At 47.2% G+C, this 71591-nt stretch overlaps 1 protein-coding gene across 1 annotated transcript; it reads left to right on the forward strand.

Annotated features, from left to right (window-relative positions):
- Positions 1 to 12253: 12253 nt before the first annotated feature.
- Positions 12254 to 34002, forward strand: Mturn (maturin, neural progenitor differentiation regulator homolog). Its single transcript, XM_006992178.4, has 3 exons — positions 12254 to 12497; positions 18828 to 18950; positions 28975 to 34002. Exons 1-3 carry the CDS (start codon positions 12336 to 12338, stop codon positions 29083 to 29085), a joined length of 396 nt encoding a protein of 131 aa, XP_006992240.1. The 5' UTR covers positions 12254 to 12335; the 3' UTR covers positions 29086 to 34002.
- The last annotated feature ends 37589 nt before the right edge of the window (positions 34003 to 71591 follow it).

A 71591-nucleotide genomic window follows, 5' to 3' on the forward strand; every position in this document is an offset into this window, starting at 1 on the left:
TTGTGTTTGATTTATGCACCGTCTCTTGTATACTTTTAATTGCCTCCAGACTACTTACAACACTGAATGCACTGTGTCTTAGCTAGGGTTTCCATCGCTGTGATAAAATATGACCAAAAGCAACTTAGGGAGGAAAGGATTTATTTCATCTTACAGCTTTCAAAGAAGTCCAGCCAGGAACTCAAGGTAGGAACCTGGAGGCAGAGGCCTTGGAGGAATGATGCTTAGTGGCTTGCTCCCCATGGCTTTCTCAGCCTGCTAGCTTTCTTTCTTTCTTTCTTTCAATAGAATAAAGAATTTACTGAGGACTTCAGTTTCAGAGCAAAGTTAGTTGAGTCCACGACTAGCACGGCAGTAAGCCTGATAGCAGGCAGGCAGGAATGATACTGGAGCAGTAGCTGAGAACTTACCTCTGGTCCACAAGCAGGAGGTGGGGGTGGGTAGTAACTGGGAATGGTATGGGCTTTTGAAATCTCAAAGCTCACCCCGAGTGACACACCTCCTCCAACAAGGCCACACCTCCTAATTCTTTCCAAAGAGTTCTGCCAGCTGGAGACCAAGCATTCAAATGTATGAACCTATCAAGCCATTCTCATTCACCATTGCATTCCACTACCTGGTCCCCATAGGCTTATGGCCATATCATAATGCAGAATGCATTTAGTCCAACTTCAAAAGTCTCCATAGTCTTTCACAGTCTCAACACTGTCTCAAAGTCTAAAGACTCTTCTGAGATTCAAGGCAACATTTTAATTGTTACCCCTGTAAAAGCAAAAGTCAAATTACATACTTCCAACATACAATAGCACAGAATATACATTACCATTCCAAAAGGGTGGAAAGGGGGAATGCTGAGGACATATTGGGCCACTGCAAGACTGAAGCCCAGGAGAGCAAACTCCCAATCTTGCAGCTCCATGTCTGCTGAAGAGCTATGTCAGATGCCAAAGGGCTTAAATGACTTTGTCCTTCCAGCCTCGCTGACTACAACACTCTTCTCTCTCTGGGGCTGGTTCCATTTCCTGTGTGCTCTCCTTGGCAGACATCCCACAGCCCCGGTGTCCCTGACATCTTGGGGGCTCCAACTCAATCCAGCCTTTACTTTCACAGCTTCATGAGATGGCCTCTTCTGGCCTCCATGCAAGGACTCCTCGGCCACTACTGTGTCCTTCACGACTCTAAAGCCAGAACCATGTGTCCAAATGCTGCCAAGTTAGGCTGCCTACATGGCATGGCATTCTGCCCCCTCCTTGAATTACAGTTGCATAAGCTTTGCTTTGTTGCCTATGATTTCCTTTTCACAAGTCGGAAGTTTAGCTGGCTGAGGCCTGCCTATAGGGCAGCACTACTTTTTTTTTTTTTTTTTTTTTTTTTTTTTTTTTTTTGGTTTTTCGAGACAGGGTTTCTCTGTGTAGCTTTGCGCCTTTTCCTGGAACTCACTTGGTAGCCCAGGCTGGCCTCGAACTCACAGAGATCCGCCTGCCTCTGCCTCCCGAGTGCTGGGATTAAAGGCGTGCGCCACCACCGCCCGGCAGGCAGCACTACTTTTATTCCATTTCACATCAGACCTTCCTTTAAACTTCTCATCTCTTTGAGCACAAGACAGCCTGCTTTCTTATACTAGCCAGGGTCACCTGCCCAGGGTTTGCAGCACCCACAGTGGGCTGAGTCCTCCCAAATCAATCATTAATCAAGAAAATACCCCCATGGACTTGCCTACAGGCCAATCTGATGGAAGGATTTTCTCAACAATTCACTCTTCCCAGACATGTCTGGGTTTGTGACAAGTTGACAAAAGTCAACCAGCACACAGTGTAAATGTTCCATGAATACATGTCATACTGTATTATTGGGGAACTATGACAAGGAGAATATACAAGTTCAGCAGAGTGCAGTGTAACTCCATTTCCAATATTTTTGAATCAAGTTTGTTTGAATCCCTTGATGTAGAACTACAGATATGGGCAGTAAGTGAATTGTAGTAAGACTTCCCTGCCAGCTCCCAAATTATGACACCAAGTCTTATTAAGTATGAAAGCTTGGCCTTAGCTTAGGCTTGTTCCCAACAATCTCTGAAAACTTAAATTAACCTGTTATATTAATTCCGCCATATGGCTCATTAGCTCTGCTCTGTATCATGTGTCCCACTTCTCTGCATCTGGCTGGCAAATCCCAAGCACCTCAGATTCTTCCTGGAGTTCCACTCTCTCCCCAGAAATCCTGTCTATCCTCTCCTGTCTAGCTAATGGCCATTCAACTTTTTATTAAACCAATCAGAATGTGCCTTGGCAGAAACACATCTTCACAGTGTACAAAAAGATTATCCCACAACAATGAATATGCAATCAGCTAAGCTAGAACACCAGAACATTGCTTCTACTAACCATAATTTGGCTTTATATGCTTCTGTTTCTTGTTTTTATATGTTGTAGAGAGGTTGTATCTCTGAGTCATTATAAATGGATGTTAAAATTGGGTTAAAATTTTACTTAACAGGAGTTGTTAGAGCTAACTGTATTAGCTACTATTCTGTTGCTGTGAGAAAATATCGTGACCAAAGAGAACTTAAGGAAGAAAGGGTTTATTTTGGCTCATGGTTCCAGAGGGATCGAGTCCATAATGAAGGGAAAGACATCACATCAACACAGCAGAAGGAGCAGGAATCTGGCTTATCTCATTTTCATCCACACAAGAAGCAGCAAAAGTGAGCAGATGGGACGTACTTCCTCCAGCCGGGCTCTACCTCCTAACGTTCCATAACTTCCCCAAATGGGTGCCATCAACTGGGACCAAATGTTCAGACATGTGAGCCTGCATTCAAACTACCAACTACTAAGAGCGGTAACAAAGAATACAGCTCCGTAGGCACTTTTGATTTCTCAAGAGTGTACTGAAGCAGTTCTGTTTTTTTTCTTTAGCTCTCTTACAACTTTTTGAGGATTCCAAAGATTATGTGTTGTATAGGTTATAGCTTTCAATATTTATTGTATTAAAACTAGGAATTGACATTTAATTTTTTTATTTTAAAAATTGCTATTTTATGTGTATGGATATTTTGTCCACATGTATGTCTGGGTACCACATACATGCCTGGTGCCTCAGAAGCAGGGTTCATGGAACTGAAGTGACAGATAGTTGTGAGTCACCTTGTGGGTACTGAGAATTAAACCTGGATCCTCTGGAATAGCAGTCAGAGCTCTTAACCACTGAACTATCTCTCTTGTTTTTTTAATGAAAACTTTACTAAGAGCAGTGGGCTGGGCAGTATTAAGAATACTGCCTTGGGTTAGTCCTTAATCATATATTTTTTTTAAATCTCCCTTGTTATGGTAAAATACATGCATCCCAAAGTCTATCATGCCATCTATTGAAGTGTTAAGTGAGACACAGTGGCCCTCCTGGTGAGTCCCTTGTCCCTCAAATCATGAAAAGATGCTGAGTTTCTTTGATGCCTGTGTAAGAGTTGCATAAGAAAGGTTGCCAGATCCAAAGGGATACCTGGCCTTCTGCAGGCGACTGTGTGTGGATAGAGTATTATGGCAAGCTTCAGAAGGAAGCCCTGGAGACCTGCCAGTGCCTCAGCTGTCCACAGTTTGTTATAACTCTCTAGGAAAATGCTAACCAAGACTCTTCAGACGTGGTTTACTATGAGCACCAAATCCTGGCAGTGCTTTGCCTGACCTGCCTGTTTTGTGGCCTCCTTCAGTCTGGCTCCAGCCTTATCTTTCAGTTGACTGGCTCCTCCTAGACCAGCGATGTGCAGATGGGCATGTGTGTCACAGTTACTCATGGCACTTCATAAAGATGCAGCGCCCTGCTCCTTAACCTCCCCACCTTATGCTTGTGATAGAGTATGCCCCACAGTCACTGTATTTCCAGACAGTTTTCCTCTATAAACCTTATGTTCCCCTCATTGTAATTTGGGATTCCTTGAACATAATCTTGGCCACTGGTGCTCAGTGCTCATATCTCTATTTCTGTCTTTTCTGGGCATGGCTTCACTGTCTTTGTTTGGAATATTACCCAAGCAAACAAATTTCCTTGTTGAGTCCTTATATTTTGTTACTTTCTCTTGACCTCACTTCAGGGTGATTAATTATCTAATTACAGTGATTTTAAGTTATCATTTACAGATAATTTTTGTTTTACTTACTGGTGGCCTGAAGGTTCTACTATAAGCTATCTTGTCTTTAACCTTTCTCATCACTGTGACACAATTCTTGGCTAAAACAACTTAAAGAGGTTGGTTTGTAGGAGGCAGGAGATACTTCATCATAGTGGATATGGCAGTTTGAATGAGGATGGGCCCTAAAGGCTCATAGGTTTAAATGCTTGGCCCCCTTGTTGATGGAACTGTTTGAGAAGGATTAGGAGGTATGGACCTTGTTGGAGAAGGTGTGTCACTAGAGGTGGGCTTTGAAGTTTCAAGAGCCTATGGCCATTCCCAGTTAGCGCTCTCTTTCTCTCTCTGTCTCTCTCTCTGCCTCCTGCTTGTGGATCAGATGTAAGCTCTCAGCTACGGCTCTAGCACCATGCCTGCCTGCCTGCAGTCAAGCTCCCTGCTATGATGGTCATGAACTCCAACCTTCTGGAACCATGAGACTTCAAATTAAAAACTTGCTTCTATAAGTTGCCTTGATCATGGTGTCTTATCACAATAACAAAAACATAACTAAGATGGTGGGGAAGGCATGGTGACTGGAGGGAGGAAAGATTTATTTGGTCTTGCTCTTTGGAAGGCACACTCTGCCATTGCTTGGCCTCCCTATAACTTTCTAGAACAAAATGGAGTAAACATGTGGAAGAGAAGAGCTGTTAACTTCGTGGCCAACCAGGAAGCAGAAGATGAATCCGGAAGTAACAAGGGATACTGTATTCTCAAGGACCAGCTCCCAGTGCCCTACTTCCCCCACCTCGCTGCTCCCTCCCAAAGTCTCCACAGCCTCCTCAAACAGCACCCACACCTGGGAATCAAGCATTCCAAATATGTGCTTGTGGGATAGGATTCATATTTAATCCACACCAAGGGATGATATTTCTTCCTTCAGATTTGGCCACCCACCTAGGTTTTTTTGTTTGTTGCAGTTTTTGAGACAGGGTTGCTTATGTAGTTCAGGCTAGCCTGGAACTTACTGTGTAGCCCAGGTTTGCCTCGAGCGCCCTCTCTTCTTCAATTTCCAACATAATTAGGATTACAAGCATTGCTATCACATCTAGCTTGACTTTAGAGCTAAAGGAAACATGGTTTACTTCATTCGACAACACTCATGAAGACCTCTTAGGGAGATTGTCTCACATCTGGTCTGTAAGATCCTGGCTTTAGTGGGAAAAAAAATGTGACTTCCAGGAAACAAGAATTTGGGGAGATTTTAAGAAGAAATAAATCCATCCAAATTATAGCTATGTGGAAGAATGTGATGGTAAGAGTTTCTTAGTCACAGGATAACAAATCTTTTCATAATCTATCAGATTCCTTATGAAATCTTTTAGAGAGAAGTTGTATGAACCTGGATTTTACAGGTCCTGCTGTGGATATTGCTCTATATAAATAAAACACTGATGGCCAGTGACCAGGCAGGAAGTAGGTTGCCAGGCAGGAAGTAGGTGGGACAAGGAGAGAGGAGAATTCTGGGAAGCAGAAGGCTGAGGGGAGAGACACTGCAGCCACCGCCAGGACAAGCAGCATGTAAAGACTCTGGTAAGCCACCAGCCACGTGGCAAGGTATAGATTTATAAAAATGGGTTAATTTAAGATAAAAGAACAGTTAGCAAGAAGCCTGCCACGGCCATACAGTTTATAAGTGATATAAGTGTCTGAGTGATTATTTTATAAGTGGATTGTGGGACTGCAGGGCTTGGGGAACCTGGAGAGAAGCCCTCCAGCAACAAGGTCCAAACTAAGGATAATGTTTCCTTGAGGCTGAGGTTGTAGCTCAGTGGTAGAGTGCTTGCCTTGTATGTTTAAGGCCCCAGCTTCAACCCTCAGCACTACAATGATAATAATAAATAATAGTAATGATGATGATAATAATAATAATGAGCAATCTTTCTTTGAGACTGTATGATCACAAAAGGAGAGGGGGCATGTATTGGTTTGCTTTATATTGCTGTGATTAAAAAAACTTACAGGCCGGGCGGTGGTGGTGCACGCCTTTAATCCCAGCACTCGGGAGGCAGAGGTAGGCAGATCTCTGTGAGTTCGAGGCCAGCCTTGGACTACCAAGTGAGTTCTAGGAAAGGCGCAAAGCTACACAGAGAAACCCTGTCTCAAAAAACCAAAAAAAAACTTACAAAAACCAGCTTGAGGAGGAAAGAATTTATTTGTATGGGAAGCCAGGGCAGTACCTGGATGCAGGAACTGAAGCTAAGATCATGGAATGTGCTTCTCGGGCTTAAGGCTTACTCTTGGGCTTAAAGTCAGCTCTCTTGAGTGTATTGTAGTGTATTGGGTCCTCAGTCAACAATCAAGAAAATTCCCCCACAGACATACCTACAGGCCAGTCTGATGGAGGCAATTCTTAATTGAGGTTCCCTCCTCCCAGGAGATTCAAGTTTGTGTCAAGATGATGGAACTGACCAGCACAGGGCAGGAGGGAAAGGCATGGGGAACAAATTGAAATAAACCAGAAGGTTTCTTGAGATTGTCTATGGAAAGCCTCCACGGGAGTTCAGAGCCTACCTTCCTGAGTGTTCTGATTCTATAGTTTGTCTTTGAGCTGTGTTCCAGAAAACTGATTTTAATGCAAGTAAAAGCTGTATCCAGCTAAATGCCTTTAATTCCTGCCTGATGACCATTTGCCCATTTTGCGTTTCCCTTCAGCATTCCTGACTCAATCATAAGAGCACAGCTGTCACTGAGGAGCATAATTCTGGTGTTTGTGCCTCTGGAAGACAGAAGCCTTGGGATGAACCTGAAAGTGCTTGCCCAACATGTGAGAGGACCTGTGTTCCTCCATCCCCAAAACACACACACACACACACACACACACACACACACACACACACACACACACGTTTTACCAGCAATCTGCCCCATCAAGTTTCTTAGTCCTTTGCTACATTGCCTCTGTTCTTATGTGTGTCCTTTGCTGTGACTTCATATCAAGCTACATAAAGTCTCCCCCACACAGTGAAGTCTCATGATCAAAGACTCACCAAATCTGTTCTGACTGGCCCACCTTCAGATTCTGTTCCGGTACAACAAAGATAAACTTCTCTCTTGTTTCATTCTTTCAATCAAAATTTAAATTATGAGAGATGAATGTGATGCCTAATTAATGCACCTTTAAATTTTAACATGCATTCTGGATTTAAGACAATCTCAAGCCTATTCATACTTCTATACATATTACATGAATGTACTGTTAAATCAACATGCATCAAAAATTTAACATTCACACGTGATTTAACAAAATATCAACTTAATCAATACTTCTACACCCATTGAACATTAAAGAATGCTACTGTAAGCTTAAGCATACAGTCTAATTTCCTACACTTTAAAAACCAGGCTAGAGCTGGGCATGCCTTTAATCCCAGCACTCAGGAGGCAGAGGCAGGCAGATCTTTGTGAGTTTGAGGCCAGCCTGGTCTACAAAGCCAGTTCCAGGAAAGGTACAAAGCTACACAGAGAAACCCTGTCTTGAAACCCCCTCCAAAACAAAAACAAAAACAAAAACAAAAACAAAAAAAACAGGCTAGAGAGATGGCTCGGGAGTTAAGACATCTAGCTGTTCTTTCAAAGGACCTGGGCTTCATTTCCAGCACACATATGGTGATTTACTGTGTGTAACTCCAGTCTCAGGGTATCCAGTAACTTCTTCTGGTCTTTGTGAGCACCAGGCATGCATATGGTACACAGCCATTCATGTAAGCAAAACACTCATACACATAAAATAATAATAAAGTATAAAACAAAGCAGTATATTTCTATTCCTTTCATACCTCTCCCCCTCTTTCCCACCTCCCCACACCTTCTTAAATCCTTATAACAGGGTCAGGAACAGATGTCCATTTTCACAGGTGTGGAAACTGGGGTTCCCAGGACAGGTAACATACCAATGTCACACTGCCAATTACGGTATAGCTTACCATCTGAGGTCTTGCCTTGCATCACCAGTCTGAGCTGTACTCTGGAAGCTCCTTTCCCATCATCCCCACTGATGCTGAGCACACTGGTAGCCATGCCATAGTAACCAGACTGATGCATCATTAGAAAGTGGCTAACAGGGCACCAGCTTCCAGTCAGCAGATCAGCTGGGTCCCCACCTTTTCCTGGAGGAATCCCTTGTGCCCACGGGTGCTCTGGAGCAAGGTGCTCTGGGACACCTATCTATCTAAAAGGTGACTATGTAACTGGGTCCTACTACCTTCAGAAGGCAGGAAGTAGAGGGAGAATCAGCCCCACAATCTAAAACAAATAGAAAAAACAAGCAAACAAATGTTTAAAAAAAAAAATCAGTTTTGACACTTTTCAAGTCTTAGCATCACCAGTGAGACAGGGCTGTTTCCTGTGCTCTGCTGAAGGAGGGCAATGTCAAAGTGTAGAAGTGAGGGCATGAGAAAAAAATCTGTCATTGAAATAGGAACAATGGAGAGAAATATTAAATGATACAGAATACTCAAGTGTTCGAATCAATAACAAAATTAAAACCCATGTATGTAGATATTTCTGTTTGTTTGACATATGCAAAAAGGGAATATTTCCCAAGTGAATTTGGTCTGGAAGACAAGTTTAAGGCAAATGTAACCAAATTGCATAACCATTAACTTCCTCAGCTTCTAGACCCAGGACTAGTGGTGTGGTGTGCGTGTGTGTGTGTGTGTGTGTGTGCGCGCGCGTGCGCGCGTATGTGTGTGTGTACGTGTGCGTGCGTGCGTGCGTGCGTGTGTGTGTGTGTGTGTGTGTGTGTGTGTAGTGTGTGGTGTGTGTGTGCGCGTGTGCGTGCATGCATGCGTGCGTGCGTGCGTGCGTGCGTGCGTGCGTGCGTGCGTGCGTGTGTGTGTGTGTGTGTGTGTGTGTGTGTATGCTTAGGGATATTAGCATGCTTAGGGCTCTGGATTTGATCTCTAGCTTTGGGGATGGATATAGAGTAAAGCCTTTAGAAGCAATATCATCAACAACAACAAAAGTAGAAACTAACAGTGGCATATTCAGAAACAACATTCTGAATGACCTTTCCTAGCCAGCTGATAGGATTGTTGGCAGAATTCACTCCCCTGAGCTTTGCAGACCCTCTGGGTAAATTTCAAGTGATTCTTTTATGTAAATTTTAATTTTTGTTCATCTCTCAATTTCAATTTTCTTCAGGCTTTGTTTTCAAGGAGACATAAACTTTGGGGCAAACCTCATTCTCTGTGTCCTCTCGACTGCCCCTCCCTCACCACATGCCCCCTCCAGACTGTGTTTCAGGGGTGCCCTCTCCTCCTTCCTGGGTTGCTCTTTTGTATGTCACTCCTCAGATGTTGGATCAAACCGTGCATGCCTTTACCAACGGCCTGGACTGTCTCCTGACAGGATGCGGCTTCCTTGGGCTCGGACCAAGGGTGAACACAGATCCAGCAATCTCTGCTCCTAGCTCCTCCTGCTGTGGAATCACGAGGCTGTATGGGGGAATCTGCCAGAATAGATTTTGCCAAAGAGTAGACTAAATAAGTGGACTGGCCACGAGGGAGTAATTGGAGGTCCACTTGTATGTTAAAGTCAGCCTTACTCAACGGAGATTTAAAAACCCAGAGGCCTGTAGAGCCAGGTGGGTGGAAAGCTGGCTTTAGCCTGGGTGTAGGGTAGACTCCGCCTCTCCAAACTGAGCTCCAAAAGACCACCCAGCCCATGAGTATGCATCTGTATTTTCTTTTTTTCCAGCACACAGCTCCCAGAAGCCAGGTGGCAACTCTTAAAGACAGTGAGGCTTCTGAGCAGAAGTATTTCTCTAAGTACAATGAAGACTGCTCAATTCTATACTCAACTGTAGTAATAAACTTCTACTTCCAGACCATGGGAATGGGCTCATGGGAACACAAGGAAAGGCGTTCTGTAGGCTTTGACGTTCCTTCACCCACGGACAACACAAAAGGCCTGGCAGAAGCTCTGAAGTGGACACAGTCCCGCCCTCGGGACCCCTCAGGACCAGCCCAAGGAGGTGGAGACTTGATGAAGGTTGATGATCTTGTCTAAGCAGAGGTCCCTTTTCCAGGCATCACGGGAAACGGAGGTTTCAGTGAAACACTTTTGGAACAGATTTGGGCTGTGATATATGGACAAGCTGTTTAACTACTCAGGAAGTGACCAAAGGGGAACCGTCTGTAGGCTTTCCTTTCTCCATCTGTGCCCCCCAGGAAGGGCGGTTTTGCCCTCCAGATTAACACATAGTTAAGTGTTAGAACCAGATAAAACTGGAAGGATGCTCAGGATCCTTGTGTTGCCCACTTTGCAACTTTGTAACAGCATCTTTGTATCACTTTCTACTAACAGTTTGTAATTGTTCTGCCTGTCTCTTTCATTGTCCCTCTATTTGTTTCTACTACTACAAGAGAAATTCAAACAAACTCAACAGTTTAAAACACCCATTTAGTGGTCCACAGGTCTGGAAGCCAAGAGTGCAGCTCAGTCGTGCAAAACTAGCTTCTTGATTCAGGGCATCTCAAGACTGAATCTGAGGCATCAGCCAGGCATTCTTGTCTGGAAACTTTGAGAGAAAGTCAGCTTAAGCTCCTTCTTGAAGTCTGCTTTCTTGCTGGTTGTTGGCTAGGATTGTTTTTTACACGTGTTCCTAGGCAGGTACCCACCTCCATCCCTAGTGAATCCATGACACATTGGATATTCTCCAGGACGTACCCTGCACATTTTAAGAGCTCATCTCACCAGGCTCACAGAAGATCATCTCCCTATCTTAAGTACCTTAAGTGCATCTGCAAAGTCAGCACAGCACCTAGATTAGCATCTGACAGGCTAATTGGTGGGCGTGTGTATACACCCAGGGGGACAGAATCTTAGGGGCAGTTTAGGTTCTGTGTAGAGTTGTATGCTCCTCGAGGGAAAAGCTGTGCCTCGTGCATCTTTGGTATCCAACAGATACTCCACTGAACTAAACTGGCTTCAGAGAAGACAGGTGGAATCAGGGAATTGTTTTAAGGGTGAAGTTCTAAACAAGGACAGCTAAGGAAAAGAAAAAGATCAGACAGATGTGTTGTGCGGGATGCCTTTGGGCTGCTCACTGTCTCTTCCTTCACTCAGAGCCTGATGGATACACTACAGGGATTCTGCTTCAGTTGACTAAGGGGAGCCAAGAGAAAGGAAGTTCTTGCCCCCAAAATAACCAAAGCAGACAACTGTAGAACACCACCTCTGGCCTTTCGGAAGTAAGAGGTGTAGTAGCTGGACTTGGCTAGACTGCCAGTTCACTAAGGCAGAGACCTACCACTCATGTTTACAGCCCCAGTTAGCAAGGCATACTTTAAAAATAACCACTGATGGATGTTCAAAGCTATTTAATGTGCCCCTTCCAGAAGCTGAATGTTCAGGCGAGGACTCTTGCATTCTCTACAATCCAGTGTGTCTGTTGGGCACGCAGCAACCAGAGCATTCAACAGGTGTGGTCAATGGTCAGGCTGCATGCTTTCCGAGCGAGCTGGGGGATGTGGCTCAGCGATAGCGTACCGTATAGGAAAAACACGACCCTGGGTTCAATCTCCAGGAATTCAAAATGCAAAACCAAACCCCCAAACCAACAAACAAAACAACAGTTGGCCATTCTAGGTCATACAACATAATTTCAAACCGAATCATAGTGAAGGTATTTGTAAAAAGCACTGAACTTAATGTGCGTGTAAGAGTACACTTCCTCCCAAATCAGTCTAGAAAATATTCAGGGTTCCTTGGAGGACCGAATTTTGGTTTCTGTAGATAACAAAGCTGTTTTCCTAGGCTCTCACAGCACCTCTACCATCAGCCCTGGCAAGGGCCAAGCAGTCTGTAGTTCTGGGAGCGACTCTTGGTTTAGAGCAGATTCCGGATTCCGGAGCAAGCCTACCACTCTGGCTCCACACCAAGGATCCGGAGCCGGCCCCGCCCCGCCCCGCCGCCACCTGCGGAGACGGGCGCCCCGCCCACACCCTGACGTCACCGGGCTCTGGGCCGCGCCGGGTCGGGCTCCGGGGATTGGCCAGGGCTCGTGACGTCACGAGCCTGGGGCGGCCCGGGGCTGGCGGGGCCCCCGGGTGCTTGGGTTCCTTTCAAGAAGGGCGGCGGGGGTGGGGGCGGGGCGGAGGCGGAGCGGGCGGTGTAAACAGACCCGGGAGCCGCGAGCCCCGGAGGAGGCGCGGGCGGCGCCGCCATGGACTTCCAGAAGCTGGCAGATGTCGCGGAGAAGTGGTGTTCCTGCACGCCCTTCGAGCTCATCGCCGCCGAGGAGACCGAGCGCAGGATGGACTTCTATGCCGACCCGGGCGTATCCTTCTACGTGCTGTGTCCCGACAACGGCTGCGGCGACAGTTTTGTGAGTACCTGGGGAAGGCGAGCTGCGCTGCGCCCGAGCTCCTCCAGGGAGGCCGGGTGGGGCGGAGTGGCAGCGGCTGGGCACCCGGGGCCGCCGAGCCGAGGTGTGGCGACCTCCCGCGGACCACGCCATGCCCGACGCGTGGCTCAAATCATCCCCAGGGAGTCCCTGTATGGCATCCTCCGGGTGGGGCGCACAGCCCCTGCGTCTACATCCAAGGTCCGGTCCGGGGGAGGTGTCCTTCCCCTTCGGGTCTCAGACATAACTCTGCAGCTGCCCCTCCCATCAGGGCCCCCGCCCCAAGCTGCGAGTCCCTCGGAAGGACACAAAGCCTCTGTCTACACCCGCAATGCTAGATCTTTTGGACCCTATTTGCGGAATTACTCCCTGGAGCTTGAAAATGCACGCGCGTGCATACACTCGCGCGCGCTCGTGAGGTGGGGGGCACGCCTATCCCCGGTCCCACGTTTCCCTAGCTCCTCAATGAGCTGCCACCGAGCGTGTGTCCCCTGTGCAGGTTCTGGGCAGCCATGAGGCTGCTGTGGCCCCACCGAGGCCTTTCCGCTTTTCCAGAGGAAGAACCCACACCCCGGCCCAGAGGGACCAGGACCGTGCCTTCGGCCCGCATCCCGCCCACTAGGGATCCTGGCGCTGACAGTTTAGGAAGGGGATGCAGAGAGCACGAGGTTGTGATGGGAGGCGTGGGGGCAGGGCAGGGATGGCGCGCCATGGAGTGTTTGTAAGCACTATAAATAATAGTCCCCAAATGTAAGATGGAGGCAGCTGGGAATGAGGGTTATCGTGTGGTCGCTGGCCTGAGGCTGGAGCAGGCGCTGCTGCTCCTCTGCGGAGGGAGATGGGGCGGTGCATCGACTTGCTTGGCTCATCAGGTGGAGTGACAAAGCTGGACATGGACCCCGGGCTCCGCGCACCCGGCCTATCCACGGGCAGTTCAGCCTAGGATCCCTGAGACCCTGTCTCAAAAATAAATATCTCACCTGTAGAACAGTTCACAGTGAAGTCAGCGAGACCTTCTCAAACCTGGACAGGACAAGTGTAGGCTGATGCGTACCTGACCAATATGCTCCTGGCTTTGGGTGGCAGCTAGATTTGAGTTCTGTCCACTTGTCTTCTCTTGAGTTGCCTATCCACAAAATTATTTTCCTCATACCAGTTCCCTGGCAATTGTTTAGGTACATCTAGCAGTCTGATGCACGGCATGTGTCCCGCAAACGTCAAGTTCAGAACCCTGGTGTTTCCCACGCACTTGGTTAAAAACCCTTACCGGGAACTAAGGATGTAGCTTGCTTGGTAGAACTCCTGTGTAGCACGTGTAAAGCCCTGGGTGGGCGCCTCAGCACTGCAGAAGTGGAGGTGGGGTGCCTGTGGGGTGTAATCCCTACACTTAGAAGGTGGAAGCAGAGGGTCGAAATTCAAGGTCTTCCTGGGCTGACTAGTGAGTTCCAAGTCAGCCTAGGATCCTGAGACCCTATTTCAAAAATAATACCTCACCACAGAACAGGTTTCACAGGGGAGACAGATAAGTTATTGATTCATGTAAACGCACATCGGCTGTTCTTAGCATAAGCAAAGTGTTGGTTGACCATGTGAAGGAGGGGATGAGGTAGAGAGAAGACCATTCCTTGGACACACTAGCACTTTCTCCAAGTTTCTGGAGACCAACCACAGATGTTTTCCTAGCCAAATTGCCCCTTAAATCTGTACCAGATTGGGTGTGCTAAGTGCTTGCCTCTTAGGTCTTGTCATTTTTTTTCTAGGAAAATCTGTTAAGCATTTGAAGAAATTTGAGTTAAGTGGTATCTCTGCAATTTGAAGATTTTGGTAACCGTAAGAATGTTACTTGGCATCTCTCAATTTACAAAGTTTTAGATCATGGAGAAACTTACAAACCTTAATGAGGGCTTGGTCTTTCCTGGGCCAGGGCTAAATCCAACATACAAATGGCATCGTCCACTTAAGGATGTTTAGCTAGTCAGAAGTTATGTAGCAGCCCTGAGTCTGCTCAGACATCCAAGCCCCCATTCTGTCTGTGTGCTTGGAGACATCATTGAACTCCTCTCTGCCAGCTTAAGCAGCTGTGACCTCCTATTACCCATCTTAAGTGTTGAGCAGCCTGTTGCCAGTGCCTGGCAGGGCTGCTGGAGAGCACATCTGGCTTGTGCTCGGCGCTCATATCTGGGAGCCTGTGTTGCTGTAATCACTGTGAACATTCCTGCCATCTATATGATAGATCCTAGCCCCAGTTCTAAAAACCTTTCTCTTGCCCTCTTCCTGGGTCCGGATCATCAGAGTTGTGCCAGCATTGTGGGCAAAGCATGTGCTGTTCTCTCCATGACTGTGAAAGCATGTGGACCTGAGTTCAGATCCCCAGTGCCCATGTAAAACCTTATAACCCCTTGCCGGATGGTGGTGGCACACACCTTTAATCCCAGCACTCGGGAGGCAGAGCCAGGTGGATCTCTGTGAGTTCGAGGCCAGCCTGGTGTACAGAGAGAGATCCAGGACAGGCACCAAAACTATTCAGAGAAACCCTGTCTCAAACAAAACAAAAAACCAATTTATAACCCCAGCAACTGGGGCAGGATCCTCAGGTCTCTCTGGTCCTGAGGCAGGAGATGCTTGTGTTGTAGGAACTTAGAAATGCCAGGAGACAGGTCACATACAGGCTTAAGACCACCCCACCCCACCCCCACTCTCCACCCCCTGCCCCGCCTCCCCCTCCCCCACCGCCTTACCACCAGCGTCTCTCTCAAGGATCTAAAATATGGTCTGGAGCTGGGCATGGTGGTTAAGCCCAGCACTCAGAAGGTGGCAAACACAAACAATAGTCATATTATTAAAGAAACAGCACTCACGGAGGGACTCTGATCACCTCGTATATACATGTGTCCATAGCTCTCATTTGTCAGCATGCCTCTGTGGTGTATTTAAATGGAACTGCATTGTGGTTTTGTGATGGTGTGAAGGAGAAAAGGCTTCTCTTTACCTCCTAGTCTTGGTTTCCCTATCCACAGAATGGCATAATCCTACTATAAGCCATTATTATTTGTGAGCACTGTATGAAGAGTCATGTGCACAGTGGCGTTGCCTTATTGATAGAGGTAATTTCAAGGAAGAACAAAGCCACTTGGATATTCAGCTAATCATGAAGAGAGTAAAATTGGGGTGTTATGGGTCCAAATAATGGGGAACAAGCAGTCAACTGATTATCTGCTAAATGATAGACAGTTCGCAGGCAGACACCTGTGATCTTCAGCCCCCACCCCCACCCCCCCACCCCCCCACCCCCGGAATAACTGTTGTCTGTGATTTACACGTGGCTGAGACAAAGCTCCCTTAAGCAGCTTGCACAGAGGCAGTTGAGGGTATGCATGCAGATTCCCTGTGGGGTGCTCTTTGCCCTCTGCTGCCCATGTAGCCACAAGCAAGTTACTTAACCTTTTGAGCCTCAGATTCCTCCTGGACAGAATGCTCCCCACAATGAGCAGGCTGCCTTGGTTATGGCTAACCATGCTCTGCCCTCTGGGTGTGCAAGTAGGTTGGGTGCCACAAGGTGGCTTGTGGTTTTGGTGTTCGGTCTGCTCTGCGGACAGACATCAGTTTTCGATTAAGAGACACCAATTAAAAACGGAGCAAGAAGTGAGTTCCAGGACAGCTAAGGCTGTTGTTACACAGAGAAACCCTGTCTCACAAAAAACAAAATCCCACCCCCGCCCCCAAAAAGGGGCAAGAATAGCAGACATTCTGCTCTTCAGCTTGGATGGTCCATGGGGAAGTTGGTTTTAGGACCTTCTTTAGATGCCCAAATCTGAGGCTGCTCGGAGCAGTTGTGTGAAACGACATGTTTACACACACCTTACACACATTCTCCTGTATGCCTTAACTGTCTTAGATTACTTAGTACAGTGGGAATGTGAAGTAAGTACGCATCACTCTACATTGTTCAGGAATAATGCCATATGAACATTGCGTGCTCAGTACAGATGCTGGTTTCCTCTTCAGATAATTCCCATCCTAGTTAGGTCACATCCCTGGCTCAGAACCTGCGACTACAGGAGACCGGTTACATGGCAATGGGAAAGACACATAGCTCAGGCCACAGATGTTCAGAAAGGGTCAGGGGAGTTCTCCGAACCCTCCTGACCTCATCATCGGTCCATGCAGAAAGTCTGGCAGCGTGTCCCCCAGGACAAGAAGGATTCAGCAGGTTTGAGTTATTGTACTGATTTAATGTCACATTCTGATGACCAGATCTCCTCTGTATAGAAAGTGGAACACACTCCCTTCCTGTTGAGGGGTGACATGCTTGTGTTGTCTTAGCTGGGTGAGCTCAAGCCTGCCATAACAGAAGGAAGGCCTGTAGTCACACTTTGTTCACATGGGGCATTTGCTGTGGGAGAGGCAGACTGCCCGGGGTGTGGCCAGCGGAGACCGCTTCACTGCAGCTCGTGGCTCTGGTCAGTATTGGAACTGCTTGAGTTCTCCAGGGAAAGTTTTGACATGTAGCCCACCTCCAATCAGAAACTCTGGGAGGCGGGCCCGGAAATCTGCATTGTAACAAGCTTCCAGGTGACTGCTGAAGCTGGAGAGCCCTGCTCCATGTCACTTCCGGCCTCCTTGGCATCTCCTGCCTTCACAGGAGGCCTTCTGCCCACTGTCCCCAAGGGCTCCAAGCACCGTCTGTACCCAGGGGCAGCTAGGAGTCTTCAGTCTGGCACTCCCAGCTAAGCGATTTCTGTGGCCGCAGCCAGCTTCTCCAGTTCCTGCTGCAGTTTTTCCCTGGCCGATGTGGTGTTTGGTTATATGTGCTTGGAGCATTTTCCCAGCGGCCTTTACAGCGGTTGCACCTCGTGGCCCAGGACTCTGGGCTTCAGCCACCCACCCATTTGTCTTCGTATGAAGGAACTTCAGACCCTGCTTGCAGGCTCTGCCCTCTCACCTGGCAGCTTGTTCTCTTATCATGTCTGGTTTTGTATTTCTTTCCTTTTTTTTTTTAATTTTCCTTCGGTCCACTCTCCACACACACACACTTCAGACTTACCTCTCGGGTCATCTTGTCTTGTATGCTAGATACCTTTAGTTTTGAAAAGAAGTAGTTTAAATAAAACCAAATACTGTTTATTTTTAGATATAGTAGATATATATAAGACGATTAGCAGTTATTAAATGGTGGTGTTTGTTTGTTTTTTTCAGTTGTCATAGCCTCACTTAGACCCCAGCTGTGTCTACACAGCTCTCCTTAGGCATCCTGCAGTGAGAAATAAGTCGATAAGATAAGCTCATGGGATGGCAAATCGAACTCCCTGGGGTGATGCCCTGCTTATTTATGTGCATGAATAGAAGCAGGCAGGTGGTACTACATGGGCCCCTTGGAGCCTTCTCTAACTAGGTCTTGTCTCCTGCCTAGCCTTTGTGCCTCCTCCAGGCCACCAAACACCTCCCCTTCCCCCCCCCCCCAGCCTCAGCACTGTCTCATCAGTTGATACCCTAAAGACAGACCCTGGGTACCTGTGGGATGCCCTGTGTTCCTGGCTGGTTGGCTCTGCAGAAGTAGAGCTTCTTCATCCAGACCTCACCAGTCTGTTTCTCTAGCACGTCTAGATCTTTGACCACTATGGGGAAAAACTTGCTTTAGTCTTAAAGACGTGATAAGATGGATTTCCTCACAAAAAGAAACGTTCCCCAGCCTCAGGCCCAACAGCAAACCTAAATGCAGGCTGCTGGCCACATGTGCTAGGTTGATCAGGGATGCTCGGTTAGGATGCTCACCTAAGGTGCCATGAGGGACGACCTAGCTTCCCAGTGACTTGGTACTGACTTTGCCAATTCTCCTAAGCTTGTTCCATTCTGAAGAAACGTACCAGCACCCTCATTCCTGGGGCGATCTGCAGAGGGAACACCTTGTTCCAAGTTCATGATTACAAGCTGTGGTTAATTAATTCTTCAGCCGTAGCTGAAGGCAAAGTAAAAGAATGTGAAGGCCCAGGCTCTGACTTCTCCTCCCTCCTCTTTCCAAATGAGCCTCGTGCACCTGCTGGGGCTGGTGAGCAGGGGTAATGTCTGTCTGCCTCCCTGCTGTCTGGTGACTTGTAAGCAGATGGCAGACAGAGCAGGTGGGACTCGGGGCACAAAGCTTGGGAGAGTTCTCTGGATTTGGCATTTTCTGATCCCTTGCCACGCAAACCAACGAAGAGCGAGTGGGTGGGTTTCACTCTGTAATGGAGGCTGACTTTGAGTGCGCGGTTCTTTAAAACTCGACGGTAATGATTTCTGTTCTTTGTTTCCTCCTTGCCCTCCTGGGGCCTGCAGCACGTGTGGAGCGAGAGCGAGGACTGTCTGCCCTTCTTGCAGCTGGCACAGGATTACATCTCTTCCTGCGGCAAGAAGACGCTCCATGAAGTCTTGGAAAAAGTCTTCAAGTCCTTCAGACCTGTAGGTGCTGCATGGCTTCCAAAGCCGCCCTGGACCCCTCTGTAACTGTACCTTGATAGCAGGGATGGTCGGGAAAGGGGGCAAACCCAGGATGTCTGTTTGTCTCTTGTCTGCTGTTGGTCCTGCGGTATAAAGATAGCAGCCAGTGTCGGGGGACCGAAGGTGGGATGTGACGTGGCTGTTTGGTGCAGGAATGGTGGCTCTTTCTAGCATCACTTGAGAAGTACTGAGGGGTAGAAGCAAACAGAGCCCTCATGAGACAACAGAGTAGTCCATTTCACACCCAGGAGACCTGGAAATCCACCTGGAAGCGGTATCGTTTTTTGTTTGTTTGTTTGTTTTTTGGTTTTTTTTTTGCTTGTTTTTTGTTTTGTTTTGTTTTATCACAGTGGTGCTTGCGTCAGGGACGTAGCCGGAAATCCAGATAAAGCTTGTCCGAGTTTGTGCCTGTGGGGGAGGGTGGCATTGGATATATATGATTCTTGTCTCAGTTCTCAAAAACACTTGCCTATGGCTTGCCTCCCCTCTTGGGATTTAGGATCTATAATTTCTGTGGCAAGCTGATGGTCTGCTTTCATGATCACTGATGACATGTGACGTGAAGACTCTCCCCTAGCTTGGTGATTCCTTCCCTCTCTCTTCCAGAGTCATCCCTAGCAACACGACACACCCCAACCTAGTTGGCTTCCTTGCTGACTGTAAATATATTCCATGCATTCAGTGCTGTGCTGTGGGATTTCTGTTTCTACTTCTCTGCTGAGCATTTCAAGCTTGTTTTATAGTCCAGGGAGGTCGGTTACACAACCACCTTTCTGACATCTCAAGGTTAGTCAGTGTTTGGAGTCTTTCCTGCCTCCAGGCTGGCACTTCTGGTACCCAGCGGTTGTGTGTGTGGCATTGTCTAAAGTCAGGTTCGTGGACAGGAATAGATTGAGGCCCAAGATGACAGTGCCTTCCAGAGAGGACTTTTGTTGGCCCTGCCGGGACTTGAGAGCCCTGTCAGCCTGAGGTGGCTTTCAGTCCTTGATTTGTAGTTCCCAGACACTCGAGGTGATGAAAAGGTGGGTTTCAGATCTTTTCTCTTTTTATCTCAGCTTTGTTCCAGGAGTGTGGGCCTTTGGGGGGCCTCCAGGTTAACGTGTGGACCCTGTTGCAGTCTGTTCCCATAGAGGGCCCTAGGCTTTGACTCCCTTCTTCATAGTTCTTAGAACAATCTAAAAATACAGTATACTTTCTTGCTTTCCTAGTTAGGTTAGTCCAACCTCTCTGGCTTCCAAGGCCTCGCCATACTTAAGAGGCTATTTCCATACTCAATGTGAAATGCTTGAAAATGTCTTAGCTTTTCTCAGTAGAAGGGATGGTCCTAATTGTTCAGTCCACCATTTCAAGAAAAAGAATTTCAGTGGCTTTTGTCACATTCTCTTATTTCAGCCATTCATCTGGCATTCTATTCTTTTGCTTGCTAATTTTCTAAGCCACTGTGCCTTTAAAACGCCAGTGTTCCTCCTCTCGGTCTGCTGACAGTGTGTGGTGAATGCCCACCAAGCCATGTGAACCCTTTCCTGCTCTGGTCCTAGCATGGGAGTCAGGTGGTGAACATCAGAGATCAAAAGGAGCTTATGTTCTCCTTGAAGATAAGGTAAGCAAGTAGAGCTCAGTGTGTCCGCAGCAGGTACCAAGAAGGCGGGAAATAACTCAGGGATGGGGGTAAGAAGTGCTGTCCTGAAGGTGTTGGAAGAGATCTAGGAGTCTTCAGTGAGAAGGGAATTTTGGAGTCAGCAATGATCGTAAGGAGAGTCAATGGGGGTGGGGTGGGGCGGTGTCCAGGCGCAAAGGTATAGGAGGTATCTATGTAGTTATAGGGTTTGGAGTTGGAGATCTGGGCACAGTGAGAGGGGAGTCCAGGAGGACATCAGGTCTCATAGCTGTGGAAGGACTTGGCTTTACCGGTCATGGAGAGCCTGAAGAGATCAGAGCAGGAAGGCCATGATGATGACCTATTTTAAGAGGTCCCCTCTTGCAGACTAAAATGCCCAGATTGGCCGTCAGCAGCGAGAACCAGTCAGCGCCATCTTCGAGGCAGACATGAGGTCAGCTCAAAAACAGCAAAAATGGAACAAGGTCGTCGGATGCCTGGAAAGTAGACCCAGCAGCCTCGCTGTTGGCTTGAAGTAGAGTGTGAGAAAACGAAGAGAGAGATGGAACCTGAGTCTCTGGGCAGTGTGGTGAAGGAACTTCACAGTTGGTAGACTGAGGCTGGGAGGGCTACAGGAGGAAGCACATGGGCCCGGTGCTGTTAGGGTACAGTTTTGTAGGGAACCCTGTGCCCCTCATCCCCCCTGCCTTCACCTCTGTCTGGAGCTTTGGCTTGGAAAGAAGCCAGGGGCAGGGGCTGGCTGCTGCTGTCCTAGTTGGAAGGGCCTGTTGGAGAAGAGCTTATCCAGTTAGGATTGCGAGCCAGGAAGCTGGTGCTGCGTTCCCCTGCCTGTCAGTAACTGCATGGCGGCATCACGAGTTCACCTGTGCCTTAAGCTAGCTGCACTCTGGGTGTGCAGATGTGGGACATTGAAAGGTCAGTGTGCCCCCCTTCCAGCCATGATTGTTTTCACAAAGTCACGTGACGCTGCCCTGTGCGGTCTCTCCACAGAGATAGGTCTTATCTCTCCATAGCCTTCCGCCGCCTCAAGGGACCCCAGTCAGCCCCTGTTTGCTTGACCTTGCTAACGCTGGGCACATGGCAGCCATGGCCTGAGGAGCAGTGCCACCTGGGACTGTGTCTGCGGACTGCGCTCCTTCCCTCTCCACTGCACTTCCGACACTAAAATAATACCACAGCGCCTCACTCCACACACACTGGAATCTGATTGGATCTCTGAAGAAAAAGTTACTCTTTTTTCCCCCCTTTCAGCCATCCTACTCCTTTTGTTTTTCTCCTGATTCATCGTATTTCCCACAAACAGTGCTAGTCATCTGTAGCCAGAGTCCTATAAAGGACTATATAGCACACTTGGCTTTTGCCATCTGGACACTGATTAGGAGGAGCACTGGCCACAGAACAGGGGGAAGCCGGGGTCAAGGCAGAGCCTGTATTGAATTGGGCGTCCTGTGAGATGCTGTGCAGAGGGAGCCGAGACGCCCGCCCGCCCACCGTCAGCTCATTCCACTCTGTGGGTTCTTGGGGAAGCTATTGCTGAGAGGTTGTTTGTGAACATGGACGTCAAGCTGCTTGTGTAGCCAGCCTCCTTAGGTTCAGAGCCCGGTTCTGGCCCTTGCTGGCCGAGGGCCTTGGACAGTTTAACCTCTGTTTCTCGGGTTCTCCATTTGTGGGTGAGGAAACTAACGCAGGTAGTTACCTCAGGGTTTCTAAGCTGTCACAGCAACGGCAGTCTGGCTGGGAGTGACCTCCGTGCCTAGTAGGCACCAAACAGATGCTGCTGGTGGTGTGTACAGGGTGAAGACGTCTCACAAAACACTGGTGCAAAGAGTCAGTAGGGCCTAGGTGTGGTGAATTTAGGGTTTGGTAGTGAAAAAAAAATTTTGCTAAGTGATTTCAACACATTTAACTGAGATATCTGGATGAATAAGGGACTTTTCGAAGGTAATGGAGGAGTCAAGAAAAAGATTGTCAACATTGGCTTTTGCAAAGTAATCAACTCACTGAAAACCAAACCCATACATGGGAGGTGACAGGCTATAAAGAATAAATAAATGTCCACTCCAAGGCATGTACTGAAGAGCTTCCGGATTGTGGGTGACTTTTATTTTCTTCTTTTTCTCTGTTCTCTAAAATTTCTATCATAGTCACATAATCAGCAAATATAGACTTTAAAAAGGCTATACTGCTTACATGTGTCAGAAATGTCAGAAGTTAGGGAGGGGCTCCCTGAGGATCAGAGTACCAGGCAGTGCCTCCCTGCAGGGCTTCCACTACACACAGGAGCAGGAGGAGAGCTGACCCAGGCAGTGCCCGCCTTGGCTGCCCGGCTCTGAGTCCTAAGAGATTCCCCAGGATAGACTCCCCTGTCCCTTGCTCTGTGGCTTCGTGCAGTTTTCTTAACCTTTGTGTTCCCGTCTTTAAAACAGGGCCAGCTACTGTTCCCCTGTCCTGTGGATCCATGGGCAATGTTTAAAGCAGACCATGAACACAGGACTGTCAAAGTCCAGCTGCCCTGGCCTAGAGGCGTGGTCACTGGATTCAACTGTCCATTTTTCTCACGTAGCACGACCACCATTTCTCTCCACTGGAAGAGCCTCCGGCCTCATAAAGGAGGATCTCAGGCCTGATTTTTACCTCCTCACGGCTAGCATGTCAGATGAATGCGGATGACATTGGCACTCACTGTTGCCACCCGAGACTGGCACTGCTCTGGTAATGACTCCAGAGACCGCTGGTAAATGTGGACAGTCAATTTCCTCACGTAAGTGACTGTCGGGTGACTGTTGCTGGCCATCGCATGACAGACCTAGATAATGGGCCAGTGATATCAATCCTTGCTGCTAATGACCTTGCCACTCACTTTTTTGCCCGTTTTCATCCCTTATTTGATGATGAATGTCAGACTGGGTTGCTGGTGAGCAAGCAGAGCAGGAGAGAAGAGGTGATCCAGTGAAAGATTCCCCCCAAGCTACATGAGCATGAGGATGGCTCCCCTCTCAGCAAGTTGCCTGTCTCCGCTCTCTGCTGCATGCAGCCCTGGTCCTGTAGCTGTGCTTGTGGCAGTCTTGGATGCTGGTTTGGCTAATGGTGCTGTGATGGCCCAGTCTGGCATTAGTTCCTGTGGTTCCCATGGCTCCTTCCTCTGAATGGCCCAGTCTTCTTGCTGAGGATGATGTGTTACTCTGTTTCTTTTCTCAAGAAGGGAATCTCCCGGAAGAACACTCCCTTGAGTGGACACTGGCCTGAGGGAGACTAGTGCTTTTGGGTTGCATCCAGTGGCCCAGGGAACCGGGAGCCAGGGATGTCTCCACACAAGAACATCCTTTATGGCCCAAAACAGTGCCGTTTCTGCTTCTGCTTCTGCTCCTACCCTCTGGTCAGGAGCCTTGAAGAAATGAAAGAACACACTGGTGCTGAGCTTGCCCAAGTGGGACAGAGAGGCCAAGGAAAACATTGCCCATGTGGATTTGCATGAATGGCAATAAATATTAGAAATTTAACTTTTCCATATCTTTTGGTTTGGTTTGTTTGGTTTTTGGTTTCTTTTTTTGTTTTTGCTCATGTTATGGACCTTCAAACCTTGTCATTTTTTTAGTCAGGCAGTGGTGACACACACACCTTTAATCCCAGTGTTCAGGAGGCAGAGGCAGGCAGATCTCTGAGTTTGAGGCCAGCCTGGTCTATAGAGTGAATTCCAAGACAGCCAGGGCTATACAGAGAAACCCTGTCTCGAAAAACCAAAACCCAAACCAAACCAACCCAAACCAAAACCCTTGTGAGTTTTAGGAAGGACAGCGCCCCTGTAACAGCGCATGGGCCACTCTTGCCCATTTGACTCCATCTTGCCTCTGCCTCTCCATTCTAACATGGAGAAGACTACAACTCAACATGAGCTTTAAGACAAACAGTTTCAAATCCCCCAAGTGCTTTAGCCAGTCTTCTGTCCATAGTCGGGCTTCTGGACCCCCTTAGAGCAAGTTAGAAATGCAGGGCTCTCCCAGGCCCACTGAGCCGGGATCCGCATTGTTGGTAGTGTTCTTGGTGATTCAGACACCGTTAAATGTGAGAAGTCTGCTTCTCCCTTGGAATAAGTATGCAGGAATGCCTGAAGCCCCAAGGACATGCTATGTGCACGGAAGCCGTCGAAGATCCAGGATACTCTAGAGGCCACGTCTGCCTTCTCACCCAGCATAAAGGGGCAGCCACAGCCTCAAGTGATTTGCACCTTTGTCCACAGGACCTGAAATTAGTCCCACAGGTGACCAGGGCCTAGAGAACTTTAATTCTCAAGTGTTGGCAGCTCTTCCTTTCCAGTAGAGGCCGGTGTAGCCTGGTAGACCTAGCTATCTGTGTGATTGTGGACTGTTCCAAGGGAGTTTTGTGGTCAGCAAGGCCTGGGAATGCCAGTGTGTTTTCCTGTTCACAATGAACAGAAACTTGAATCCCAGGCTGCTGGGAAAAAAAAAGAAAAGAAAGAAAGAAAAAATCAGCGAACTAGGATTGCACAGTTGTAACTATCAAGAATCATTTAGACATACCAGGCCTGTCAGCTAGATTTTTGCTGTTTGTATTTTCTCATAAGAACATGAGGGTAGGTGGTACAAGCCTTTAATCCCAGCACTCGGGAGGCAGAGGCAGGCGGATCTCTATGAGTTCGAGGCCAGCCTGGTCTACAGAGTGAGATCCAGGACAGACACCAAAACTACACAGAGAAACCCTGTCTCAAAAAAACAAAACAAAAACATTCCAGTACAGTCACACAATAAGGGCTCCAGCTCTTTACCAGCTGTTGTCATCCCACCTCTGATTTAGATCCTCCACCACCCATGGCATGTGACAGTGGTGCTGGATTGTTCCACATCTGTATGATGCTTCTGGATCTCATTCTGGTAGTTTGCCATGCTGCATATGCTTCCAGGTTGTCATAATGTAAACATTAATTGTGTATATTTCCTACTGGGATACATTTTGAAAACATGTATTGCCCAGTAGAAAACATGGAAACTCCCAAGTGCCAGGCACAGCATTGACAGGCATCTCTCCCCATGAGCCAGCCTGGTGGGTAGGTGTGGGAAGACTGCAGGCCAGTCACCAGAGTCCTGAGTCCTGGCTCTGCCGTCTCCTAGGTGACTCTGGGTAGTCTGGCAGCATCTCCTGGTCTTGAGAACCACATGTAAAGCTGCCTGAGATAGCACCAGGCACACACAGTTTTCGTTCAGTCTGAAGTGTGGCGAACTTGTTTGTCTCCCTGGAGTGCTAAGTGCAAGTTCAAGGATGGAATCCAGAGGCTAGCAGGGAGTTCTCCTTTCTTCCTGCTTCCCAGAGTGCTCATTCACAGCAAGGACCTCCCAGAGCCAGCACGGCAGGAAAAAGGCAGAAGGAAGCTACTTGGGCAGTGGGAACTCCCTTTACAGCCCGACGAGATGCTTGTCTGTAAGGCTGGACAGTGGGCAGATTATAGCTGTTTGCTTTTGCCTCTGAGCTTGAGTTTCTCTGAGCTCCAGCCAATGTCCAAGTTATCATCGCTGTGCAGAGAAGGGTATGCTATGCGCCAAAGGTCAAAGGTTCCCAGACTGCAGGCCAAGTGTCATCTTCCAGCCTCACGGTGTGTTTGTAGAATCTGTACCAAGGAACCTTGGAAGTCCAGAGCCACTATGAATGGCCTCTTCTCTTCCCCACTCTGGAACTGCAGGGGCTAATGAGTTCCATATAAGCAGGAGGATCCTTCCTGCCCCAGGGAAGACTTCCTTCCCTTGGGGCTGGTTCTCTAAAGTCAGAACCACGTGCTTTGATGTCATGTGAAAGGGTGAGGTAGGGAGGTGAGCAGAGGGAGGAGTATGGTTTGTGCCAATTAGCCTGCCGGATCTACTTCAGCAAGGCGTGCTGAGTCCATGAGAGGATTCAGAGCTACCTATAGCTTGAGTTGGAGTGAATAACCCAAGTGTCCTGTGAGGAAGAATCATCATAGATAAACATGTATGTACCAACATGCGTCAGCCATACCATTCTTAGCCAGGAATGTCATGGCTAACTACGGTTTCCCACTGAGCCTCAGAATCCTCCAGAACCCAGCACTCCAAGTGGCCAGTTGCCGCCTCCGATTCACGAAGGGGTGGGGGGCAGATGCATTGACTGTTTGGCAGTTGGTGGCCGCCCGCTCTTCAGCGCTCTTGTGTCTCCTCTCCAGCTGTTGAGGTGATGTTGAAGCTGCTGCTGCTGCAGCAGTCTTGCTGCGCCAGATACGGTTCCTCTCACTTATCACTTCCACTTTGCTGTGTCATCCGCAGCTCTTCAAAGACAAACTGACCACCGGCAGAGCAACCGTCCGCTCTCACGGTGACTAGCCGTCTTCTCTCTCCGGAGGCGCCTTTATCTTGTCTTTCATTCGAGTGTGAGGAGACAGTGGTGACACAAAGGAGCTTCTCTTTTCTTCCAAGGGCACATGAGATCGGTCCTTTGCCAGGGCTCTCCCGGTCCTTTGCTTCAAGGGAGCAGTCACTCTGAGACATGGGTAGCCATGAGCTCTACAGGGACAGCACGCATCTGCAGTTGGCTGTGGCCATCTTGACTTGTGACCAGATGGTTTTGCCCTGCATACTCTTCCTAGGGCTCTGAGACTGTGAGAGTTGTCGAGTAGAGGCATTGTCTTAGTTGGGACTTCTGGCTTCCTGTTCCCCTATTTGAGCCACAGGGAGAGTGGAGGAAGGATGGCGGGGTGATAGAGAAGCCATATGAGGAATGAGCAGGCCTACCCTTGATGTCTTAATGCACCTGAAGTTTAGGTCACTAGGGCCACTTAGTTAAGAGGCCTGAAGGTGACAAGTCTGGGGTCTCTGTGTGGAAAGCCATTTGGCCACACTTCACCCAGTCATCACATGCAGAAGCCCAGGAGCACTAAAGGCCGTGACTTTCTGCCAGCAACGAGTTTGAGTTCATATTACTCATGGCTGATTAGTGCTGTTCAGTTTCTAATGAAAGACCAATGTTATCATGGGGCTGGAGAGATGACTCAGCCGTTAAGAGTGCTTTTTCCTCCAGAGGACCTGAGTTTGATTCCCAACACTCACATGGGGCAGCTTACAACTTCCTATAACGCTAGCTCCACAGGATCCAACACTTCCAATGGCCAGTGGCAGCCGCGCTCAATTGCACATAACCCAAACACATACATGCACGCATGTGCATAATTAAAAATACTTATCTTGAATTTGTCATGATTCCCTGATCATAATCGTAGATTATTGGTGGGACATAGACGAAAAGGAAGCAGGGAAATGGTTTAGAGCATTTGTTGCTCTTTCAGGGGACCCACGTTTGATTCCCAGAACTTACATGATGGGTCACAACCATCCTTAACTCCGGTTTCAGTGGGCTCGATGCCCTAGTCTGACCTCTGTGGGCACTGTATGTGCACCTAGTGCACATACATCCTGGCAAAACATTCATGTGCATAAAATAAGTGTAAAAACATTTTTTAAAGATGAAATGGAAAAAAGTTGTCCACAATCCCACTTTTATAGAAACTTTATATCACACACACACACACAAAATGTTTACAAAAAGTAGAGAGGGCCAGTGAGATGGCTTGGTGGGTGGCAGCATTGGCTGCCAGGTCTGAGGACCTGAGTTTCATATCCAGGCTTCACATGGTGGAAGGAGAGAACCAACTCTTGCAAATTGTTCTGTGACCACACACATGCTGTGACATCGGTACATACATGCAAACACACAAAGTAAATACATCTAACAGTTTAAAGAACACTCAATATTTGAATACGTTTAATCACGGTCTTTTTTCCTGTGCATCCATATGAATTTTAAGAGAATCTGCATCCTAATTAAAATGCAATTTTATCATTTTTTTATGTTTATGTGCCTTTTATATCATTAAATAATTTTTAAATTCAATTTAAAGTATATGTAAGATTCTATCTTACTAACATGCCATAAAATTTAACCCTTTGCGACTGGGACATCCTAGCTGTCTTAGCATCTTATCTATGTGCTACTCTTAATAAGTAACCCCGTGTGTTTGGGGAGAGGAAACAAAGGGACACCAGCACTGCTCGTGGTGTGAGTCACCAACACACCAGCTACACATCGTACAGATGTGGTTTGTGGGCCTGAGCTTTGACACTTGAAAAAGAGCTTCCCTGAGGTAGTCAGTGAAGCTGATAACCCATGAAGACTCAATGTGTCTTCTGACGTTTGTAAGAGCCATGGTGTGGAGTTGAGTTAAGGGATGCACTCGCTGTGTTTAGCCCCTCGAGGTGCAGATGAATTTGGGTGCAATGCCTTTGTTTTTCCACCTGAAGTCTGGGCAATGCTTACAGCTGTTGCTTTTCTTGTCCAATTCTTTCTCTGTAGCTGCTGGGGCTTCCAGATGCAGAAGACGACACATTTGAAGAGTACAATGCAGATGTGGAGGAAGAGGAGCCAGAGGCGGACCACCCGCAAATGGGGGTCAGTCAGCAATAAACTCCTAGGTCACCTTCTGGAAGGGGAGTAAGCGCTGTGCTGCCAGTGGGGTCCTGGGATCCTGGGGTAGCCTTTTGTATTAGCTCTTCAAAACAGGACACCTGGCTCCTGACATCCAAGTGAAAATGAAATACCTTTTAAATGACCACACAATATCTGTGATGCGCTTCACTCAGAAGTGATCAGAATTTCTGCCCCGCCTTGGCGGGGTTTCTATGGAGATGTCTCAGTAGCCTCTGCCACTTTGAAGTTAGAGTCCATGTTGTGGCTGCCCGTTCCCTCTTGAGTTTATGTTGGAGAATTAACGTTTGCTGATTGGAATGTAGAGAACGCTGAATGTATTAAGGATGTGTTTTGAGTCCTCACAGGTGACCTTGCTGAGGAAAAGCATGACAGAGGAGAAATGCAGCCTGTACTTTTTATGTACCTTTTAAGTGTCCGTAAGTGAAAGGTTTTGCTTAGAAAGCATGAGTTCTAATACCTAGTCGTGAACTTCACAAGTGCAAATGCAGAGGGTGAGGGTGGCTGAGGCTCCTTGCAGAGGTTCGCCACTGCTGAGTTGGTCACCTGGGTATGTAGCAGTCAGCCGCTGGTTAGTGTAGATGTTTCGTGGTTGTTCGATCGTATTCAAACATGCTAATTCCAAAGCCACTTTTAAATTCTAATAGTGGAAAGTATAGATGGGGTAAAAGATATAAATTATTGATTCCTTGAAGCTGTTTATAAACCTGCATATGAAATGAAACCTTTACCGTCTCTCTTTATGATGAGACGAGACGACAACTTGTTAAATCACGAAGACAACCAGAATCCGAGTAAGTGCCCCTTAAGCTTTGAAGCCATAGAGTAAATCTAATAGGAAAATAAACCAGGATAAAAAAAAAAAGTTAATATAATGAAATCCTTTACTTTCCTAATCTTTTATTCTTTCGAGAATGTCAAGAGAAGGCTCCCACTGAGTTAATTTATTTAAAATTATAATTAAATACTCTAGGGAGCCTACATGCAGTGGAATTTTAAAGTGACATGAAAGTGAGAATCTTAATTAGGGAATTGCTTGGTTAAAAGAGGATGTTTTTAATGATCAGGACACACAAACAACTCCCAGAAGTAACTGCTGTCACCATTTAGCCAATAAATACTTAGCAGGACATTCTCTAATGCCATTGTGAGACCCTTCCATGTCTTGGGTCCTCATAACAGCCCCCTTTACAGCACTTGATTCCTCCATACATCCAGTTTGGGAATCTCTCTCTCTCTCTCTCTCTCTCTCTCTCTCTCTCTCTCTCTCTCTCTCCCTCTCTCTCTCTCTTTCTCTCTCTTTCTCTTTCTCTCTCTCTCTCTCTCATACACACACACACACACACACACACACACACACACACACACACACACACGCTGGTTATGTCATCAGTATTTTAAATTAAAACCAAACCAGACCCACAGTAGCAGAAGCTTGTGTATATGGCAGACATGTCGTCTGGGCATTTTCTGTTTGGCCCAGTGGTACTGTGAAGGGTCCCCTTGCTCCTTGGTGCACTGCAGAGTTCAGTCACCGGGTGGCCTCTCATCGTGGTTTCCATCTGTGCTTTGTACCTGTACCTGTGTTCTCATCTTCTGGAGGAAACTTAGTAATGGTTCGTTTCAAGCCGAGTGACTTCCCTTGAAGTAGCCCATTAGCAAAGTCAGACAGTGCTCCTTCCAGGGTGTGAGGTCCTGTGCTGCCCATGCTCTCCCCTCCCTACCCACACCCACACCAATCTGCTCACAGCCGGAAGACTTGAGCTCTCTATCTTGTAGATATGGTCCAGGGCAGGTAACTTTCATGTAAACATGATAGGCCACACAAATAAATGACTTTTGTAGGTCAAATGAAGGTACCTAATCAGTTTGCTCCATTATGGAATTTTGTACACAGAGGCTTCAAATCTAAATTTACATGTGTTATAAGACAGATTTTTATCAAAAACGTATTTAAACTTTGACGAGATATACTTGGTACTATCATGTTAGTGTTCTCTATTTGTACAAGTTGAGCTAAGACCCCTCGTGGTGCAGTGGGCTGCTGAACAGTGGTCAGGAAGAGAGCACATCCCTGGATGTGGCTGATGTCCACGACAACGCCCCCAGACATACATCAGCAAGTTCACCATCCTCGCCAACCTCCTTCTCTCTGCTGTTGTGTGTGTCCCTTCCACATGCACCTGTGTGCGCAAGCGCGCACATGCCCGCTCCTGCCCGTACCGTCGACGCTCACATCCCAGTTAAGGCGGAGGGCAAACAGCCTGTGGTTAGTTCTGGAAACAGCCCCACCGTGAGACAAGTGTGAGCCTTCCCGAGACGACAGAGGCATTCCAGTGGCAGCCATGGTGTGAGAGAAGGGTCTTTGGGAGTTAGGAGAGACACTTGCTTCTAGTGTGGACTCAGCCCTTGACTGCACGACATTGATACGTCATGTAACTTTTCTACAAAGCAGGAGACTTTGCTCTTCTGGCTTAAAACACTGCCCTGATGCGGCTGCTGTGGGAAGTATGTGCGCAAAAGAGCAACAGCCGAGGACAGTCAGGGACATGGGAAGGAAATCATTTGGGATTTTGCCAAAGATGGTGCCCTGAAGATGTTGGCCATGCTACTTACCTTAGAATATGGTGGCAGTGGGTGTCCAGATGCCTGGAGCTTGCTTGGCATGGGCTCCATCCCAGGCAACTGGTGAAATTCTGTTGCTTTGAGAAGTGGGTAACCAGAGGGCCCTGTAGATGGTTTGCCTCTGCTGAACCTGCTCTGCTGGTGGTGGGCAAAACTGCTCTTTGCCCACCCCCACCCCCCACCCACTACCGGCTTTGGAGGTGGTTGGCAGTTAACCCCAGAGGGGAAACTGGCACAAAGAAGAGCTGGAAATGAATGAGCGCTTTGCTTATCTTGTCACTCTGGAAAGAGAAAGCGACAGCGGAAACCTTGGTAGGTAGAGGACGGAGACAGAGTGGAAATGAACATATGAGGGAAGGACCGATGGCTTGCTGAGCTCTGACGTGACCAGCTGTGAAGTCTAAATTAGGCCGTGACAACATTACAAAGCCTGATCCTAGCGCTGACTGACCCCGGGAGACATTTTTCTCCTGTCTGCCTGGTTACTTTACCCTGCCTGGTGACGGCACTGAGCAGAATTCAGGGATCCAAGTACAGAGCCAGGGAGGGTAGCGAAGCCCCATGCCGTGCCTGGTACCACTCGGGTTCCGGCTTGAGGAATTTGTGACTCCTGGGCCCCACTGCAGCACGTGGTACATTTTGTGTTTCCGTGACCAGAGTACAAAACGTGCTCCACGATGAGACTGTCCTTGCACGCTGGCACCAGAACTGGTTTTGCAGTGTGCTTACGTAAAACTGAAGCCCACTGGCGTGACACGGTTGCTCAGTACAGACAGAAACTGTTCTCTAGCACAATGCATGTCTCTGAATATTGTTTCAGTTTCTCAGAGCACAAAGAGTGTGTCCGGAGTGTTGTGATCCCAGAGCGGAATTTTTAGTTATTGCATGTTAAAACTCGCCAGTTGGGAAACAGTTTAATCAAATAGTGAGAGGAATGTAGGAATGGACGGGGGACTTAAGGCGGGTTGGGAGGAGATGAACAGACATCCTTAAGAGAGTTAGGTCTTAGTCCATCTGGATTGTAAACAAAGCACATAGCCCACACTTACCTCCCAGGGTTGAGGACAACTTGTTTTCTTGGCTGTCTCTTGAGAACTGCTTTCCTCCTAGACTGGATGTTTGGAGGGTGCTAGTGATGACTTTGTGACAAAGGCACCAAGTCCAAGGGCACAGCAGGTGTCCTGCACACCTGGTAGACTTCCTTCCCTTAAAAATAAAATCAGCCGCTAGCCAGGGAAGCATGCCTTCAAGAGTCCCGGCTCCAGAGCGGCTGCGGGGCGGCAGCTGGCAGAACACGAGCCATACCTGCCCTCTCCTCCACTGGTGCTTCGGTTGTCAGCGAAACCCAAGCGGAGGCTCTTGTCCCTCGAATAGGCCTTGAGGGAGGTGGCATGCATGGCTGGTTGCATCATCTCCAGATGTGCATACAAACGCTTTTTGCATTAGAAACTCCTCTTGCATACAAGCTCAGTGAGTTTCCTTGGTTTAACCGTAACTAGTATGACTTGAGAAGCCGAGATCTTTTAGGTTTCATATAGAGTAGGTGTAAAACTTGCCAGAACGCTGGCAGCCTGTGGTCTGTGGCAACGGCCATGAGCATTTCGTGTTAGAAACTCCATTCCCCACACTGCGACACTGGATAGTTCCAAGCAGCTTAAAGAGTGTACCAAACTACATAGGAATCCACATTCAGTTTGCTTAGGCCTGTGTTCAGGTTGTTCGGTATTAGGGAGAAAGCTGCCTGTGTGTTCTTCATAAATCTTTCCCTGGGCTTTTCCTTTCGTTTTGGTGTCTTGATTCTATTTTAGCAGGGACCTTCTGAACTGGCCTAGACCAATGCTCTATACAAAGGCCAGCTTTCTAAAAGGCGCTAAAATAAACATTCGGTGCTGGGCAAGTCCAAACCCAGCTACAATCCAGTGCTACTTTGTGTACAAGCAAGATTTCAGCCGTCTCCAGAGGAGCGAATCAGAAGAAACAAAAGCAGCCGGCCTTGTTGTTTGGTTTTGGGTTTTCGGGCCGGGAGTTTTTCCTGTGACATGTGTGTGCTTTCTTTGAGTTCATATTTCCTTTCAGAGAGCTCTCTTGTAAATGACAAACTGTGAAATGGGTTGCCAAAAACTGTGTCCTTTCTTAGATGCTTCAGACAGAACTGTGTAAATTTTCTCTGCACCCTGTCCCATCTGCTCCTCCCTCCCTCCCGTGAGAGCAAGGACCACATCCAAGGATGTAATTACCATAAGCTTGCTATTAAAGAGCCTTTCAGCCCTGGTGGTATTTGCCTGTTTTTACTCTTTCCACAGATTTTAGCTACAGAATACTATATGTGATTTATAACTGAAAAGCAAGGACCGTGGATGTGGGAGGGGAGGGGGCAGTTACATTGGAGATTGGTAATTGGTAATTAATGAGTTTGGGAACAAGCATCTGACTTATGCTCTGGTTAGTGTTTAGCAGTTTTTCATCCCCCTTTGAACTAGTACTGGTTTCGTAGGTCAGAATTCCCTCTTGCAGACCTAGTTAGGAATCTTTTGTGGCACAGAAATCTGATGTCCCGTGACAGTTTAATAACGACATCATGACATTTCCTCCATGCCTTTCACCACCACCCCCCAGTTGGTGTTATTCACTAGATAAAGGCGTTCTAGTAGGAGCTCTAAAAGTTGGCGGCAAGTTTCATTCTTTGGTTAAAGATAAGCTTTTCCCTCCGAATGAGGGGGTCTCTAAACTTGAGAATGGCCTAGCAGGCCCAGCTTGAGGCGGTGTGTGTTTATGTAATGTCATTGGGAGTCCTTGGCTTTGGCCAGAGATTCCAAGTGCAGAGCAAGGCTGTGTGTGAACATTCTAAACCACTCTCGACTAAGACCGGCTCCAGAAGGGCCATGTAGACAGATTTTTATCATGGGAAAATTCCCGCGATCACACAGGCTCCCTTGGCCCCTTTACGTGCAGGGACAGATCTTAGCGTTACTCACATCTCCACTCACTGCATTAATCTCTGAGATCACTTGGCAGGCGGGAGGTTCTGGCCCAGGCAGGTCCCTGACAGTCTTTGTGGCACTGCTCATTACCCCCCCCAACCCCCCCCACCCCTCCACCACCACCACCACCACCCCACCCCCGCGCCCATCCCCTTGTTTTCTCATGGGTAAGAGTAAACATGGTGACCTCATCTCTGCTTTCCCTTGGGGGCGGAGCAGGAGTGGAGCACCTGGGCACCTGGCCCTGCTGTAGAGGAAGGTGTGCCACAAGGTCCCGTAAAGCCACAAAGGTGACCTGCACTGTTAGACTTTTCTCTGGTTTACCCCGCCTTTCCTAAGATCCCCTTTTCCAAGTGAAGACCCACAGCTGTGTGGTAACCCAAGTGCCACTGCTCGAAGGTGGCACATCCTGCCTTGCCACACATCCCTTCTCTTTTCGTAGATCACAGGATTCCGACTACAGCTAAGAGGGAAGGGCAGGGTCCCTTGCTTAGGGATGTAATGAACAGGCTTGTTTCCATAGTGAAGTCGGGCAGGTGGGGTGGGTACCACAATATCCCCCAGGGCTTGCTGAGCACACATGGGTGGATTCACAACACAGGGAAAGAAACAAACCCCACAGCCCAGTATTTGGAGGCACCAGGGCTAGGTGTCTAGCCCAGTGTCCTGATGAATTGGGCGACCAAATATTCTTCCATTTGTCAAGCTTAGCCATCTGGGATTTGGAGGCAAGATTGAAATGCCTCCCGAACCATCTGACACTTATTTTCTTTTCGTACCATAATAGGCACAAAACCCCTCTGAATCTGGCCATCTTCCCCCTTTTTTGGAGTAGAAAGAAAACAAGGATGCTTCTAAAATACCGGGCAAGTTGTAATTAGGCAGCCAAAGAAGAAGTGTGGAGGAAGAACCGGCCCCCAAAGTGGATGTCAATGCCAGCCAGGCGCGAAGTGAAGTGGGTCCTCCGAGAGGCTGCCTTTTAATTGGAAGCCTCTAGAGGTCAGCACAGCATAAACAAAGGGCTTCCTAACACTGAGGTCACACTGTCATCCCCCTGCAGCCTCAGGGAGCAACCACCAGGGTAGACCCGGAAGGCAGTAGGCACTCCCGGCACTAGAGGAGAAAACATGTTTCTTCGGAGCAGCCTGCTTTTCTGGTCTGTCTCCGCACCTCCCACACCTATGTAGCAAACGGCCCGCTGATTGACAGATGGACAGCTGAAGCACCAGCAGCTCCACCTTGTACCGGGCCGACTCAGCTCAGGGCTCGCTCTTCTGCTGGTTAGCACACAGGCTTTGCTAAAATGCCGGCTGTCTGTGGGCTTGGGGAGAGCCTAAGTCAGGTCCTGTAGGGCCCGTGGGGGTCACAGATGGGGAAGATACGGGATGGGGGTGGCTACAAACTGCTAGATACCAGGGCCCCAAGCACAAGGTGCCAAGCTCCAGGCAGGGGTATGCCCCAGGCTCCACAAGATCCGTTTCCAGTTCCAAAGGGGGGCCTGGAAACCCCCAGAAGCTTCCATAGGATGGGGAAATACTAAAAAGGGTTTTCTCCCTTTTTCTTGTTGCCTGTTCTGTTTAGGGCTTTTTTTTTTTTTTTTATGTCTGCCTCACAAGGAAGCTTAACCCACACCCCTAATCAAATGCCACCGAAGACAGTCCTTTGGTGGGCACTGGGATGCACCCAGGACACAGACATGAGAAAGGATATTGGTGGAAATGTCAAAATATTCCCCAGATTCCCCCGAAAATCATTTTAATACTTGGTAACCTAGCAGTTTACTTTGAACTATTCAGTTTCCAAACGATGGCTTTTTGATCCCAATGAGTGTAGACTACATGTTATTTATAGTTCCAGAACAGCCTGGTGACTTTCCAGTCCCTTTTCTCATGAATTAAACAATGCTGCATGAGTAGACTCAAGCTGTGTGTGCCTATTACGTGCTAAACCTGTTTAAAAAAAAAAAGCTCACATAGTCCTTGTTGCCAAGGCCCTTGAACCCTTGATCCCCCTGGTAGACTGGCAGTCGCTGGGATGGTTACATTGTTACACCCTAACTAAATTCCTTTTAGCTTTTCTCATTTTCTCACTGGCTCTGTAAGGTAGGTAGGAGTGTGTGTGTGTGTGTGTGTGTGTGTGTGTGTGTGTGTGTGTGTGTGCACGCGCGTGCGCGCGCTATCCTTTTCAAGATGAGGAAACTGAGTCAGGGAAAAGTTAAGTAATTTTCACAAGATCACACAGATGTTAAGTGTCAGGGCTGGCATTCAGATCCAGGCAGCCTAGCCTCAGAGCTCTGTCCACTACTTTGCTCTGCCTAGTATGGTGGGGGCATGTTTTGATTCTAAGCCTCCCCAGCCTCTTCAGCAGCTCCCCGGTCTTTCTTGCCTCCGTTGTTGTCCTGGAATCTGCCTCCCTATGTCCTGAGTACAGGATGAAATGTTGACAGTGTTTCAACTCTTTGCTTTGCCCTTGACCAGATTAGCCTGCCGCTGGACACCTTGAAAATGAATACAGTTTCCACTATCCAGGCCCTGGCGCAGACAGGCAAGTGGCTGGAAGAAATGGCTTTGAAGATAAGAGGATGCTTAGACCTGGTCAAGGCTGAGGAAAACAGCCTGCTTGCCTTCCTCTCTGTCCTCTGTAGGGTCCTTCACGAGGATGTCGCAGGTGACTCTGTGTCTTTCCTTGTGATGAAGGGCTTTTACCCCAAGTCCCCCGAAACTTGAGCAGCAGAAACCCAACCCCCAGTCAGACAAGATACGGAAGAAGGAAGAAAAACTCTTCCGGCTTCTGGTCCCTGGTCAGGATGGACGGGGTTTCAGCACAGCCAAGGACTGATCGGGCAATGGGAATGTGCCCAGGCTCCCCCCGCTGAAGTCCAGCATGCCTTCTGGCACTGTGCCCCCACGCCCTCCCTGTCGGTGCTGTGATGGGAGCACACCTATCATTTGAAGCCTTCTACAGAGGCAGTGGCAAGGACATTGCATTTCAAACCACATTCATTTCATCTTTGAGGAGGCTGCTGTGTGTGGGGGGGGTGGCAGGGGGTTCATTGCTGTTGCCTCCACTAGCAAGAAAGGAAAGCCCAGAGAGGCTGTTGGGGCTCAGATCTGCTTTTTTGCTTCTAGGATTCCCCAATGACAGGGACCTTGGGCTTCCTGGGGAATGGCTGTGGAGAATATGCTAAGCCCCGAGTGGTATTTCTCTGGCTTCTGAAGTGGCACCGAGAGAGTGGAACTGGGAAGGTGTGCCTAAGGGAATCCGTGGAGATGGGTATTCTGAGAAAAGCAGCCCAGGCTTTGAGAGGGGACTTGTCACAGAGTCACAGAGAAAGCTTACTTCTCTGCATCTGACTCTTAATTCCCACAGAAATTTGACCATTTAGATCATTGGTTTCTACTAAGAAAGGTTAAGGGGATCCTTGACTATAAGAGACCCTAAAAATAGAAACATGTACCAGGCATAGTGGACATGCCTATAAACCTCATCTACTTAGGAGGCTGAGACGAGAGGATCACAACAAGTTCAAGGCCACACTGGGCTCTATAATGAGTTCAGAACCAACCTGGAAAACTTAGGGAAACTCTAACTCAAAGATGAAGAGATATATTTTTTTAAAGGCTGGGGGTGTATGGAGTTGAGTGTGAGAGCAGTTGCCTAGCACACAGGAGGCCCCAAGTTCAGTAACTAGTAATTGTTTTTAAAAAAGAAATCATGAAGGATCAACTTTAGCATGGGCCATTCAAATCTGAAATGGGTGAACTGAGCTTGCTGGGGTCAGAAATGGAACTCTAGTCACTGGGAAATGCCACGAAATTCATGTGACCCTCAAATCTGGCTCTGCTACACTGGGGGACAGTGCTCAACCTTATCAGGTACGTCCCTGGAAACGCTGTCCCTGAGTCTAACTTTCACACCAGAATCCCCCTCTCTAGCTCCTTCTCACCCACCTTACCAGACAGAGACTTCAGACAGAGGGCCCCATGCCTGTGGGTTCTAAATCTGTAATATCAACCAAATATTCAGGCAGAAATACACTGGCATCTAGGCTGAGAATATAACAAGACTGTCCCTTGTCATTATTCCCTAAAGGGTACAGTATGTCAGCGATGTTATAATATTTGCATGGTAAACGGCATTCTAAGTAGAGATGTTTTCAGATAATATGGGAGCGGGCTCATAGATTAAATGCAAATAGGTATCTTGTTACTTGTCAGGGATCCTGAACAACTCACCCCAAGTCCCAAGGGACGACTGTAATTCAAAGTCCATTGTTCTAATGTGGGCCAATGCATATCAAAACATGCTGTTCCTATCTCCAAGTGGCCTTAGTTTTCACATTGTTCTTGGACAAAGGAAAGCTCCTATGTGAAAATGACTCTTAGTAGCTGAGAAAAAGACGAGAGGACATGAAGCCAAGCAGAACACAGCTCCGGCCACAGTGCTCCTGGCACACGGGATGGGGGATGGGTATAAGGGGTGCTCATCCAGAAGGTAACCTGTAGTGGGTAGCCATTCCAGCTTTGACCTGGAAGCTCCAACCCCCCACTGAGGCTTCGGTAACTGTCACGCCTACAAGGCGGGGCTGAGAGAGGACGCTGAAGACCCAGGTTCCAGATGCGAGGCTCTCTTAGTTCCTGCACCCTAGACGTGGAGGTAGACAGAGCAGAGTTCTCCAGAGAACACCACTGGACTGCGCTACGTCTTTCCCAGACCCTGCAACCTACCTATCCCTTCATTTGTAAGTTAGGCCACTAAATAAACCTCCCTTTTAACTACGTGGAGTGGCCTTAATAATTTCACCAATAGTAACCCAAGCAGTTCTAGCCTCAGAACAAATCCACAGTCCTCAAACTCTCAAATGGAGTTGCAGGTCTGGGTGGGACTGATTCCTTCACAGACAGTCAGCCGTGGGGAGGGATCCCATTCTGTCATACCATAGGAAGTGGAAGGTAGTGCCTGGGTACCAGCCTGACGGGAACCTGTTGTTTAAAACTGAGTATGAAAACGGGGAATAGCCACAAGGCAGGGAGCCTGAATTTATCCTACCTCAGCCTTGGAATAAGACAGTTCTGGCAGCAGCTGTGGAGAATGGTAGGAAGCTGACAAGCTGGAATGTGCAGGAAGCAGGAGGCTTGCCTCAGAGAGTGGTGTGCATAGCCCTGGCCCCAGTGATGGCCTGGAGTCCGATAGCCTGAGCTTCTGTTATAGGTGATTAGTAGCTGGGACTATCTGCCTTTCGCAGCTAAAGAGCCAAAAAGTGCATCCCCCAGCAGGCTGATTGTTACTTAAGCGACAGTGAAAGCGTGAAGACCGGTCCTCTGCCTGTATGGATCTCAGTGTTGGGATTACTTCCCTCACTCCGAACACACTGAGGAGACTCTCCCCACTGGACATCAGACATCCCGGCAAGCGTGATCTGGGAAATATCTCCAGGATGAGAAGATTTGCCCAGCCCACAGACTGCAAAGCTGAGGGTAGCTAGCAGTGGACCCTGGGATCCACAGAAGGCAAGCTATTCAAGTAAAGATAGTGGACACCAGGCACTTGCCCAATACTGTCTCAGCACCGGCATGAACCGTAGGAAAGATGAGTTCACAAGTTCACACACACACACACACACACACACACACACACACGCCTATAACTGGCCATCTCCAAGTTTTGAGGACACAGAGATAAGCTACTTCTAGCACTTCCCCCTCTTCCTCCTCCTCCCCCTCAGAAGCCCCGCCCCCAGCAGCCTTCCTCCTTGCCCCTTAACTTCCCCGTTTTTTCCTGCTAACTACGTGTTTAGCAGTATTTTTCCTTAATTTTTTAAAAAAGATTTTGATGTTTTCCCCTTTCATCATGATCTAATTTTTAATTCATTTTTATTTAGTATTAGTGGGTGGGCGGGTGCAGGTTGGCATGTGTGTGGCCATCGGAGGACAAGTTTCCGGAATCTGTTCCCTTCTTCCTTCCACCTTGCTAAGACAGGGTCTCTCCTGTTTCTGCTGTGCTGCGTACTCCAGGCTCCCTGGCCCCAAGGTTTCTAGGTGAGTCTCCTGTCCCCACCTCCCGTCTCAATGTAGGGGTGCTGGGATTTCAAATGCGAGCCATTGCACCCAGGTTTTCCTGGGGTTTGTGAGCATGCTCAGATCGGCAGGCCTGCTCAGAAAGCACTTTTCCAGCTGAGCTATCTCACTGCAAGCACATTTCCGTATCTTAGATGGTTTGATGTTTTCGCTCTCACAGAAGCACGTTTTCTTTTCTCTGAGTGGCATCGGGGATTGAGTCTTCAAGAGCAGCCTTCCCAATAAGATTTCCCCAATGAAACTAGAAGACCATCCATCCCAACAGACACAGAAATATAAGAAACATGAAAAGCAAGGTACCACAACTCTCTAAATGTCTTGACTATGGATTTCAAAGATTCTGAAATAGGTAAAACGGAAGGTGATAATTTCAAAAGGTTACTAGAAAAAAAATTATCAAAGACTCCATGGAAGTTATAAACAAGCAAATTAATTAAATCCAGGACACAAAGAAAGACAGCAGAATGAAGGGAAAAGTCAGCAGAATGCATGAGACAGTCAGTAAAATGGATGAAAAGCAACATAAGAAAACCTGAGCAAGGAAATGGAGTTTTTTTTTTTTTCTTTAAAAAAAAAAAGCAAATGTAAATGTTAGAAATGAGAAATTCAATGAACCAAATAAAAGCTCAATGGAGGGAGCTCCACCAGCAGACTCAGCCAAGCAGAACCCATGGAGGGAGCTTCACCAGCAGACTCAACCAAGCAGAACCTAAGGAAAAAGGACACAGTCAACAAAACTCAGGACTCAAACATCAACAAAGAAAAGACTGAATGAGCATGACCGTAACATCCAAAAACTCTGGAACACAATCAAGAGACCAACCTAAGAGCCCACGGGATAGAAGTGGGGGAGGGGCTAAGAGTAAAAACTAAAGGTGTAGATATTCATTAAAGGAAATAATAACAAAAAAATACCCCAAGTCTACAGAAACAAATGGATATCCAGACAGAAAAGGCATAAGGTCCCAACTAGACATTATAAGAGTGGAACCTCTCCATAACACATTATATAAATGTAAACTCTAAGATAGCTCATGACCACCAATCCAGTAATGCAGATGATAATTAAGGAAATACTATACATAAAGAGGAAAGGAAATGTCAGCCGTGAAAGCCATGAGAGGAAAGATGAACATAGGAGGTATGGCAAGTGTCCTGGATGATTTTATGTCAACTTGACACAAGCTAAACCATCTCAGAGGAGGGGCTCTCAATTAAGAAAATGCCTCCATAAGATAGGGTTGTAGGCAAGCCTGTAAGGCATTTTTATAATTAGTCATCAATGTGGGAGAGCCCAGCCCATTGTGAGTGGTGCCATCCCTGGGCTGGTGGTCCCAGGTTCTACAAGAAAGCAGGCTGAGCAAACCATGGGGAACAAGCCAGTAAGCAGCACCCTTCCATGGCTTCTGCATCAGCTTCTGCCTCCAGGTTCCTGCCCTGATTGAGTTCCTGCTCTCACTGCTTTTTTTTTTTTTTTTTTTAGTTTTTATTTTTATTTATTTTTTTGTTTTGTTTTGTTTTTTCGAGACAGGGTTTCTCTGTGTAGCTTTGCGCCTTTCCTGGAACTCGCTTTGGAAACCAGGCTGGCCTTGAACTCACAGAGATCCGCCTGCCTCTGCCTCCCGAGTGCTGGGATTAAAGGCGTGTGCCACCACCGCCCGGCCCCTCACTGCTTTTGATGGTGAACTGTTATGTGGAACTGTAAGTGAAATCAACCCTTTCCTCCTCAAGCTGCAATTGTCATGGTGTTTCATCACAGCAATAGGCACCCTAACTAAGACAGGAAGAAACCAGCAAACCTGTTACTAGTAGGGAAGAAAGAAGTTAATAAACAACAACCCAATCAACTGGAAAAACAACAAGATGACAAGAATTAGTAAGTATCTCTCAATAAAAGTCTTGGCTATAAATTACCTCACTCACTAATAGACAGACACAGACTGGCTGCCTTGGTTAAAAAACAAAAACAAAAACGATTCAACTATGTTGTCACCAAGAAACAGACCTCACTGGCAAAGACATCCACAAAGTATGGCAGTCCATCTATCAAGAAAGTGGACACTGAAATGAGCAGCAGTAGCTAGTCTACTGTCTTACAGATTAAATTTCATAAAAATTACTCAGAAGAAATAAAGAAAGGTATACATATTAATGATGGTATAACAATTATAAATGTGTGTGCACTGAATGTTGGAGCAGTCAATTTTATAAGACAAACACTAATAGCTAAAAAGGACAGGTAGATCATGGTACAATAATAACTGCCACACCCTACTCCTATCTTTAGATAGGTCATCTAAACTGAAAACCACCTTAGAGTTAAAATAAATCATGGATCAAATGCACTGAGGAGATATTCCATCTGGCAGTACAGAATATACATTCTTTCTTATCAGCAGCCTGAAGAAAATTCTCTAAAATGAATCACATTATGTGTCACAAGATCATCAAAATAATTTCTTGTATCTTACAGGATTGTATTGGAACAAAACTACAAAGCAATAGCAGGAGAGACTATAAAAACTACACAAGCCGGGCGGTGGTGGCGCACGCCTTTAATCCCAGCACTCGGGAGGCAGAGCCAGGTGGATCTCTGTGAGTTCGAGGCCAGCCTGGGCTACCAAGTGAGTCCCAGGAAAGGCGCAAAGCTACACAGAGAAACCCTGTCTCGAAAAACCAAAAAAAAAAAAACTACACAAATATTTAGAGACTAAATAATATACTGTTGAATGAACAGATCAGTGGAGAAATCAGGGAAGAGATTTTAAAATCTCTCTAGAAGCTATTGAAAATGAAAGCACAGCTCACTAGAACCTTTGGGGTACAGCTGAGCAGTTTCAAGGAGAAAATTGGTGGCTATGAGAGCTTACATTTAAAAAGACCATACATCTTAAATAAATAGCTTAGTGGTATTCTTCAAAATCTTAGAAAAGAAGAACAAGTTAAACCCCAGAGCAACAGGCATTGGGAAATGGTGATGAGCAGAGCAGAAATCAATGAAATTGATACTAAAAGAATACTAAACAGGAACAACCAAACAAAAGGCAGTTCCGTGGAAAGGTAAATAAGATAGAAAGCTTATAGGCAAACTAGTCAAAAGAAAGAGATGGCCCAGATTAATAAAATTGGGGAGGGAAATGAGATGTTACAACAGATTCCAGCAAAATGTAGAGAATTATTAGGGAATATTTTTTAACTTACATTTAAAAATCAATAAGAGCCGGGCGGTGGTGGCGCACGCCTTTAATCCCAGCACTCGGGAGGCAGAGCCAGGCGGATCTCTGTGAGTTCGAGGCCAGCCTGGGCTACCAAGTGAGTTCCAGGAAAGGCGCAAAGCTACACAGAGAAACCCTGTCTCGAAAAAAAAACCAAAAAAAAAAAAAAAAAAAAAATCAATAAGAAATGGATTAAATCCTAGACCATGTGGTCTCTCAAAAGTAAATAAGAGGACAGCTCTATATAAAAATGGAGATTGTAGCAGAGATGAAAAGTCTATCCCCAAAGAAAAGCCAGGACTCGATAGAGTTACTCTGACTTCTGCCAAACCTTTAAGGAAGAGTTAACAACAATTCCCTTCAAACTGCTCCACAAAGTGGAAGCTGAAAGCGCACTACCCACTAATTCTGTGAAGGAAGAACTACCCTTTTCCCAAGACAGGCTAAGGACACATTACAGGAAAATTTCTCTGGTGAACACAGATGTAAAAGTTTTTCAGTAAGGTAGCTGGAAAAATAACCACCTTTTTTGTTTGATTGTTTCTATGTACACAAAGACATTAACATGATAATATATCATGAGTAGGTTGGCTTCATCCCAACAATGTGAGGGTTCAATATCAACAAATCAAATAAATAGACTTGAGGACATAAGTCATGTGATCAACTCAATAGATGCAGAAAAGGCTCTTGACAAAGTTGAATGTAATCATGATCAAAAACTAGGAATATAAGGAAGGGATTTTAATAAAACCTGTCTGACAAACTTTAGCTGATGTCACACCAAATGGGAAATGCTGTGAGATAGTCTGTATGTCAAATGTGTTGCTCTGATTGGTCAATAAATAAAACACTGATTGGCCAGTGGCCAGGCAGGAAGTATAGGCAGGACTAACAGAGAGGAGAACTGAGAGAACAGGAAGGTGGAAGGAGTCACTGCCAGCCGCCGCCATGACAAACAGCGTGTGGAGATGCTGGTAAGCCATGAGCCACATGGCAAGGTATAGATTTATGGAAATGGATTAATTTAAGCTATAAGAACAGTTAGCAAGAAGCCTGCCACAGCCATACAGTTTGTAAGCAATATAAGTCTCTGTGTTTACTTGGTTGGATCTGAGCAGCTATGGAACTGGAGGGTGACAGAAATTTGTCCTGACTGTGGGCAAGGCAGGAAAACTATAGCTACAGGGAAAAGCTGGCAGTATTTTCTCTTAAAATAAGTGTGCCACTCTCGCTGCTCATACTTGATATAGTGCTCAAAGTGTTAACTAGAGCGAGAAGACAAGAGGAAGAATTAAAAGGGATAGAAGCAGGAAAGTAAAACCAATGCATCACTGTATCAGATGACATGAGCCTTAAAAAGATTTACCAGAAGCCAGACAGTGGTGACGCATGCCTTTAATCCCAGAACTTGGAAGGCAGAGGCAAGTGGATCTCTTTGAGTTTGAGGCCAGCCTGGTCTACAGAATGAGTTCCAGGACAGTCAGGGATACACAGAGAAAACCTGTCTCAAAAAACCAGACAACTCTTAGACCAAAGACACACTTTCAAGAAAGTAACAGAATACACACTCAACATACAAAACCCAGTAGTGGAACAGCAAAATGGTCCAGTGAGTTAGTGTTAGCCACAAGCTGACAACCTGCATTCAACCCCTGGGACCCATATGGTGGAAGGAGAGAGATAATTCCCATTAGTTGTCCCCTGACCCTGACCTGCACAAACTCTGTAGCTTGCATATGTACACACACACACACACACACACACAGAGAGAGAGAGAGAGAGAGAGAGAGAGAGAGAGAGAGAGAGAGAGAGAAAGAGAGAGAGACAGAGAGACAGAGAGAGCAATGTAGTTTTTAGTAGCCTTTCTATATATCAATAATGAAATCAAGAAATGAGGGTGGGGGAATCCCATTCATAGTGGCTTAAAGATAAAATACTTGGGAGTAAATCTAACTAACAAGGTACAAGACCTTTACAGTGAAAACCTTAAGATACTAAAGAAAGAACTGAAGCTACTAGAAAATGTAAAGATCTTTCATACACTTGGATTGGGAGAATTAATGAAAAAATGATTATAGTACTACCTATTTAACACCAGTGCCCATCAAAATTCCAGTTGCATTCTTTGTAAAAGTAAAATAGACAATCCAAATGCATACGATAGCACAAAAGATCTCAAGTCACAGAGGCAATCCTAAGCAGAAGAAGTAATGTTGAAATGTTGAAAGCACACAATATTTGATCTCAAATTACACTCCAGAGCCATAGGAACAAAAATAGCCTGCCTGGCACAGAAAGAAGTAGATTAATAGGACTGCGACCAAAACCAAGGACGGCAAATGGAACGTGGGAAAGAGGAGCCTGTATTCACTGATGGTAGGAATGTAAACGATGCTGTCACTATGGAAGTCAGTGTGCAGGTTCCAAAAACAACCTAGAAAATAGAGCACTGTGGTGGTATTGTATTCCCCAAAATACTGTACACCGTAATAAATTTATCTGGGGTCAGAGAACAGACAGCCACTAGATATAGAGGCTAGAAAATGGTGGCACTCACACAGAAACTAGAAGCATTTGGCTGGTTAAGTTTTCAGGCTTTCGAGAAGCAATTCAGCTGAGATTCATTCTGGATGAGGACTCAGAGGCATCTAGTCTGAGGAAACAGGATCACCTGAGGAATTGGTGAGATTCATGCTACAGAGCACTGTATGTATCCAGCTATGTTATTCCATGTCAGCAGACCACAAAGGTGCATGCATATCCATGTTTATTGCCGCAGTATCCACAATAGCTAAGAAATGAACCAGCCTAGACGTTTATCAGCAGGTGAACGGGAATAGAACACGTGATACACACATACAACGAAAATTTTTTTAGCTGTAAAGGAATGGTCATTAAAATAAGCCAGTCTCAGAACAAATCATTTTATTTTATATGCAGAATCTCTGTGTGTGTGTGTGTGTGTGTGTGTGTGTGTGTGTGTGTGTGTGTGTGTGTGTGTGACGTAGAAAGGGGCCTATGGGAAAGAAGAGATCTTATGGAAGGCTGATGGGGGAGGGACTAAGACAGAAGACAGGCAAGCAGAGGGAGGAAGAGGACCAACCAGAAGGGGAAGAGGATGAAGGAGAGCAAAGTACAGTGACATTTATTGTGAGATGCTATAATGAACTTACTGTTTGATGTGTTAGGCATAAAAAAAAAAAAAAAAGCCAAGAAACAACTGAGCACATGCTTGAAATCCCTGCATGCAGGAGGTTGAACCAGGAGGGCTGTGAAGCTAGCCTAGGTTATTTAAAAGAATGTAAAACCAGCCTTGGCCAGGCGGTGGTGGCGCACACCTTTAATCCCAGCAGAGCCAGGCGGATCTCTGTGAGTTCAAGGCCAGCCTGGGCTACAGAGTAAGTTCCAGGTGCCAAAGCTACACAGAGAAACTCTGTCTTGAAAACAAACAAACAAAAACAAACAAACCCAGCCTGGACTGTGTAGTGGAGGGAGGGGTAGGGAAAGGAAGAGGAGGAGGAGGAGAAGAAGTGGGGAGCAGGGAAAAAAGAGGAAGAAGATCCGCAGCCCATGTTATTTGTCAGGGCCTTGTACATGGCAGCTTCTAGCAGTTTTGAGGCATCCAGGACACCCACATCACCAGCCTTCCCCTGTACCCTGCAACGGAAATGTGTAGGAAAGAAAGAATGAATGGAGTCCTGTATCAGCCACACCGTGTCTTTGTTGTCGTGTGGAGTTTGAGCGCCAGAGTGGTGGGCCAAGCAATCTAACAGGGGAGAGGGAGCGGGACATGGCCTGGGACCCCGTGTTCTGGGTGGGGACAGAGCAAGGCGCTAGGTGTCCTTTGCAACTCTCCCTTCTGGGCAGTCGTGAGCAGAGTTCACCATAGCTCTCCTGACGGCTGTGATGAGTTTTTACTTTCTTTCTCCTGCACTGTAACCTCTCCACCTACACCCCCCTCACTTCCGGCTATCCTTCACCCTGGTTTTAACCGGTTCTGTGGGGAGGGGTGGGTCACTTGGTGGCAGATCTAAACCTGATTTCTTAATTCCCCTTTCTTCAAAGATACCGTTGCTGACCCCTTAAATGGTTCCTGCAATTGATTATGAAAAGGGCTAAAAGAGGAAATAAGTGGTTCAGTTCTGGAAACCAAGCTAGCGCCCTTTTCTCTGGTGGATGGGGAAGCCTGTCTGCATGCACCCCACAGACCTGGTTTTTTTAAAACCTGTTATCTAGAAGCAAGCCAAAACACCTCCTAGCTAGCTGCCAACGAACCCATCTAACCCATTTGCAAAGATGGACTCTTCAGAACTCTAGCCAACGCTTTGCTTAGCACAGGAAAGAATATTTCTCAAGATATGTTTGAAATCTTGCCCTAACCCTATGCCCTGAAACTCGGGGAGAGAAAAAAAAAAAATTGGCCATATGCTCTTGAAAACCTTGATTTGGAAGCTGGTGTTGGCAACTGCAGATAAAATTTTGACAAAAGCAGGCTGGAGAGATGCTCAGAGGATAAAGGCACTGGAGGCCAAGCCTGAGGAACTGAGTTTGACCACTAGGACCCATACTTCCACATGCAGACCATCACACACACACACACACACACACACACACACACACACACACACACACACACACGGTAATAAAAATTTAATTTGAACAAAGGAGAAATTAGGATCTGGAGATGGCTCAGTGGTTCAGAGCACTTGTTGCTCTTCGCAGCACCTACTTGGTGGCTCACAACAATCATAACTCCAGTTCCAGGGGACTTAGCACCCTCTTCTTGCCTCTGTAGGCATCATGCATGCATGGGGTGCATCGACACACATGTGGGCAAAACACTCAGACACACAGACTAAAATAAAGAAACATTAAAGAAAGCATTTTTGACAAAAGCGAATAAATGTTCAGTCAGGCATGTAGCGTACCTTCCTGGAGGGTGGTTCCCTGGCACTGCTGGGGAAGACTGTGACTAACACCGGCTGGACAGAGTGGCTGCTAGGACGTGCTGTGGCCCTGATCTAGGATCCCCTGTCGCAATAACAGTACTCTTGTGGCCCTTCTGTAAATAGAACTTCTTACTGGGCATCTCAGGTGGCTGTAATTTAGAGAACTGACATCAGAAGGAGGTGGGGTAAGGGAATCCCTCTCCAGGGCCAATGCCTCACTCCGTCTTCCAATATCTGCAAAATGACTGATGCCATCCCCTTCCCCACCCAGCCCTGGGCCCAGCCTGGTAGGGAGAGTGAGCCAGAGCCAGGCACAACAGAATCACATCTCTCTGACTCTTGGCTTGGCGAGTCCTGGTTCAAATGCTTCCCGAATATTCTGGGGGTGGTCCTTGGGTGCCAATTCACACATTTCACAGGCTCTTATTTTGAGGCACCTGAGCCCCTCCATCTCTATTAGAGCTGTAGGATCCCAGATGGCATCTGGGTCACCAGTGTCCACAGAAGGGCACAGATGTTGACAGTGTATTTGCTTAAGGCAGGCAGTGTGAGGCAATGAACCTTGATGTGTGGTCCAGGCTGCTATTGGCAGTGGCCAGAGTTTTGCTATCAGGGAAGGAGACATCCTAGGTGACAGCTCTTTTAGTTAATCTTTCTTCCAGCCTTTCATAAAGGGACATGAGTTAGCTGGACATTGCTATGTGAGACAGAATCACCTTCTTATCTAGCTGTGTCCCTGGGACCATGAACCCAGTATGTAAGCCTAGTGTGCCTGCCCAGCCCCTTCTGTAAATAGGCTCCTGGCCAGTCCACCTCCTGACCTATCAAGATGGTTGAGGAAATAGTTCTGTGGAAGAGCACCTTCCTGGAATGCACAAAGGCCATGGATGTCATTTCAAGCACCACAAAAATAAAAACAAAATGCATCATGTTCTATACACAAAAATGAGATAAATGAAGGCTGTGGTCTTCCTGAGATGAGGTTGGCTATACTCTGGACCCTGACTTAGTTTTTATATTGATGTGATAAAACACCATGGCCAAAAGCAACTCAGGGAGGAAAGGATTTGTTTTATCTTATAGCTTGTAGTCTATCATCCAAGGAAGTCAAGGCAGGAACTTAAGGCTGGATCCCAGAGGCAGGAGATGATGCAGAGGTCAAGGAGGAGTGTTGCTTACTGGCTCTCTCAGCCTGCTTTCTAATAGCATCCAGGACCACCTCCCCAGGGATGACACCATCCACGGTGAGCTAGGCCCTCCTACATCTATCATTAATCAAAACAATACCCCACAGACTTGCCTACAGATCGGTCTTATAGAGAGGCCTTTTCTAATTAAAAGTCCCTCTTTGAGCTGGGCGGTGGTGGCACACGCCTTTAATCCCAGCACTCGGGAGGAAGAGTCCCTCTTCCCAGATATGTCTAGATTTGTGTCAAGTTGACAAAAATCCATCAGCACAGACCTCAAGGTGCTGAATGGAAGCCTTAGCCAGGGCAAAGGCAGGCTACGGTCCCAGGTGACGCAATGTACTTTCCATACAGGAAAATTTTCAGTGCAGATGCTGAGGGTCAGGTGACTCTTCCAACAGAGTGGGACATTACAAGATGATTTAACTCCAAGTAACAAAAGCTTGGGCCACCAACCAATACTATGGGCCACCAGCAAGTCATAAGCATTAAGGTTCTTCAGACCCACTTGGAAAAACCATCCAGGTTTTAGGAAATCACTCCAGGTCCTGCACATTTCCACATACTCTAAGTGGTCACCATGCTTGTGGTCCATGCACCATACTTTGAGAAACCAGGCCAGTCTCCAGGTTCACCACACCACTCATTACATCAGCAAGGAGCCAAGATTCACCAAAGAGGCCACTGGGTGCAGGTCTGGGCAAGATGCCCTTCCAACTCTAACATTTCTTATTCCACAAAGAGAAAATCCTTTCAAAGATAGCAGAGTGGTCTTCACTGACACCTGCAGGCCCGGGGTTTAGAAGGCACCCCTCTAAGCTTACACAGTGGTAGAATGAGAGAAACCAGGTTTGCCTGACCCCAAGCCTGGCCTCTGGTGACAGGATGCTGTTTTTGTGGTGTAGGGGGAACAGTAAGACCATGTTCTTTGGCAACAGGAAACAATTAAAAGTATCACAAAGGCCTGCGAACCTATAATTAGGTCAGAGGATTCCCTGAGCTTCATCACACTGTAAGGTGACTGCACAGCCAACTTGAGCAGCATCCAGAAGCAGCCTGCATCATCTTCAAGGCATTCAGTTTTCTGTCTGTGTGCTGTGTATCTGCCCTGCTGGGCACAAGCTTCTTGAAGCAAGTATTCTGTTCTTTTCCATTATCCCCAGTGCTTAGCACAGTGCTGGCTTTTAAGAGACCTTTGTGAAATGAAGGAAAGAAGGGAGGAAGGCAGGGAGGGAGGCAGGGAGGGAGGCAGGGAGGCAGGGAGGCAGGGAGGCAGGGAACAAGGGAGAAGGAAGGATGTGGTGATATTTTGTTTGTGCTATAACAAATAAAGCTTGCCTGGAGATCAGAGGTCAAAGCCAGCCACTAGTTAACCATAGAAGCCAGGCAGTGGTGGCACACACCTTTAATTCCAGCACTAGGGAGGTGGAGTCAGGAAGTGATATGCTGGGCAGAAAGAGGAATACAAGGCAGGAGGAGACAGGAGCTCACCCCTTTTCAGGCTGAGGAGTTGGTGAGGTAAGAAGCGGCTGTGACTTGTTCCTTTGTCTCTCTGATTTTTCAGCATTTACCCCTATATCTGCCTCTGCATTTTTATTAAGACCAATTAGAATTCATGCTACAGAAGGAAGAAAAGAGGAAGGAGGGAGGAAGGGAGGGAGGGAGGAAGGGAGGGAGGGAGGCAGGGAGGGAGGGAGGGAAGGAGGAAGGAGGAAGGGAGGGAGGAGGAAGGGAGGGAGGCAGGGAGGGAGGGAGGGAGGGAGGGAGGGAGGGAGGGAGGGAGGAAGGGTGTGTTTCGATGCTTTCTCTCTCCCTGGGGATGTGTGGAACCTGCCTTGCTCACACTCACTCACAAGCACTAGAAGTCAGAACGAACACCCCAGCCTCCAACTCCTCTGCCTTTCGCTCCACGTCTCCAGGATCTGTTCGTGCTACAGCCCACACCCCATCAGGGATCAGCATCATCAGGACAGGTTATCAGTCAACAGCAGTGTCCAGAAGCTAAGTAGCCTCCAAAACGTCCTGGCTGGCAGGCAAGAGCACCTGCAGTGGGCTTCCTGCTGCTTCCCCCCTCAGAGGAGAAGCCGAGGAGGCACAAGAGCACCTGCTGGCTTGAGCTGCTTGTCACAGCTGCTGGGCTGCCAACTCACACACACTCGGAGAAGGCTCAGAAGCTCCCGTTGTGGCTGGGGGACCGGAAAATGCTCCTTGTGCCTTCCAGGCACTGGTAGGGAGCAGGGAGATGCTATCACTTAAATAAAGTAGCCTATGTTTCTATGACCACACCCAGCCTTCTGACACCTGTTCCCAGATTCACAGGAACCATGAGACCCCAGCTCTCTTTCCAAACACTCTTTCTTCCCCAGTGTCCTCAAGGGAGTCTCATCATCTGCCATCAGGCCCCACAACTTCATGATTGCCGAGGGGTGTTTTGGATTTCTGCAGAGCTCACGGAGCCATGTCCCAGGGCTGTTGGCACTGCTGGCCTTGGAGGCCTCTCTCTGCGGGACCATGTGCGTCTCATGGTTGTTTGCCTTCTCTTCGTGCTTCCTTCATTCTAACAGGCACTCCTTTCCAACGTCTAGTCCCCTGCCTCCCTTCACAGCACTGCTCCTTCCCAGTGACTGACTGCTCAGCAGGCCTAGCTTACCAGACATAGTCACCTCCAACCGTACATTTGGCCACTCAGACACCACAGAGGATTGAATGGCCTTCCCAAGCCATTTCCAAGATGGACACAGGAATTTGGATTTGAGAAAAATGCCACAGAGCACTGGACACCTTCCCCATTGGGGGCAGGAATAGGTTCTGATCAGTGATAAGTATTTTTGGATCCCCTGTGGTAGGTTTCTCTGCCGACACAATAAACCAGATCAAGTCTAATTAAAAATCCACGTTTAAAGAGTAAAATGCCCCAGGTGACTCTCAAGCACCCCAGAAGTGAGGCAGGGGAGGGAGGAGGAGAAATCATGTGGCAGGTTTGGGGACCAGAGCTTAAATACCCCGCAAGCGCAGTCTTGAGCAGCTCCAGGGGAGGAGCCGCTGCTTGGTGGGCTTTCTGAGGGGGGAGCCTGGGTTTAGAGAAGGAGGAGGGGACTGAGGCAGAGTTTCCAATGGAACAGTAAGGACCTAGTCCTGTTTCTAGACATCAGCCTGCAGTCAGAGTCAACCTCGGGGAGCCTTGATTCGATGCAGTGTACTGTAAAGACACACCTGAAATGAATTTCCAAAGTGGGCCTTTGCCTAGAGCGATAAAGAGAATCAAATTCATCTTCTTGTCAGTCAACAAAATCTTTGACCTGCCCGTGAGCGCCACTGTGGGTTCTGGTGTGTGATGGCTACAAGGCCCCGGACTTGAACAGCTGCCATGAAGCAGTTCCAGGTCCCTCCCAGGACTGTCTTTTACCGTCATCTCAAAGCTGGTCTTGGGCAGAATGTAGAATTAGGTGGCAGAGCTATTCAGAGGGCGAACCTGCCAGCAACTTCTGTTTATGGGGAAGGCGTCCTCAGGCACACACAGCTCTCTGCTGAGGAGAACTCACTTGGCTGAGCTCCTAGCAGATGCCAAAGGGTAAGACTGCAGTCTCTGGCAAAGGAGGGCCCCGTCTGCCACAAACAATGGAGGTGGCCTTGGCGTGGTGTAAGATGAGCTGACAGCAGCAGATGCTCGCGTGTCCCGTCTCTGCTTGGCTGCTGCCGAATCCAGGGAGCAGCCTGGAGTTTTGTGTTTGAAGTGGGGAAAATGAACAGCACAGGGTTGTGGTTGCCTCTGTGGGAAATGACCACAAACGAGGACATGCTTAGCTCTGGCTGGTTGTATCTTGAGGTCCAATGCAATTGCTAAAGGCAATAGAATGGGGAGTAGGTGCCCACACGTGGCTGCAGTCATTTCCCACGTGTCTAGCCGGCCCTAGAGTGCTAGGCGCTGGCCAGCAGCACCTGAACTACTTCAGGGAGCCACATCCCACAGCTGGCTAGTGCAGGAAAATCAGGAAGGGCTGTACTGCTGTGGGTATCGCTCTGCATGCTGTGAATGTGTTGCTCTGATTTGGTTGATAAATAAAACGCTGATTGGCCAGTAGCCAGGCAGGAAGTATAGTATAGGCGGGACAAGCAGAGAGGAGAATTCGGGGAACAGGAAGGCGGAGTCAGGAATCACCAGCCAGACACAGAGGAAGCAAGATGTGAAGGCAGAACTGAGAAAAGGTACCAAGCCATGTGGTTAAACATAAATAAGAATTATGGGTTAATTTAAGTGTAAGAACTAGTCAGTAGTTAGCCTGAGCTAATGGCCGAGCAGTTTTAATTAATACGAGCTTCGGTGTGTTTACTTTGGTCCAAGTGGCTGCAGGACTGGTAGGTGAGAGATTTGTTCTGACCAGGGGCCAGGTGGGACACAGGAAAACTTATGCTACACTGTACCTCTGTGGAGGCGGTGAGCCTGGTTTCATCTTGTAGCCTGTAGGTTCCTGTCCTCTAGTTAACCCTGACCATACCTAAGAAGGCAGAACAGCCCACTTAGGTGGGTGTGCTCTTTGAAGATGCGCAGAGCCGAGTGTGAGTCCCTGCTCAGTACTGTAGTAGCTGTAGGGTACCAAGCCAGTCAGTACTCCAGGGTCTCAGACTTTTTACTAGTAATTTGCAGTAACTAACTGTTGTGTGATAGAACTTTTCCTGGAGAGACACTGAGGGAACACTAGCCCACTTAAACATACGGCTCTGACAGGCCTTTTCCTTTTCCCCATTCCCTCTGCCTTGCTAAAAAACCATTAGGTTACATTCCTATAGCTAGACACCAAGGCCTATTCCCTGATTTGGCCACTTCCTCCCCCTGAGGCTGATTACCAAGGTCCAGCAATCAAAAGCCCCCTTTGACTCACCTAAATAACATGCCCAAATAAAATTAAACACCTCATCCTAACACAGGGTTTCCCCCTTTACCTTTATAAGCTGCCATTTGCCTGTGTGCCAAGTCTGTCCCGTCTCTATCCAGAGGCAGTCCTTTGTCCCTCGGGGACAAATAGCCCTGCCCCTTTCCCCCATCACCTTCCCCTTCTCCCTCATCCTCTCTCTCCTTTCCCACTGCATCCCAGCCCATTCTAACACAGACCTCCCCCTTTTCTCTTCTTAAAAATTACACCTGCAAGGCCATTTGCTGCTGTTTCTCTGCCTAAATCAGAAAGCAACCATTTTAACTTTTCTTCCCTGCTTAATAAAGGACCTCTCCGTGCAAACAGGTGTTTGGGTGTGGTTTGTGTTTAATCTGGGGTGTGGAAGGGATCTCCCCACTCCTCTTCCCTTCCATCCCCCATTCAGGAGTCCTGTTCAGACACAATGAACACATCTACTCACTCCAGATAGGGAACCCACAATAGACCAAAGCACAGACAGATGTCACCGAAGTCCAACTTGATGAACCAATGAGTTTTACTGGGGTTACTTTCAGGAATGTTAACTCCAGGTGAGGGGTTAGTTACAGGAGCAGAAATGACTCAAAGACAGCTGCATTAGCAAGGCCCACCCAACATGAGTAACAGCACACAGAGCTGGGAACCTAGAGCTCACTGCACAGCCTGCAGGCGGCCCAACAGGTTGAGCGTGCCCTTTCCAGGTGACTCAGTTGATCTAAACCTCTTCCAGGTAGCTAAGCTTCTTACAGGCAGCTGGTCTGGTCTCAGAGTCTTTTTTTGCAGCTCAGCTTCCTTCCATCTGAGGTGGACTCTCAGCTTTTACTGCTTACTCTAGCAGGGCGGGACCCAGTGAATCTGGTCAGCTTTAGGGACTTCCTGAAACTATCTTGAGTTGTTTGCCTTCCTGCTCACGAGGTTTCCTTGAAGAACGGAATGTTTCAGTCTGGGAAGAAACTATTTTACAATGCGAACCCACTAAAAAAGTAGGGAAAAGGGTCCAGAGAGGGAACCATTGTTCAGAAAATACAAACGTCCAATAAATATGTGAAATGTGTTCAGGCTTTCTGGCCACCTGGAAACGAGACCTCATTCTTGTAAAATTGAGAAAATTGAGGCTATCAAGCGGTGGCACAAAGATGCTGTCCCATACAACTGGTAGGAATGGTCCAGCTACACTGCAATGGTATTTGTGAGTCTCTGTCAGATCCTAGGTGCAAGCCCTTTGACCTTACCGTTCCATTTCTCAGGAGCTATCCTAATGATATAGTTGTATGTTGTGGCTCTGAATGGTTATTGCTGTCTTGCTTATAATGCTTTAAAAAAAAACAAAACAACATTTATTTATTATGTATACAGTGTTTTTTGCCTGCATGTCAGAAGAGGGCACCAGATCTTTTTATAGGTGGTTGTTAGCCACCATGTGGTTGCTGGGAATTGAACTCAGGACCTCTGGAAGAGCAGCCAGTGCTCTTAACCTCTGAGCCATCTCTCCATCCCCACTTACAATGCTTTAAAAAAAAAAAAAAAAAAAAAAAAAGGAGGTATGCATTTTGGGTTAGGCAGAAGCCTGGTGCAGGGGAATCTCTCAGGAGTCTATGGGGAGGACCCCAGCTTAGACTCCTAGCAAGAGTGGGTAAGTAGCCTGAACTGCCTGACTTCTGTGACCAGAGTGGTGCCTGGTCCAGTTGTCATCAGAGAGGCATCATCCAGCAACTGATGGTGGCAGATGCAGAAACCCACAGTCAAACTTTAGGGGGAGTTCGGGAATCCTGTGGAGGAGGAGGAGAAAGGAGTGTGGGAGCTAGCGGAGTCAAGGACACCACGGGAAGGCTCACACAATCAACTCGCCTGGGCTCCTAGGGGCTCACAGAGACTGAACCGACAACTGGGGAGCCTGCCTGAGACTGACCTAGGCGCCTGCATATATATTACAGTTGTGTAGGTCCTCCAATGGGACTCCCAACAGCGGGAACAGCGGCTGCTTCCGACTCTTTCACTGCTTTTGGGACCCACTCCTCATACTGGGTCACCTTGGCCAGCTTTAATACATGGGGAGGTGCTTAGTCTTACTGAAACTTGATATGCCATGTTTTATTGATATTCATAGGAGACCTGCCCTTTCCTGGATGGAGACAGAAGAGGGGGGGGAACTGGGGAGTGGGAAGGGGAAGGGGGGATGGAGGAGAGATTGGGAGGGAAGGATGGGGGGAGACTGTGGCCAGAAAACAAATAGATTAATAATTTAAAAAAAGAAAGGAAGAAAAAGAATGAAAACACAACAAGGAAAGGGAGGGAGGAAAAGGCAGAGAGGCAGGAACATGGAAAGAGGCAGCAGAGTGTGAGGAGGAGTTCGCCCAACAGATGTATATGCAAGGAAGAAAGCTTCAATAAACAAAAACAACAAAGGAAAAGGAAGGGCGGGAGGGAAGGGCGGCGCTAGGGAAGAAGGGGGGGGGGAGGGAGAGAAGCGTCTGCTTATGAATAGTAAGAGGGCTGACAAGCAGTCGGCCTGTGGGTGCAGGAAGAGCTCCAGGCTCTAATTCAGCCACAAAGCTGCCAGCCACGGCCAGCTGGGGGAATAAGGGGGCTCAGTCCCTGCAGAGTGGTATCGGAGCCACGTGGATCTTCCTTCTTCGCAGACAGGGTAGGGCAGAAGCCAGGAGGCGGCACCTTCAGCTGTGCCCAGCAGTTAACTTCTAGAGAGCCGGAGCAGAACAAGAGGCCGAGGGTTCCCGTTTCACTCTCTGCTCCACGTACAGAAATAAATCTGTGGGTTTGCATTTCCATACTATCTCCTGTTCTCCCAGTTCCTAAGACGCTGTCAGCTGCAGGCTGACCTGGGGGTGGCTCCAACTAGAGGAAATCTGGAGGAAGACCAGAGGTGGCATGCGACATTTCCAGGACCCACCAGATACCTCACGGGCAGATACGGCCCACAGATACTGACTGAGCAAGACATAGGAGTCTGAGGTCTGAGCACAAGGTCTGGATTGGAGACTCAGTGGAGGACAAGTCCCTTTGAACTTTGGGACAGTGAGGGGCAGAGATGTCCCATAAGAGAGGGTGAGGCTCAGAGCCAAGTGTAGTGGACACCCAAGGCATGGGTTCCAGTGTCCTTCCCGTGGCTGGGTGTCGGTATGAATCCCAAGTTCAGGGTTCGGGTTGATTTCCCCACCCATTGACATCTTGTTAAAGCAACTCTTTTTCTTGGTCTTGATCCCTGCTTTTTCTTCAAATCTGCCGCTGTGTGGGCTGAACTTTTTTGCTGCTAACTTTTTAAAAAGATGTACTGTGTTTTGCCTGCACTTAAGTGCACCCCCCCCCCGCCCCCACCCCCCACTGCCCCATGTGCAGGGCCCGCAGAAGCCCTAACAGGGAGTCGGATCCCTTGTTCTGGTCTCTTAGTCTCTGTTCTACTCATTTCTGCCCGGATCTTGATCCTGCAGTCTAGAGCTCCGAGACTGACTTGTTCTTGTTTTCCTGAGAGCTTGGTGGTAGTCACTGGTGTTTATTTGGATCTCTCTGGTTTTTAAAGCAGCAGCCATGGTCGTAAACTTCCCTCTAGAACCGACCTTCCTGTGTCCCAAAGGTTCTGATGTTAGCGCTGGCATCTTCATTGATTCCAAAGATTTTAAATTTTCTTCTTTAGATATTTAAAGATACAGTGGCCACTCAAAACTGCATTTGGGGTGGGGGCAGCATGGTTCAGAGGATAAAGGTGCTGGCTGTGCCAGCCGGATGACCTGAGTTCAAGCCCAGGAATCTCTGTAAAGGTGGAAGGAGAGAATCACCTCCACAAAGACGTTCTTTGACCTCCACATGTATCCCATGGCGTGTGTGCACACGAACACACACATACACACAATAACAATACATAAAATAACATTAAGTGCAGTTTTCAATCTCCGTGTATTTGTGGTATTTCCCTGGCTACTCTCTGTGATGTCAGCTCCAGAGGGGCCAACTCTCTCTTCTGATCTCAGAGGGCAGCGCAATCACGCAGACAACCTACACTTAGACACACTCTTCTAGACATGGTTACAAATAAAATCTAAAAATCAGGAAGAGTAATAGTAAAAGAGGAAGGGAGAAAAAACACAGCGGCAAAAGAAAAGGAAGGAGGAATAAAAACAGCGGATTGGAGAACTGAGCGCCTTCTGAATTCTGTAGTTTTGGGGTCTGCCAGTTCGTAGAAGGTGTGATCAGTTAAAGTTGGGTTGAAGTTGAACCTCTGTTTTGTTATATTTAAACTAGTGCTGAGCTCAGAGTGGTCAAGGGTTGGTTGCCCAGCAGTGGCAGAATCACTTTAGGGACTTTTGTTCTTTATGAACCAGAAACTCCTCTGACCATTTGATCTTTTCAGTCTGAGGATCAGACAGGTTCTCCCTCCCTCCCTCCCGAGTCTGTACACCTTAGGTACAATGTCCCGTCCAAAGGGTGTTCCCCAACTGTGCTGGATGTGGATGAGGTCGGTGGAGCACTGTGATGTGTTGCTGGAGAACTTGTCTCAGTGTCTTCTGATCCTGCTGGGTGATAAATGAATGCCTTGTGGGAGGGAAGAGGCCACAGGGAGAACCCACTGTTCTCACTTTAGAGTTCTCCTTCTCACAGTGAAAAAGTGCAGGGCAGAGGGAGATGTGGCATTCAAGCTGCCTGCTTAGCCCTGGGTTAGCAGACTCCACCATTACCCCACTCCTTGCCAAAGTGTGCAGGGGACCAATGGCCATGCATGGCCCAGCTCAAGCCTCCTGCTACCTGACTTCATGCTGTGTCCCTGTCAAGGCCATCCCCAGTCCATGATGCCACTTTCCACCCCGGACTGTGGATGACAGCTGACCTGGGATTGCTTGCTTTCAGCTTCCAGAGCAGCTCAGTCTTGAAGAGTGGCCATTCTAAGACAGAGTGGATCTCTTTTCCAGGGATAACCCATACAGGATGAGTCACTGACCACAGCAATGCAAACGCTCTGGCCTTGGCCTGTGGACAGGACTACTGATCTTTCCTCACCAATACCACTTGAATTACCTCTGGGATGCAATTTCTATTTCTGCTGGCTGATGAGTCATGCTTCTTGCTCCTTTCTGCTGAGTCATTAATCCATTTCTCCACTTCTCAGCTGTCCTGTCACCCTCTTTGTGACTTCCAATGTCTTCTACTCTTTCTCCCTGGGGAATAGGGTCTGTTCTTTGTTATCTAGGCTCCTCACATTCATGTCACATGGAGACAGCTTCTAATCCATCCTCTGAAGTCTGAACTCTCATAAGGGAGCTCCCAACTCCCTTTCCTGACTCCAGATCCCTGTGGATTCAAGTTTCATGCTGCTGAGAAGCCCTACCGCCCTGAGTAATTCCCACCCCTCACCTCTGCTTCTTCATATTCCTACACAGGCAGAGCCCAGACCCCTTACTCTGTAAGGAGAGTTCAACATCTATTCCATTTTATTCATGTTTTCTCATTTACTTGCCAAAAGGCAGCTATATTGTTGTGGGGGTTATTGCTTTGATTATCATCTCTGCTTTCTCGAGAGATAAGAAAGCAGAGGGTGTCGGATGAGGTGCATCTTATAGTCTATGTAGTGTGACAAATCACCATGAATTCAACAACTCACAGTCCACACTCATGGTCTCAGGACTTCTGGGTATCAGGAACCCGGGGTTCTTATCCAGATCCTCAGCATCAGGTCTTTCCCAAAACCTCGGTCAAGGTATTAGTCAGGGCAGAGTCTCATGTGAGATTCAACTAGGCAAGGACCAGCTTCCAAATTACTCAGTGGTTGTTGATGGAACTTCGTCTCCCATGAGCCCTTGGGCTGGACTTCCATTGCACTCTGAGCTGTGTGTTCTCTTCCGGCTTCACCAGCACCAGGGAGCAGAGCCAGCAGCTGGGAACCCACGAGTGAAACAGAGGCTGCAAGCTCTCGTAACAAAGCCAGGAGCAACTCCATCACCTTTGGTGGGATGGAAGCCAGTTGCCACACACGCTACATTCAGTTGCTTTGGTGGGATGGAAGCAAGTTGCCACACACGCTACATTCAAGCGAAAGTTTGAATAGCTGGAAGAGACACCTCAGGCTATTGGAGTTAGCCGACCACAGGAAGCCACGCTCAGTGCCTGGACTTTTACTAGTTCCCTGCTCTGGCCTATCCCAAAAGACAGCAATGATAATGTTTACCTCATGTAACTCCATTTAGTAAAAATGGTTTTTTTGGGAGGATGCTAGAAAAAAAAAAATCAGCATGCTTTCTGGAACAGAGCTCTCTAAGATCCGGTAGCAGAAGTGATGTCAGAAGAACCCGGTGATGCTCTGCTTATAAAGACAGCCGATGGCAGCTTCACCCCAACCCTCGGATTCAGACACTGGGCACATTCCGCCAACTGCCATTCTGGGGAAGGATATGGATCTGGGGAGCAGGAGACAACCACCCACCACATCAACATTCTCTGTGAGTCACCTTCCAAGCCACCTGGGTGGACACAAACCAAGCCCAGACTTAAGACGGTTTCCCTTCAGTGGCAGCCAGGAAAATAATCTTCTATCAGCGGTGACCACTGTTCCTCTACTCTTGACTGCTTCTGACAGGGATGGTTACCTGGCAGGTGGCTCCTGACCAGCTTGCAGGGGGTCTCTCAGGCTCTAAAGCCCGAGTCCCAGGTTGTCCACCGCCTCGCCCCTCAGAAGGTCACTCCTACATCTCCAAACCTAGTTATCTTAAAGAGATGACTGTGCATTCTGTCCTTAGCTTGACTCAAGAGTTAAGTTCTTTATGGGGCACTCATTAGAGAGCAGACACCCTCCAAGCACTGACAGGAATCCAAGTACATATACGTTCATGTAATGCCAAGACTAAAAGGCTAAGAGCACAGCCCCGAAGTCAGAGAGATCCATTTTGGCAGTGGCCTCTACTTTGGCATGATGCTTCAACTTTCTGAACCCTTTCCTCCTCTATAATGTGGAAATGATTTCTCTACTTTGCAAGACAGTTGCAAGATTAAGTGATTTAATTGCAGGTGAGCACTTAGCTCCATGCCCATAGTTAATGCCTAACACTTCACTCTCCCCAGTATCTGGAGAGCTCTGTGAAGGCTGGCTATGTCTGTGTTGTTTACCTTCACATCCTCAATACCCCAGGTCTGGCAGGTGGTAAGCACTTAATAAACATTTGTCAAATGGGTTAATGAATGAATCAGTACTATTGTGGTTAATGGCTAAAATAGTTATCTGGTGTAACTTTCCTAGGAGCTCAAAGATCTCTCAGTGCTACTGAATTCGGTTCCAAAGTCCACCTTGTCTGATAAGTAACAGGTCTGGCCATTTAGCTGGACATTTGGCTGCATTCTGAACGGTTAACTTTGGTTTGCCTGAAACCATAGAATAGATCTGGTTACAAGGTTGGTGTGGTTAGATTCCTGGTTCATTACTCCTACACACTCAGAATATTAAGACCACCTCGTCTTGATGGATTTAGCAAGCAAGGAAAACTCCCTGTGAGCTCCAGATTTGGAGTGGGGAGGGCTTTTTAATTCCACATGACCATGAATCATTTTGGTGTTACTAGTAGAACACAAGCCACCTGCCTGATATTTGCTGGTCTCAGATTACGATCAGATATCCTTGCAGAGTTTGTCAAGCATTCTAGGGGTGGCTTCCTCTGTGTACCAGCTACTCGGCATGGCCAGCAGCCATTCCCAGGGCTTGAGAACAAATCTCAGTCTCAGCCCCACAGCTCTGTGACCTTGGACAAGACATTCAACCTGTTTACATTTTCATCAACAATTAGGAAACTAATACCTTGTGGAGACTTAATGATCATACCTGTATAGTAGAAGGTACCTTGCCCAGCACAGTTCCCAAAGTATGTAGAATGTTTCAAGGTCTCTCACTCTGCCCATTATCCAGTTGTGGAGCTCTATGTTAGTTACTATCTACTGCACGATGAAGCTTCTCCAGTGAGGGTTGAGTGATGCGCTCATCTATGGGTATATCAACATGTCATTAGGAGTCATTGTATTGCTATGTTCCTTTAGCAGAATCATAGTGGTAGATTTTCCCTTAGGGCCTGTGACCTATCTAGTCTCAGGGTTTGGGCCTCATTAACAGTGTCAGGTATGGGTTCTATTTCACGGAACGGGCCTTAACTCCAATTGAAAAGTGGTTGGTTGCTCTTATCACATTCATGCCATCATTACACCAATGGGCATGTCTTGCAGCTAGGTAACTATGGAAGCTTGCAGGGTTTGTAATTGGGTACACTGGTGATTACTTTTCTCCTCTGGCAGCATGTCTAGCACTTGCCAGCACTATGAATGCTAGTCAGTAGGGAGAAGCTTCCAGTTGAATACATCTTGATTTCTCCACATTCTGTAGCATAAGTATCCACGTGGTGTCTTCAGCAATCGAGTCTTGCCATCAGGTTATGAAGGGTAACCAATAGCATTGACAATAATTCATAATGTTTTGGAGGGGCTGTGGTGCACCTTTGGCCAACAACTCAAAAAGATGTAACCCGTTTCTGGTACTGGGGATTTTATTTGGTAGCATATGATGTCTAGTTAGGGCATTTGGTTCCCCATTATACGGGAACTCCATTTAAGTTCCTTTTTTTTTTTTTTTTTTTTTTTTTTTTTTTGGTTTTTTGAGACAGGGTTTCTCTGTGTAGCTTTGCGCCTTTCCTGGAGCTCACTTGGTAGCCCAGGCTGGCCTCGAACTCACAGAGATCCACCTGGCTCTGCCTCCCAAGTGCTGGGATTAAAGGCGTGCGCCACCAACGCCCGGCTTAAGTTCCTTTTATATATTTCCTCATCCTAAATCATGCTGTTCAAATGATGAGAACGAAGCACATGAGACACGTACATTTTTTTTTTTTATCCACTGAGGCAATACAAGTGAGTTAATAAAATGAAATGGCTCTAGGTATCAATGTTCTGAGCCGAGGGTTGACGAGCAGAGCTGGAGCATCGATGTCCGAACAGCATACAGTCGGCACGCAGCTCAGTCAGGTTGCTCTGAAGACAGTTCACACAGAGGATCACTCCTGGGACAAAGGACGGAAGAGTTCAAGAAGACAAGTCTCCCTTTATTCATTGATTTATTACTTTATTAATTAACAAAAAGTTACTGAATGCCTACTGTAACTGGATGCTGTTTGATGTTAGGCATGTCATTGGAATAAAAACAGACATTGCCTATGCCCCTTGAAGTTCACAGTACCCTAAACACCATTACATCAAGTAATAATTTGCCAAAGTCACAAGCTGTGGCACTTCAGCTCCAACCATGATTATTTTCTGTGCCAACACGTCTGGCTCCGAGTCTGAGTCTTGTTATCTTGTGTTATTCACGCTCTCTATTGACTTGATGATTTCCATTCTGACTCATCCAGTTCAACCAGATTCTGACACCATGATATCAAAAGCCTATAAGTAGATGGTGTTTGGGTGTTTTTGTTTGTTTTTTGGTTTTGTTTTGTTTTGGTTTTTTGGCAGGGGAGGGTTGTTTTGGTTTGGGGGATTGCTTGTTTCTTGTCTATGGACAGGATTTTAGCTGGCTTCGATCACTGGTAACTTGCACATGTGACTCGCTGATGGAGGTTTTTTAATTGGTCTACTGCAGTATTCTTACTCATGACTGTTAATTACCCAATGTGCCTGATAGGCCAGAAGAATGCCTAGTGGATGATCTAATGCCTAGACTGAAACACAGTCAGGTTCCTGGGAGGCAGCAGGTTGTGCATTCTCTATTCTGTCCTGCAGCACTTTTGGTTTTAGAGGTTTGGGGAAACTGAATCAGGTCTTGATGACCACGAACCTGTTTCTGATTCTAAGGAATGTTTTTTACCCTGGATCTTGAGCTTACCATGCTTATGGTGAAAGCTCATTTTGGGGAAAACTCTCCATCTCTCTTTGTCTTTTGTTTTGGTTTGGTTTGGTTTCTGTGGTGCTGGGAACTTGAACATATCGGGCGAGAGCTCTGCTGCAGAGCTACGCCCCAGCCCCAGACACTCCTTCATACTTGTTTCATGTTAGATGCCCTTATCCTGGCAAGCTGGTCCTGCTTTAAAATGTAGCGCTCCCTTGGGTGAGTCCTGATAACTGGAAAGCCACTTTTCAAGGAGCCATGACTCATGGGAAAGAAAGGAGAAAGGAGAAGGGAAGAAGAATAGGAAGAAACCCGTGCCTGTCGGGAAACACGCAGTGTGCAGCACGCACGGAGGAGAGGTTGGATGCTGTCCCCCAGGCTGCTCATTCCCGCTAAGCTTCTGCAGGTCCGTTGACCCTGAAGTCCAAGCTAGCGCTAAGCTTCCAAGGCTCAGCATTTGGGCAGACACATGGACTGTTTGCTTTGAGCGGATGGCAACAGCTACTCTTCCCCCAGAGTTGGCTGGGAGAACGTTTTTGAAACCCAGACTGTCATGATTGCTGGCACACAGGCTATGTGAAGTGAAAGAGGCCTTTCAAAAAAAAAAAGAAAAGCGTATAATACAACAATAAGCCTACACATTCAGTTCTTTTGGTAAATGTCAAATTTTACTCACCAGCCTCACACAGCCAGCAGTGATTACTCTTCCTCGGGTATTCCCCTTGAAAAACTATGCTGTTTGTGAAGTCTCAGCAGTTTGTTAAGCAAGACACAAATTAGACTGGGCTGGATTAGCCCATCAATATAGCTCATGCCGCCTCCTCACGCCCAGCTCCGTCCTTCCTCTTGGCAGGGATCCTCCTACACTATGGCATTGGGCTTTGCCCTTGTCCCCAGGTTTCCTGGTCTGGCACACATTAGAATGGATGGTGGTAGAGGAAAGGGGTCTGGAATAGCTGAATCCTTGAGGGCTTTAGATCTGGGCCCAGAAAGGCTTGATTTCAAATTTCAAAGCTGCTTTGTACTAGGTGAGTCTTGGCCCCCAGATCTACATAAGTCTTGATAATAATACGAACTTATTATTGCTGTTACTCTTGTTTTGTGCTAGGAATGGTACTCAGAACCTTCCACATGATTGACAAGCACTCTGTCACCGAGAGCTACACCCCAGTCCCACATGAGCTTATTAAAAATCATGACAAGGGGTTGGAAAGATGGCTTAGTGGTTAGAACTGGCTACTCTTCCAGAGAACCTGGGTTTAACCCCCCAGTACCCACAGGACGGCTCACAACCATCTATAACTCTAGTCCCAGGGGATCCAACATCTTCTGGCTTCCTCAGGAACTGCATGCACATGGTGTGCAGATATGTACTGTGGCACACACACATAAAACAAATTTTTAAAAAGTTGCAGTGGGAGCCCAGTGTGGTGGCACACGCCCTTAAGCCCAGCACTTGGGAGGCAGAGGCAGGCAGATCTCTGTGTCAAGGCCAGCGTGGTCTGCAGAGTGAGTTCCAGGACAGCCAGGGCTGTTATACAAGGAAACCCTATCTCGAAAAACAAAAATGAAAACAAGCAAACAGAAGTTGCGATGGATGCCACACACTGCACATAACATGGAACCAGAGATGTTCTTGGTTTTTGTTGGCCGTCTTGGTCACAGGCTTCTTGTTAGCAAGAGTGGTTTAAAAGAACAGTGCTTACATGGATTTGTATCAGCTTATGGTGTTTGTCAGAAGCAGTTTCCTTATGCGTTATTTAGTGCTATCCAATGCAACACTGAGATTAATAGGAATTTCTATAGCCACGCTGCCTGCCACAATATAGCCAGTTACTGCATGTAACTATTGAGCCCTTCTAGTTTGCCTGTAGGAAATGACATTCAAGTTTAATGAATTTAAATTTAAATAGCCATCCTCGTATGGTCTGTAGCTACCATGTTAGACTGCACAGATTTATGAGATTTAAAAGAGCTCAATCTGTGTGAAAGAAGGCCGACATTGTGATAGACTCATTAACAGAACTATAGGGATGCCTAGAGCTGGTAGCATGGAGCAAGTCTCAAATTTGTAATGCGTTATGGACACAATTCTTCTTACATCTGTTAGCATATGAATAAGCAAAATATGAAATAATGTTCATCTTAGAAGCCAAATAATCTGGTTTCAAGAGCTGTTTGATTAACTATCAATTCTACTGAAATGAAAAAGATTTAAGATTTGCAAAATTTGTGCCATTTGGTAAACAAGCATAACAAACAATGACCCAGCAGCAGCAAACATGGTCACTGAATCCCAACATGTACAGAAGAGTTTCTGGAATGTTCTCCTCAGAGGACGCTGAACTTGTACAGCTGAGAGCATTTTAGGGGATGATAACCGAGAAGCAGTGAGCTCCCCCATGACAGACTAATGAAAAGGATCACATGAGGAGAAACTGATGAAGGCGTCCCATGTTTGTTCTTGTTGGCACAATCCACGAGACTAGTACAAATGGTGTTTGTTCAGTAATGACTGAAATGTTCCATACGTGTGATGAGAGAATGTCTACTACCTGTGGTGTATTTAAGTGATGTAAAAATAATGATACAGATGGGCAAGAGTCCAAGATGAGAAAGCACTGATTTCACATGACTTAATGTTGACTACAGACTTGAACATGGCTGATGTTAAAGCCATCCTTGGCCGAGATCTGAAGACCTGGTTTTGAGCCTTGGTTCTGCAGGCTACCATCTGGGATGCCTTCTTCTATCCTCCCCATTCCAGCAGGTGTAAATGGGTCAGTAATGCCCAGCTCACAGGTTCTTTTAAGGGTTGAATGGAAAACTGGGAAGCAACCTGTACAGGAAGAGTTGCCGTCATCATCATCATCAGGTATTCTACTTTCTCAACAATCATCGACGGGAAGTGGCAGAGCAAAGCTGACAGCCTACACACGAGGAGATCAAGGCTCTGGGGTTAAATGACTTGCCCATGGTTCTACCATCATGAAGACTGTAGCTGAAGTTTTCCTGTGTCCTTCCTGGCCCACAGTCAGGACAAATCTCTCTCACCCACCCATCCCGTAGCTGCTAGAACCCAAATAAACACACAGTCTGATATTATTTTTAAACTATAGCCATAGCAGGCTTCTTGCTATCTAGTTCTTATATCTTAAATTAACCCATTTCTATAAATCTATTCTTTGCCATGTGGCTTGTGACTTACCGGTACTTTTACATCTTGCTTCTTATGGCGGCTGGCAGCATCTCCTTGCTCTCTGTCTTTCTCTCTCTCTCTAGTTAGAATGTCCCACCTAACCTTATTCTGCCTCACCATTGGCCGAACAGCTTTCTTTATCAATCAATCAGAGCAACACATATTCACAGCATACAGAACGACATTCCCCCATCAGAAGACCAGTGGGCTGACCACAACCACAGAACACTGATGAAGTTGCCCCAGTGAATTCAACAGTTTCATACCTTTTTCAGATACCTTGTTCTAGAGAGGTCTAAAAGGACAAGACTGTAAGGGGAGAGAAGCCCCAGCTACCTTCTATATGGGGAAGGAGAGGCTCTTCCCCAGGGCCCTGGTTAGTTACAACAATCCACAGCCAACTGGACTATCTAGCTGCACTGGTAACGCAGTTTTATTGTGCCACAGTGCACTCATTGACTCGGGAGGTGCTTCTGGCTGCTTTGCACTACAACAGCAGAGTTGAGCAACTGCAATAGAGACCATGTGATGTGCAAAGACAAAACTCTGCACTGTCTGCCGCGTACCAAATAATTAAAGAGCTTGGCCCTTTGGTCCTCGGGATCTGGCTATTGAAGGGTGTGGCTCACAATACTAGGCAGTGGCTAGCACTATGACCGGTACCGCTAAGCCTTTGGTCCCTAGATTTTTGCTGTATGGGTTAGATAGCTGTATGTGTTAATGTGATAGCCATTGTTGTTACTCACATGAAGCCCTTGTAAAACTGGCTCTAATAACACTCCCTCAGAGAAGGGAGCATCATCAGACCTTGACCTGAGATTGCAGTCACTCCTGCTTTCCAGTCTCCAGCTGAACATAAACCTGCCCCAGCTGCAAAGGACCTTGGTGGGTGGGGTGTTCATCAAATCATGCAGGAGATAAAAGGTTAACTGAGGGTGGGTTAACTCTGATGTAGCACTGTTCAACCAGCTCCCATGCTCCTACAGGTTACCTCAGTAAACTCACTGGTTCATCTAGCTGGCCCTGGGTAGAATCGACACCCAGAGAAAAGAGCTCATGCACACATACCAGGAGGGCTTGGGACTTGTGCCCTTGCTCACTTGAGCAGGCACGGTTTTAAGGGTAGAAGGAAGATATGAACTGAAAAAGCGCTCAGGAAACAGAAGTGGCAAACGGATTTGTCAAATGGTTAGTACACAGATGCGGATCCTCCAACACCAGCGTGTGCGTCCTCCACGGAGAAGGCGTCCTCGCTTCTCCTTTGGGTTTCAGTTCCTGGTGCTGGGTCTGGAGTGGTCACAGGCTGACACGGTATTTACATAGATACAAGTGGAAACTGGGAAACTTCTGCAATGTTAACTCACATTGCCGGAAGTCTTTTTCTGTAACTCAACATAATGATACCGTAACGTTTCTTGAATTGGCAATGGATGAAAGCTGAACACTAGAATATTTTTTTTTCTTTTCTAAAATAACTTCATTCAGATAATTTTGACTTGAACACTCTGCTAGTATAAATTACAATTTGTAATTTGCTTCTTGATTTTCTGTTTGTTTGTTTGTTTTGTTTTGTTTTTTTGAGACAGGGTTCCTCTGTGAAATAGTCCTGGCTGTCCTGGAACCCACTCTGTAGCCCAGGATGGCCTCGAACTCACAGAGACCCACCTGCCTCTGCCTACCAAGTGCTGGGATTAAAGGTGTGTGCCGCCGCCCAGCTCTGCTTCTTGTTTTTAAAAGTTCATTTTGAATTCTTAGAGGGAAAATGTACATGTGAAGATATGAAAGATTTTAATTTTTGAATTCTTGAACATTTATTTTAATTTTGATAACTGGATGAAAATATATTCAAAATGTATATAATACTGGATAATGCTGTATTGGCTTTTATAATTCTTTGAGCATTACTGTCAATGAAACAAGTTCTATTCACTCATTTGTGAGGATAAGGATATTTTGCATGTAGGGGAGCCTTTAATAATAAAAGAAATATCTTTTTTTTTTTTAAATGTAGGCAACAGATGGGAAAGGGGCTGAATAGAATCATTAATAGAATCATTAGTATGGCCACAGTCCATCACCTACCTACCATTCCTTAACTTCTGGTAAGGACTCATTAATGGGAGTTATATTATTCCACTCTTGGGAACCTGTTTCTTAGAAGAAGAAAGAAGTAGGGGGAAGTCTTCCTCCTTTTCAGGACTGCCCAGCCCTATTTAGAGCAACTTTCCAGGTAGGGCCAGGCCTCCACCACCAGCAGCTCATTACTACGGAGGCCGCCTTTCCTGGGGAGCCCTGCAGGTTGCCAGCACAGTTCCCTGAAGCTCCACCTATGGCCCTTTCCCAGGAGGAGGAAGAAGAGCTGCTAGCTGGCCCAGAAACAAGGCACAAGGCCGCCTTTGTCACCTCTGTCCCACAGATGACTGCCTCTCCTGGGTTCCATTAACATAGCCATCCAGGGCACTAAAGGAAAGACACCCACAAACCCACTCAGAGAAACTGGCATGGAGCCTTTGGAACTACCCATGTGGATGCCACAGCTCAGCTGGTGGGGACACCTCAGGTGCCTGAAAGAAATGATGAGTTCATTTGTTAGCCCATTCATTCATGTGGCAAACACAGACTGCATGCCTACTGTGTACCAGGCATTGTGCTAGGTACAGGGACACAGCTGTGACAGTGACCAATGTGCCCCATCTGTCCTTTGTTCTGAGCTCCTCATGACCTTTTTGGGACTACTTGATAGGAATTTTCATTATTCATAATGAGCTCCTTTGCATCTCAATCAGGTGTATGCTAATGAAGTGGCTTGGGTGAGATGCCTAGATAGACTCAGGCTAGGTCTGGTGACTAAAAAGACCTTGGGACATTCAGTGCCACCCACCAACCGCTCCGCCAGCACCCGTGGAGAGGGTTGGAGCTGAAGACTGAGTACTGTAGAAACATCAACCAGGAAGTATGTCGAGGTTATACCTCCATGAAGGCAAAAGCTCTTGCACCTGAGGCCTTCTAGAGTATGCTGACGTAACTTTCCACCTGGTTGTTTCTTAGTTTCTTTTATAATAAACCGCACAATGGAAGTTACGTTTCTCTGAGCCCCGTGAGATGTTCCAGGAAGAGGGACTGATGGGAAGCCCTGATTTATACCCTGTCACTCAGACTATGGGTGCTCCAGGCTTGTGATTGTCATCTCAAGAGAGGATACACTGGTGGAACTTCCACCTATCAGGACCACGCTCCCTCTCTCTGGGTAGTTAGTGTTAGAATCGAAGTGAATTGTATGGCACTTTGGATGTCAGAGAACTGGTTGGTGACCCAAAGCATGAATTTCTTCTCACTCCAATAAGGGTACGGTGGGAAGGGTAGCTAGATCATGAAACGTAATTTCTTTAGCGTGGTGTATTCGATGAGGAAAAGGATGAAACACCTGGGAGCCTGTAGCAGGAGGAACTTATCCTAACTGAAGAGGAAGAAAACGTCCCTAAG

Source organism: Peromyscus maniculatus, chromosome 3, assembly GCF_049852395.1.
Source record: "Peromyscus maniculatus bairdii isolate BWxNUB_F1_BW_parent chromosome 3, HU_Pman_BW_mat_3.1, whole genome shotgun sequence".
Classification (NCBI taxonomy): Eukaryota; Metazoa; Chordata; class Mammalia; order Rodentia; family Cricetidae; genus Peromyscus; species Peromyscus maniculatus.

Coding starts and splice junctions, on each gene's coding strand:
- Mturn (XM_006992178.4), top strand. CDS start 12,336: ATGGACTTCCAGAAGCTGGCAGATGTCGCGGAGAAGTGGTGTTCCTGC. Junction 12,498..18,827: donor ACGGCTGCGGCGACAGTTTT/GTGAGTACCTGG, acceptor TGGGGCCTGCAG/CACGTGTGGAGCGAGAGCGA. Junction 18,951..28,974: donor TCTTCAAGTCCTTCAGACCT/GTAGGTGCTGCA, acceptor CTTTCTCTGTAG/CTGCTGGGGCTTCCAGATGC.